At 44.6% G+C, this 72,089-nt stretch overlaps 1 long non-coding RNA gene across 1 annotated transcript; it reads left to right on the top strand.

Moving 5' to 3' along the window:
- The first annotated feature begins 30,944 nt into the window (after nt 1-30,944).
- On the top strand, nt 30,945-67,283 carry LOC121275813. Its single transcript, XR_005942570.1, has 3 exons — nt 30,945-31,075; nt 55,970-56,259; nt 67,158-67,283. It is a non-coding gene; the product is annotated as an uncharacterized LOC121275813 (long non-coding RNA).
- Nucleotides 67,284-72,089: the final 4,806 nt, after the last annotated feature.

The following is a 72,089-nucleotide window of genomic DNA, read 5'->3' as shown; positions in this document are numbered from 1 at the left end:
GGAGTTTCCTCTCAAACTCCACGTAACCAGCCCAGACCCGGGCTACTGCTACTGCCAATCCATGCTACCTTCCCCACATCATACAATTGGACCTACCCTGCCAGCCCCACCCACAATCCTACCATCTGGGCCTCTCTCCTCGCCGTCCATTATTGCTTGGACTTGAATTCGGAAAGCTGATTTATGCAATTTATTGTCTGCTGCCAGCCCATTGGCCAAATGTTAATGAGGCCAGGTGTCCCACTGCAAATATCGGACCACTCACTCGAGCAGTCCAACATTAGCTGTGTAAAATCGTCATGGGGATGGGGCAATGGAGAATTTCCCCCATTACTTTCACATTGAGTTCTGGCAATTATGAACCCAGTATAACATTGTCAAATCCCAAATTAGATCACTTGTCCCACTTTTAGTAACGCCCACCTAAACAGTCTGCTGGAGCAGCTCTATGATGGTACATGGAGCCAGAACAACATCCAGGGTCAATGTGTGGCGTAAATTTGTGACTGTGTGAGCACAGGGACACTACAATTTTTCATGGGACTGGTATATTATTGCTACAAGCAAGCTTCACTCTGTTGGTATAAATAAGATTGCTTGGTTCAATGTGATTATTTAAGTGATGTTTAATAAGGCTGTATGGTTTAAGGTGCCTCCATCACATTGACTCCTACTATATCACGTGCAATGCACTGCTATATTCTAATTGCATGAAAAACAGTGATATCAGACAATACTCAATTCTATTTTAAAACACAGCTTTGAAAAATGCATGTATTGCTTTCCTTTCTTTAAACACTGTCTTTGAAGTGAGTGAGCAACGTTGGTGTTTTACACTGCCTAGCAACAAGACCAAATATAGAATCACAGAAGCACAAACTATCAGTCCTTTCGCTGGCACATTTCAGTTACCTGGCTTATGCTGTGACTGCTGTGATCCTGTAAGGAGCTTGATGCAGAGATACTTAAATAATTCACATCCAGTCTGATATTGACTAGATCATTCCTTCTTTACGGAATAATTGACCTAAAGTTGACCCGCAACTGCACAAATAACTAATAGAAAGAAAAGCAAGTGCTGGGTGCATCAAGATCAGAACTGGCATGTTTTTAGAATGATATAAAGGGTTTAGTTATTTAAATGAGACACATGAGAACAGATGCACATGGACACTAAGCTTGAAGACATCAGCAGCAGAGCTGTGTGTGCTGTGTTCTGCTCACAGCTGCTTAAAGGCATATTACAACAATAGCAATATTGGGGGGTAAATGCAGCCGACTAGCCCCCATTTTTTAGATGCTGCATAACACTTAAGATTCAAAAGTGGGTCCAAGATGCAATGCAATGGGTTAGCTGCATCTCCCTGCCAAAGGTAATCATTTTTCCAATATTCCTGTACGTCATTGGTTAACCATTGCCTGACAAAAGGAGCAATCTTGCTACAGCTATCCTCTAGCTGATGGACTTGTCATTATTTGACTTGAGTGTGGGTTTAGCCTGTAGTGTCAGGCACAATGTGCAGTAAACCAAACTCGGCATGTGTCAAATTTGATGCAAGAAGCTGGAGGGACTTTAATTCTCTTAATTCTATAACCTGCACTGCACAGGGGCATGTTTCATGTTCACACATCTGTAACATTCATTGCCGCACACTGTTCACATTATCACTCTCTAACCCTACAGCTTAAATATAATTAGGAACATAGGACATTGGAGCAGGAGTTGGTCATTTGGCCCTAGAAGCCTGCTCTGCCAATTGATAGGATCATGGCTGATCTGATTATGGTCTCAACTCCATTTTTCCGTTAGCCCCCCACAGTAATCCTTGACTGCCTTGCCAATTAAAAATCTGTCAGCCTTGAATGAAATCAATGACCCAGCCTCCATTGCTTTCTGGGGAGGAGAATTCCACAGACGAACGACCCTCTGAAAGAAAACATTTCTCCTTAACTCCTCTTAAAAGGGAGGCCTATTATTTTTAAGTTATATCCCCTAGTTTTAGTCTCCCCCACAAGAGGAAACATCTTCCGGGTATCTATCCTATCAAGTTCCTTCAGGATCTTATATCTCAAGATCAATATGATCACCTCTCATTCTTCTAAACTCCAATGGGTATAGGCCCGGCTTGTTCAACCTTTCTTCATAAGATAGGCCATCGTCCCTGGAATGAGTTGAGTAAACTTCCTCTGAAGTGCTTATTTTCTACCAAAACTGTACACAGTATTTCAGATGTGGTCTCACCAAGACCCTGTACAGCTGCAGTAAAACTTCCCAACTTTTATATTCCATCCCCCTTGCAACAAACACCAACATTCCATTTGCCTCACTGTCCTTTTTATTGCTGAATTGTGTAGACTGAATACTGGAAATTAACTGACCTTTCTAAACTGTCCAGAAAGAAACCACAGCCAATGAAACCAGAAGCAGACGATGTCCAGGATTTTACTGATGGCGGGCAGGCTGGGTGGGAGTGGTTGCAGGCAGGTTCAGTGTCACGCATGACCGGTAGTGCTCAACGCAACCTGTGCGGGTGGGGGTGGAGGGAGAGTCATGGACTGCGCTCGTTCGCGCGTGCACACAAAAAAAAGCGGTAATCTCCCTGAGGCATCAAGCATCAGAACGTGTCAGTCAATGCACTCCAGGATTTCTAGACATTGCAGAATGAAAATAACTGAAGGGCTTCAAAATCAGGAGTAATCCAGGTTACAGTGGATGGCTGTTTAGAGGAGTTTGACTTGTCCTCTTGAACAATTGAGAATCATTTATGGAGCTACACGTGGTCTCAAATTCTAAACGCTTTTGTCATAGTGAAAATGTTTAATTCTCAAAGCTGATATCCAAAGAGCAGTAATGAAGATTGAACGAATCTTGTTGTATACTGTTCCACTAGTTTGAAATATTAACTGAAACATTTTTTTATCAAATACATAAACCTAGAAATATGTCTATGATTCACTAAACACTCCATTTCCCGCTCGGGAGATGATGGGGTCTTGTACAGGATGTTGATCTTTTCATGTGCGTGTAATATGAATGCATTTTTCAACAATATAAAATGGCAGCAAGGTTAATTCTCTTTCTCCATGTAGTGTCCTCGGTTGTTCAAATGTTGCTAATCACAGCTTTCCATCCATCGCTATCTCTTGCAGTCTTTGCTTGACTTCATGATGGGGCAAGTAGAAGAAACAGTCCCAAAGCACTACCTCATCCAGTAAAGGGGCTGAATCCATGCCATCTGCATTATTAAGCACCACATTCTAGCCAGCTGAGCTAACCAGCCCTATGAAGAATGTTAACAAGGCAGCATTAATGCAAATAGAATAATAACCTCCCTAATTTGATGACATGGAGAGTTTACACAACATTAACTGACACAATGTTAAAGGGTATTAAGCACAATATTTACAATAAGCCTCCTTCATCATTTGTGAAGGAAATGTCTGACACATTTGCAAAGTGATCCAATTTTACATTGATCTGATTAAATTTAACATCAATTCAACTTTTGGTGCCAGTCAATAACTGTGTTTTTGTGCAATCAGCAGCAGCAGAATGGTTTACAACCACAATCTGTAACCCATGGCCCAGCACAGCCCCCACTCTACTATTACCACCAAGCCAGGAGATGAAAAGTACAGGAGAGCATGTCAGGAGCAGCACCAGACATACCTAAAAATGTGTTATCAACCTGGTGAAGCTCTAACACAGGACTACTTGCATGCCAAAAAGCATAAGCAGCAAGTGATAGACAGAGCTATGCGATTCCACAATCAATTGATCAGATCTAAGCTCTGCAGTCCTGCCAAATGCATTCATGAATGGTGGTGGACAGTTAAACAACTCACTGATGGAAGAGGCTCCACAAATATCCCCGTCCTCCATGATGGACGAGCCCAGCACATCAGTGTTAAAAGATAAGGCTGAAGCATTTGCTACAATCTTCAGCCAGAAGTGCCGAGTGGATGATCCATCTCAGCCTCTTCCAGAGGTCCCCAGCATCACAGATCCCAGTCTCCAGCTGATTCAATTCATTCCAGGTGATATCAAGAAATGGCTGAAGGCACTGGATACTGCAAAGGCTATGGGCCCTGACCATATTCCAGCATTGGTACTGAAGACTTATGCTCCAGAACTTGCCACACCCCTAGCCAAGCTGTCCCAGTACAGCTACAACACTGGTATCTACCTGGCTATGTGGAAAATTGCCCAGGTGTGTCTTGTACACAAAAAGCAGGACAAATCCAACCCGGCCAATTACCATCCCATCAGTCTACTCTCCATCATCAGTAAAGTATTGGAAGGGGTCATCAACAGTGCTATCAAGCAACACTTGCTTAGCAATTACCTGCTCACTGATGCCCAGTTTGGGTTCCGCCAGGGCCACTCAGCTCCTAACCTCATTACAGCCTTAGTTCAAACATGGGCAAAAGAGCTGAACTCCCAAGGTGAGGTGATAGTGACTGCCCTTGACATCAAGGCAGCATTTGGCTGAGAGTGGCATCAAGAAGCCCTAGCAAAACTGAAGTCAGTGAGAATCAGGGGGAAATCTCTCCGCTGGTTGGAGCCATAGCAAGCAGAAGGAAGATGGTTGTGATTGTTGGAGGTCAGTCATCTCAGCTTCAGGACAAACTGCAGGAGTTCCTCAGGGTAGTGTCCTCGGCCCAACCACCTTCAGCTGCTTCATCAATGACCGTCCCTCCAACATAAGGTCAGAAGTGGGGATGATTGTGGATGCTTGCACTATGTTCTCATCATTCTCAACTGCAGTGGTTCAAGAAGGCAGCTCACAACCACCTTCTCTAGGGCAATTAGGGATGGGCAATAAGTGCTGGTCTAGCCAGCGTTGCCCGCATCCCAAAGATGAATAAAACATAAACATAAATCTCCTGATTCCCCAAAACCTGTTCACCATCTACAAGGCACAAATCAGGGATGTGATGGAATACTCCCCACTTGCCTGGGTGAGTGCAGCTCCAACAACACTCAAGAAGCTTGTTACCAATACAATGCAGCCGCTTGATTAGCACCACATTCACCACTTCATCACTCACTCCATCAGCCACCGAATTAATTAAACCAAAACACGATTATTGTCTGGCACCAAAACACGGTTATTTTGTTTAAGTTTTATATTAGCTCATGGGATGTGGACTTCGGTGGCTGGTCCAGCATTTATTGCCCATCCCTAAATGCCCTTGAGAAGGTGGTGGTGAGCTGCCTTCTTGAACTGCTGCAGTCCATGTGGTGTAGGTACACCCACAGTGCTGTTAGGAAGGGAGTTCCAGGATTTTAACCCAGCGACAGTGAAGGAACGGCGATATATTTCCAAGTCAGGATGGTGGGTGACTTGGAGGGAACTTCCAGGTGGTGATGTTCCCATCTATCTGCTGCCCCTGTCCTTCTAGGTGGTAGTGGTTGTGGGCTAAGCAACCTTTATGATATGCTGCAATGCATCTTGTAGATGGTACACACTGCTGCTACTGTATGTCAGTGTTGGAGGAAGTTAATGTTTGTGGATGGGGTGCCAATCAAGCCGGCTGCTTTGTCCTGGATGGTGTTGAGCTTCTTGAGTGTTGTTGGAGCTGCACTCACCCAGGCAAGTGGAGAGTATTCCATCACACTCCTGACTTGTGCCTTATAAATGGTGGGCAGGCTTTATGAGTCAGGAGACAGTGGTATTGTCACTGGACTAGCACTACAGATACCCAAGGTATCTGAGATTGTGGGTTTGAGTTCCACCACAGCAGATGGTGAATTTGAATTAAAAAAAAAATCTGGAATTAAAAGACTAATGATAGCCATGAAGCTATTGTCGATTGTCATAAAAAAAACCCATCTGGTTCACTAATGTCCTTTAGGGAAGGAAATCTGCCATCCTTACCTGGTCTGGGCTACGTATGACTTCAGATCCACAGTGATGTGGTTGACCCTTAAACGGCTTCTGTTGCCATTCTGTTCTGCTTTAAGTTCACACATCCCCTTCCCTGACTTTTAATATCCTTGTCCCCTCTCTTTCTAACCACATTCTCCTTTTTTCCCTTTTTCTTTTTTACATGTTTCTCTCTCACCATACTGTAGGTGTAATTACATCATACTGAGGGTGTACCTACATCATACTCTGGGTGTACTTACACCATATTGTGGGTGTACCTATATCACATTATGGGTGCACCTATACCAAACTGTGGGTGTACCTGCATCATACAGTAGGTGTACTTGCACCACACTTTGGGTGTAGCTACACCATACTGTGGGTGTGCCTACACCGTACTGAGGGTGTACCAACACTTGCCATAAAGAGATTAATGCCTGTAATGTTATTGGAAATTATTTTAAAATTGGAATTGTGAAAGGGCCTGCAAAGGGTGTACCAACACTTGCCATAAAGAGATTAATGCCTGTAATGTTATTGGAAATTATTTTAAAATTGGAATTGTGAAAGGGCCTGCAAAGGGACAAAATTGCAAGTGGCCTTATTTTGAATTTGTAAGGTCAAATATGCTTTGCCTGATGTCTGTTTAAAGTCTATGGGTTATTGTTGCTTTGGTGAAGATTTAACTGGGAGTGATTAATTTGGGGATTTGTTTAAAAGTTATTATGGTGGTAACTTGTAGTCATATGTAAGTGCTTAATTTATTGTTAAATTAATAAATGTTTAATTCAGTTTTATGTAAAAAACCTCTTGAGGCTTGATGGTCTTATTCCCGAATTCAGAGCTGAGTCTCAAACATACCAATTCAAAATATAAATTATGACAATTGTTCAAGTTTCCCTCTGGTATTTAAAGAACTCAGCCTTTACCAACTGCTGTATCACAACACACCATATTGAGGGTGTACCCACATCATACTGAGGGTGTACTCATATCATACTGTGGGTATACCTACACCAAGCTGTGGGTGTACTTACAACAATTCTGTGGGTGTACCTACATCATACTGTGGGTGTACCTACATCAAACTGTGGGTGTACTTACGCCATTCTGTGGGTGTACCTACAATGTACTGAGGGTGTACCTACACCGTACTAAGGGTGTACCTACACCGTTCTGTGGGTGTACATATAACAAACTGACTGCAGCGATTCAAGAAGGTGGTTCATCATCACATTCTCAAGAGCTATTAGGAATGAGCAATAAATACTAGCCTTGCAGTGACTCCCACATCTCATGAATGAATAGAAAACATATTAAAACATTATTTTAAGTTTATCTAAATTTATGGATTATTTAAACTTTTCATTACATTTTCCTTTAAGTTAATTTGAATCCTTACTTTCCTCAGGTGTCCTCATGTTATGAGTCTTGGGATTCTGGCCAATTTGTTCCCCTAATTATTTATGATGATTCCATGGATTACTTCTGAATACACTTACATTTTAAAATACATCTCAGGTGTCAAACTCCGGAATTCTATCTGGCTGCTGTGTCTTTAAGATGTGCCAACAATTAAAGGTCAGAGTTGCAATATTTTAAATTTCTGCCAATTCTTCTAAAAGTTTCAGTTGTTTTAGAGATTTGTTTAAACTTGAGCAAAAGCAGTCAAACAAACCGTTGCTGCCTCAGATGTTGTTTATGTCTCACATTGGCAGGAAGTGTTTATTGTATTTCTGCCTGAGGGCAAGGCACTGGGTTGTCAGGATAGCGTCCGAGTCAGCCCTGGCCATTGGCACTAGGGAGGAAGGATTTGGAACAGGAATCTGGGAGGAGCTGGGACAAGGATGCAGGGAGGGGCCAGGAGGGGCAGGAAGAAGTGGGGGCTTGGTGCTGGGAGCAGCCAGGTGCAGCCCAATGGGTCAGGAGGAGCAGGATTATTCCTCGAAGGTTACTGATTAGGCTGCACATCAACCGCATTTTCCTGAATGCAGACAGCCTGACCTAAGCTACATTTGGGGTAGACCAATTTTGAGAAGGGAACCTCAAACAGATGTTCAACTCATTAGGTGCCTATGCAAAAGGACTAATGCCTGTTTGGGGCACCAGAGCACCTAGCTCTCTGCCTTTATAGCAAGCAATGTGTTCACAAAGACCCACCATATTGGACACTCTGGTACCCGTCCTGTTAAATGGATGCAGAGTTTACTGATTTCCAGGTTAACAAGCCTAACAGACCTTCTCAATGGATTTTTTTATTTTGTTCCTTGGAGGGTCATAACCTGGAGGTATCCTGGAAGATGTCCTGGGGAACCCCCGGAGCCTCCCACATAATGGCTACACAGGAATAGCCTGGGAAGTTTCAACTTGTAATAAGCAATGACCTTGCAGTTGGAACCCTCCAAACTTCTGGATTAAAGTCAGAGTCTTTGGATGGTTCCAACTCTCTTAGCAGAATAGTTACCCAAGAAAATTTTGAAGGGTTAAAACCATTTCTAATTCCTTGGTAACTATACTACTAACACCCCCATTCCCTCAAATCCTCACTGAATGCCCATACCACCACCCCCTCCCCACAACTACACCCACACCACCCAACTACACCTCCCAACTCCCAACTAGCCCCTCAGCAACCCCAAGTGCCCCCCAACTAACCTGTCCAACCCCAATTCCTGACATCCAATCCCTTGTTGTGATATGCCTTTAAGAGATAGCAACATACCATCACTGGAAGGGAGGTGTGTCATGTGATCCAGTCTCAGTTTCACTTTGATTTTTGAATAGAACAGAGGACAGGTGTCTTCAAGTTTTGTATCTATCTATATCTGTTCTCTCTGCCTATTTAAAATAAATGATCCCACAACATGTTTACATAATCCCTTCTGAGTGATTGGTGCCTTTACATGAAAACATCACAACATGGTGTTCAGCAGTGATCAAACAGTCTGGCAGCAAGGTTAAGTACAAATACGGCAAGGTGAACAGCCTTAGATTGTGTTACATGGCGTGAGACAACCCTTGATATTCTAGTCAGACTGCTACGCAATCGCAGCATCAGAGTGTGTCAAAATTCAGCATGGTGACTGTACAAAGAAGCTTTGAAGGCACAGTGCTGAGATAGTGCCCAAGTAAAGAGCTGGTAAGCAGATGGATCCCTCATGGTCAGATTGCAGTGCATAGCCTGTCAGTTCAGTGAGTGGGCCAGCGCAACGAGAGGATCAGCACTAGGTTAGCTCAGGTGGGAAGGGTAAGTGTCCCGGGTGTGGGCCAAATCAATAGTGAGCAAGGGGGAGGCAAACTTAAAACAACAAACAAAATGGTCTGCTATCTGAATTCAAACTCTTTAAACAGTGCACAGAGCTATGGTTTCTTGATTCAGGTGTGCCTGAACCAGACAAACAAGCCATAAAAATTTGTCAGCAATTGAGAATGAAGGTCCACACAGGATGAACACATCAGGACTAACAGCAGAAGAGCTAAAGGATGCTCAAAAGGTATCGGCGACATTAGAAGGCCAGTTCAGAATCAGGTTAAACTTCCGTATTCATCAATTGGTGTTCAATTCATTCCAACAACAGCCTACAGGATCCAGATACAGAGCTGTATCTGTCAGCAAATACAGAGAAAAGGGTACGTACTGTGATGTTTCAAATGGAGAACTAGCAGACAGAATGGTTGAGCTGGTGATTGTATCCAGTCCCATGGAAGTATGCCAGAGGATCTGCTAGACAAGCCAAAAACATAAAGCATCGAAGAGCTACTCAAGGTTGTATGTTAGTATGAAACAATCCTCACAGATCAATGAAGCTTATAGGTTCTGTATGTACAACCCCAATTATTGATGCACTCAACAGAACAACCAAACCTAACAAGACATGTGGAGGGTGTGGTCTTCTGCGTGTACCAAGGAAATGCCCAGCAATTCTGCAAGGCATGTGGCAGAAAGGGCCATTGGCAATGGCAGTGCACTAGAGCAAAGGCTGATGCAGCTACAAAGAGCCGGGCAATGATCCAAACAGACATATACAACGGGTACCTTCAAGCATTAACAATGGCCAACTGGTATCCTGTCAGAAACATGTACATGAGATGTCTTACAAATCAGAAAATGAAGAGGATTATCATGACAAGGCGAAGAGAGGTGAACACAGGTTTCACACCATCAGCCTCCCGGAAAACATAGAGACCGTCAGACCATCCAAAGTGTAAGCCATGATTCAAATTATCTGCCCTAAGAAAGTTAGTAACTATTCATTATTGGCCAAGATTGACAGAGGATCAAGTGTCAACAAATTCTAAAAGACATGTATTCACAAACATGGAAGGTCATGGCAAAACCTACTACTGCACATTTTCCGCATACAAGGTTCACTGGTTACATGTGAAGAATCCATCATACTGAAGTACAAGTACAATCAATCCTCCTGGGTGCCATAGATGTTCTACATTGTTGAGACTAAAGCCCTAATGATCACCCATCTACCGGAATGTCATGACCTCACACTAGTAACAAGCCATGGAATCAGTTAGACATCATAAGGCAGATCAACTCCAGAGACTACTCCTATCACATCAGTTCATGATATGACACTGAAGTATGCATAATAATTCAACAAAAATATTTCAAGGGAGCTGCAGTGTTACACTTGCAAGAGAATGCAACTCTGTCATTTGATCCACCACATAATTGCAGCATTCACTTACAAGACAAATTAAAGGTCGAACTGGACAAAACAGAGAAGGAAAGAACCATTAGAAGAATACAAGAGCACACAGACTGGTGAAGCTCAATTACGTGCGTCATAAAGAAGGACAGATCATTGAGAGTTTGCCTCGATCTGTAATGTATAAAGGCAGCTTTGAAATATTATCCTTACAAAATGCCCACATTAGAAGAGTTAAATCCAAGGTTTGTAGGAGCAAAGTTTTTCTCGAAGCTTGTTGCTAACTATAGTTACTGGTCAGTCATCTCAAGGAGACATCCCAAGGGCTTACTTCATTTTGTACCCTGTCCGGACAATACTATTTAAATGACTTCCTTTCAGGCTATATGTTAGCCAGGATCCCTTTCAAGCTCACATAAGCGGCAAGGAAATGAGAAAGTAAAGTGAGTTTTGGTCCTCTAGAGAGACACAGTGGGAAGTTAATAGTAGATAATAAGGAAATGGCGGGAGAAATCAACAAATATTTTGCTTCTGTGTTCACTATAGAGGATACAAAAAACATTCCAATAATAGCTGCAAATCAGGAGGTGAAAGGGAGAAAGGAATTTGGTCAAATTGAAATCACTAGGGAAATGGTACTGAGCAAATTGATGGAGCTGTGGGCTGGCAAGTCTCCAGGTCCCGATGGACTACATCCTAGGGTTTTAAAAGAGGTGGCTAATGAGGTAGTCAATGTACTGGTGTTAATTTTCCAAAAATTGTTGATTCTGGAAAAGTTCCATCAGTTTGGAAAGTAGCAAATATAACTCCTCTATTCAAGAAGAGAGGGAGGAAGAAACAGAAAGCTATAGGCCAGATGGCTTGACGGCTGTCGTGGGGTAGTTATTAGAACTTATCATTAAGGAGGTTATAGCCGGGCACTTAGAAGAGCTCAAGGCAATCGGGAAGAGTCAGCAACATTTTCTGAAAGGAAAATCATGTTTAACCAATTTATTGGAGTTTTTTGAAGGAGTAACATGCCCAGTGGATAAAGGGGAGCCTGTAGATGTACTATACTTGGATTTCCAGAAGGCATTTGATAAGGTGCCACATCAAAGGTTATTACAGAAAATAAAAGCACATGATGTAGTGGGTAACATATTAGCATGGATAGAAGTTTGGCTGGCTGGCAGAAAGCAGAGATTATGTATAAATGGGTCTTTTTCTGATTGGCAGGAAGTGATGAGTGGGGCCTCAACTTTTTACAATTTACACCAATGACTTAGATGAGGGGAGTGAAAACATGGTGGCTAAATTTGCAGATGACACAAAGATAGGTAGGAAAGTATGTTGTGAAGAGGTCATGAGGAGGTTGCAGATGGATATAGATAGGTTGGGTAAGTGAGCAAAGATCTAGCAAATGAAGTTTCTCACTTGTGAAGCTGTTCACTTTGGCAGGAAGAACACAAAAGCAGAGTCTAAGAAATTTAACAGCTTAAATGGAGAATGGCTGCATAATTGTGCAGACGGATCTAGATGTTCTGGTACATGAGTCACAAAAAGTTAATACACAGGTGTGGCAAGTAATTAAGAAGGCTAATGGAATGCTATCCTTTATTACGAGAGGGATTGAACATAAAAGTAAGGATATTATACTTCAGTTGTACAGAGCATTGGTGAGACCACACTTTGAATACTAAGTACAGTTTTAGTCTCCTTATTTAAGGAAGGGTGTAAATGCATTGTAGGCAGCTCAGAGGAGGTTTACTAGGTTGATACCTGGAATGAGTGGGTTTTCGTATGAGGAAAGGTTGGACAGACTGGGCTTGTTTCCACTGGAGTTTAGAAGAGTGAGACATGACTTGATTGAAGTATATAAGATCCCTGAATGGTCTTGACAAGGTGGCACTTGCACTGCAACTATTACAGGAACATCAGGCGTGTTTGACCTGGGCTGAGTATCCTCAGCAGGAAGTGCAGACCCCCCAGCTACGATCACTAGTGGAACTGAATCTTGGTGATTTACCTCTTTCCCCCTTAAATGGTCCACATGTTTCCTGATAATCCAGCCTTCCACCTCCACATGGTAAGATAGAGGTCCAGTCATTACACTTATTTCACCTGGTAACCACTTTGGTCCTTTCCCGAAGTTCTTCACATATACCGGCTCTCCCACGGTAAATTTCCTCTCACGGCTATGCCAGTCATGTCCAGTTTCCTGGCTTGCTGACTCCTCTCCACCTCCTCCTTTAAATTCGGCATTATTAAGCTCAAACGCATCCTGAGACGGTGTTTCAACAATAACTCTGCATGTGTGACACCTGTTGTTGTGTGAGGGGTGCTGCTATAATGAAAAAGAAAGCGTGCTAGCTTGTTTGCGAAGGAACATATTTGTTTGCTGCCAGAATTAAAGTCCTATTAGTGTTTCTGTATCTTCTTTCTATTTGCCTTCTTCCTCTTAGCACAGACTTTAATCTGGGCCTTCTTTTCGACTTCACTATTGGCCAAAATTCTCCCAGTTGCAAACTCAACTTGTCTGAACTCAGTGGTCGAGTCTCCCAAAACTTCATATTCTGTCTGCTTCTTGGAAAATTCTGTGACTTTTGCTTCCAAAGCCTCTTTGGCTTCATTTAGCTGATTCTTCAGCTGTTCCTTCTCTTTTTTGTTTGCTGCCTTCTAGACAATTGAGTACTGCTGTATCTTCTCTGCCGATTCACCCTTCAGTTCGTTCAGAGAGCTGCTAAATTCTTTCTATTTCTTTTCATACTTTTCCAGAGGTAAAAACTCTGACCTGAGGGAATCTTGTCATGTGTGAAGGTCTTTTAACAGGTTTTCTTTTTCCCTGTGAAGGTTGCTCACTTCATCTCAAACTCTGTTATCACACTGGGTCTCTTCAAGTTCTTTCTGCTGTTCTTCCAGATTTTGGCTTCAGACAGCCTGCATTTCTCCAGGTTGTTGAGTCCTTACACACTCCTTTCTTAAAGCAAGAATGCTTCTAGCTTCATTTTGGAGTCTCAGTGGCCAACCAAGCTTGATTTCCCTTAGCCAATGTGGCCCTCGAAGGATGGGTCCTCTGCCTCTCAATACTAACATTGGTGGCTTTATCAATTGGCTTCCATAATGGACAGTTACTCCGCTTATGCCTTTGGCTTGAATATCTTCACCTGTGTATGTTTTTACAATGGCAGCGAGGCTGCCTGAATCTTTCCTTACACTGTCTCATTATATGCCCATTTCTGTGACAATAGTAGAAGTCAATTTTTTTAAACTGCCAATCGTTAAAAATTGTTTCCACCTCTCTTGAAATTATTCTTTGATTTTGCTGCTAAGTTAGTTTTGTTTATTCGTCGACTAGCAGGGACAGTTTCCTGCTTCTCATCAGAGGCTTGCATTTTTGTGCACTTATCGGCTGGGGCTTTACTTATTCATTCACAGGATGTGGGCTTCACTGGCTGGGCCAGCAATTATTGCCCAGCCCTAATTGCCCTTGAGAAGGTGGTGATGAGCTGCCTGCTTGAGTTGCTGCAGTTCATGTGGTGTAGGTACACCCACAGTGCTGTTAGGGAGGGTATTCCAGGATTTTGACACAGCGACAGTGAATGAATGGTAATATATTTCCAAATCAGGATGGTGAGTGACTTGGAGGGGAACTTCCAGGTGGTGATGTTCCCATCTACCTGCTGCCCTTGTCCTTCTAGGTGGGTTTGGAAGATGCTGTCAAAGGAGAATTGGTGAATTCCTGCCTTGAATTTTGTAGATGGTACACACTGCTGCTACTGTGTGTCAGTGTTGGAGGGAGTGAATGTTTGTGAATGTGGTGCCAGTCAAGTGGGCTGCTTTGACCTGTATGGTGTCAAGCTTCTTGAGTGTTGTGAGAGCTGCACTCATCCAGGCAAGTGGGGAGTATTCCATCACACTCCTGACTTTTAGATGGTGGACAGGTTTTGGGGAGTCAGGAGGAGAGTTATTGATCACAGGATTCTTAGCCTTTGACCTGATCTTGTAGCTATAGTATTTATATAGCTAGTCCAGTTCAGTTTCTGATCAATGGTAACCCCCAGGATGTTAATAGTTGGGATTCAGTAATGGTAATGCCATTGATCAAGCGGTGATGGTTAGATTCTCCCTTGTTGGAGATGGTCATTGCCTGGCACTTGTCTAGTGCAAATGTTACTTGCCACCTGTCAGCCCAAGCCTGGATATTGTCCAGCTCTTGCTGCATTGGGACATGGACTGCTTCAGTATCTGAGGAGTCGCAGATGGTGCTGAACATTGTGCAATCATCAGCGAACATCTCCACTTCTGACCTTATGATGGAAAGAAGGTCATTGATGAAGCAGCTGAAGATGGTTGGGCTGAGGATACTACCCTGAGGAACTCCTGCAGTGATGTCCTGGAGCTGAGATGATTGACATCCAACAACCCAACCATCTTCCTTTGCATAGGCATGACTCCAACCAGTGGAGAGTTTTCCCCCTGATTCCCATTGGCTCCAGTTTTGCTAGGGCTCCTTGATGCCACACTCGGTCAAATTCGGTATTAATGTCAAGGACAGTCACTCTCACCTCACCTCGGGAGCTCAGCTCTTTTGTCCATGTTTGAACCAAGGCTGTAATGAGGTCAGGAGCTGAGCAATATGGAGGATGGTGCCATTTTGTGCACACTGTATTGCTCTTGAATCTCTTACTGCGCCTTCCATGGCCAAAGCTATCTCTAGTGCCTTCTTGAAATCCAAATTCACTTCGGACAATAATCTTTTCTGATTAGAGTCCTCATTCACACCTCACACTAAACGATCTCTGAGCATGTTGTTTAGAGATGTACCAAACTCACAATGTTGCATTAGCTGCTTCAAATTTGCCACAGGGCATGCAATTGGCTCACCTGGGGCTCTGTTTCTCGAATTAAATTTGAACCTCTGCATCATTACTGAGGGCTTTGATTGATAATGACCCTTCACGAGGCCTACCAACTCATTGAAACTGTTCGAATCTATGGCACTGGGTGCCATCAAACTTCAAATCAAACCTTAGGTTTTATTCCCACATGTACTTAAGAGGATCACTCAGCTCTTCTCTTCCCCTGTAATCTCGCTCATTTGAAAAAAGAACGTGAGGCATTCTAGGTAATGAGGCCAATCATCCGTGGTTGGATCGAAAGGGTCAATTCTCCCGAATTATGGCATTTTGAGCAGGGATACCTTCTTCAATTCTAATGGAGTTTTCTACTTACAATCACTGGGCAAAGCTACATCACTGCAGGAGTTCCTCAGGGTAGTGTCCTCTTTTCCCCTTGAGTTCTTCTGTGCAGCCCTGTTTTATCCTTATCGCCAGTTTGTCATGAGTAGTGGCCAAGTTGGTATTATTGATAGAGTTAATCAGCTGACACGTCTTAAGTGGAAACATTAAGTTTATTTACAAGGTACTCAGCAACAACTACATTTGTGCTTTAACCTTTAACTCTGTCTCTACATTACAAAACTTCGCTGCTCCCCTATGGTTAGTAAAAATCATGTGATCTTCCTTAACAAGCTTTATTCTTAAAGGCACATTACACACTAAATAAAACCATAATTACTGCATTCCCTCTGTCATATTGTATTCTTATTGAGTATCCACCATGTCAAAAATCACTTTAGAACAACTTCCAGTACCTGCCACAGCCATAATTCACCTCCTTTTACATTGCCTTCCTTGGTGGGTCTGGGGGGAGGAGGTGGGGTGGGGGTAGAGTGCAGTGTAGTGGCACTCAGTAAAGGACAAGTTATGCAAATGGGCAAAAAAAACTTACTTTCATGACATTCATGAATTGGAACTTAATTTCTGGTTTATATTGTTTAATTTCCAAATGATTTGTAGCTTTTTCTTTGAAAAGTAAGAATGACAAATAAACTGCTTTTATTGGCTTGAATTTATTTTTAGCATTTTCTGCACCTCACAGAAGAGTGCTTTAGCTTGTGATCAGATACAAAATAGAAAGCTAATTTCAATAACTGAAGTAAGCAAGTGGATTAAATGCTGTGGATTTTGTGTGTTATGGGTTATTTCTTAATATAAACATTTGCCAAAATCCCGCCATCACTTGAAATATCAACCTTCTCGAACACTAGGGGAAATATTTCAGACAATAAACAAAAAGTATAATAATAATCAGTAATTTGTGTAACTGCATCAGGACAGAAAGTATACACATTCTGTCAAAATCCCATAGGTACAACATTCAGTAAAATAATATCAGGCAGAGGAGATAATGATACTGTCTTGTGTTATGACACAGCAGTTTGTGAAGGCTGAGTTGTTTAAGTCCCAGAGGGAAACTTGAACAATGTCATAACCTATATTTTTCAATTGACACGTTTGAGATACAGCTCTGAATTCAGGAATAAGACCACCAAGCCTCAAAAGATATAAAACTAAATTAAACATTTATTAACTTAACAACAAGTTAAACATATACACATGTCTCCAAATTACAGCATAATAACTTTTAAAGAAATCCTCAAATTAATCATTCAGAGGTAAATCTTCACCAAGGCAACAATAATCCATGACTTTAAACAGACACCAGGCAAAGCACATTTGACTTTACGAATTAAAAAAATGAGGCTCCTTTGCAGGCACAATCCTAGGTTTCCAGGCTGGTTAGATCTTAAATGTGTCTGACTCACAAACACAAATTCCTTTCGGTTTATACCTAGCTTCCCCTTTGAATTTTCTGTTGTATTACTAGATTTTTAATGTTACCTCTCCTAGCAATAATCATTTCATTCCACCAATTTTATCAGTAATATAAACACATTGCTTGGTTTCTCCAAGCTAGGTGCAAGATTCTACCCATTCTTTTGAATGGTTTATTCAATAAATGCAAATTGCACTTCACTTTTTAACTTGTTTATGTTTATCTAATTAACATGTCAACACAACTATACATCAAAGCACCCAGACTAGTTGGCTTTAATCCAGTTAAGGAACACAAAGACACAGACACAGACCCTACTATAATTCCAATTTAAAAATAATTTCCAATAGCATCATAGACGTTAATATCTCTTCATGACAGTTGATTGCACTGTGATGTTTTGTTGTCATCTGTTTAACATCTGAATCAGCTAAGCCTGGATCCTTTTATATCTCTATATAAATATCTATATATCTATCCTTTTAAATATTCATGCAGATATATGTTCATGAATTTTAGCCCAGAGGCATGTTCTGATCGGGGATAGGGTAGTGGGCTGTTTTAAGGTCAGGAAGCCCCAAACTGCTGGTTTTCCAAATGTTCTAACTGCCAGTGCTTCTTTCGATTATTTGGTGTTGTGTTTCCTGGTGACAGGCAATGTGATGGAGGCCTGTCAGGTAGGAAATCTATTTCACAAGGCTGAAAGCTACAAGAGAAGGTAGGTGTAATTGGGGATTGAGAGAAATCGTGGGAAAAGTGTCCACTAACCCTACCTGTAATGAGTGGAGTGCCACTGGGGTCAGTGCTGGGGTCACAATTATTTACAATATATATTAATGATTTGGATGAGAGAAATGAATGTACTATCACCAAGTTTGCAGATGATACAAAAATAGGTGCGAAGGCAAGTGGTGAGGATGACACAAAGAGTCTACAGAGGAATTTAGACAGGTTAAGTGAGTGGGCAAAAACTTGGCAGATGGAAAATAATGTGGGAAAATGTGAGATTATGCACTTTGACAGGAAGAATAGAGGAGCTGAATATTATTTGAATGGAGAAAGACTGCAGAAATGCATGAATCCCAAAAAACTAACATGAAAGTTCAGCAAGTAATAGGGAAGGGGTGTTGGCCCTTATTTCAAACAGAATGGAGTATAAAAATAGGGAAACCTTGCTAAAACTATACAAGGCACCAATTATTTCAACAATCCACCCTGCTCTCATGCCCACATGTCCATCCTTGGCCTGCTGCATTGTTCCAGTGAAGCTCAACGCAAACTGGAGGAACAGCACCTCATCTTCCAACTAGGCACATTACAGCCTTCTGGACTTAACATTGAGTTCAACAACTTCAGATCATGAACTCTCTCCTCCATCCTTATCCCCTTTATTAATAACCTTATTTCTACATTCATTTTTATTTTTATTCATTTATCCATGGTTTTATCCCTTTTTTTATCCCTCTTCAATCCCATTTTCTATCCTTTTCTTGGCTGCAGAGAGCAGTGTCTATCCTCCTGACTATACTAATTCCCACTACACTACATTCCTATTTGCTCCCCCCACAAGAACACTTCCTGTACTATGGTGCCATGCTTGGCCTAAACAGCCAAGTGGTTATGGTACTGGGTTTGTAATCCCAAGATCAAGAGTTCAAATCTCATAATGGCAAACTATGAAACAATATAACTTCATCTGAAACAGATGGAAATGGGTTTGTACTTGAAAGAGTTACTATGGTGCCATGGCCAGCCTGTTCATCCACCTTGTAGGCCTTCCTTTCATCCACACTGGTTGTAAGTACCTCAAACCTGTTTAACAATTGAAAGGGCTGAGGCTCCTCCACTACCGTCTGCTCAGTTCTTTTACCTGCCTCACTCATGGTCACATACTCCTGCCCCTCATCATTGGCTAGAATAGACAATCCTACTCTGAGATACATGTCTGTCTTCTGGTACAAAGTGTCCAGCTTTTTCTCCTCCTCCTTGACATTGCACAGAGTCTGCAGTTCAACTCCCAGATCAATATTTCTGATCCAGAATTCTTCCAGTTGATTTCTGCACCCATGTTTGTCCTTGATTAGGTCGGTGGCCTGATTAACCACATTCCACAGCTGCAACACAACATCTGTCCTGTCCTATCATTATTACTTCTGTTATTCAGTCAATTTAATTTAATTATTTACTTAATGAATTTACAATATTTTCTTTGAATACTGCAATTTACTATTTATTAAATGCTCATAATACCTTCAAATGACGGTTGTACATTTCTTAATTCCAAATTAGCTTACCAGTTACTCACCAACCAACTCCTTCCACTGCACTGAAGTAAGAAATAAATAGAAATAAAAATGTTCAACTCCTCTCCTTCACCAAACACACAACTCACCAAACTTATATCAGCGAACTCTGCTTGCAATCAGCGCTCCGTTTACAAAGATGCACACAGGCCTCGATATTTATAGTCTTTGGAACTGGAAAGTGGGATTAGTTTGGGTTTGATAGAGGGATATGGGAGAGCGCAGGGCAGTGGGATTAGTTTGGGATTGATAGAGGACAATGGGGAGAGTGCAGGGCAGTGGGATTAGTTTGGGTTTGACAGAGGGCTATGGGAGAGTGCAGGGCAGTGGGATTAGTTTGGGTTTGATAGAAGACTATGGGAGAGCGCAGGGCAGCGGGATTAGTTTGGGATTGATAGAGGGCTATGGGAGAGTGCAGGGCAGTGGGATTAGTTTGGGATTGATAGAGGGCTATAGGGAGAGTGCAGGGCAGTGGGATTAGTTTGGGATTGATAGCGGGCTATGGAGAGAGTGCAGGGCAGTGGGATTAGTTTGGGTTTGATAGAGGGCTATGGAAGAGTGCAGGGCAGTGGGATTAGTTTGGGATTGAAAGGGGACTATGGGGAGAGAGCAGGGCAGTGGGATTAGTTTGGGATTGATAGAGGGCTATAGGGAGAATGCAGGGCAGTGGGATTAGTTTGGGGATTGATAGAAGGCTATGGGAGAGCATAGGGCAGTGGGATTAGTTTGGGATTGATAGCGGGCTATGGAGAGAGTGCAGGGCAGTGGGATTAGTTTGGGGATTGATGAAGGGCTAAGGGAAGAACACAAGGCAGTGGGATTAGTTTGGGATTGATAGAGGGCTACGGGGAGAGTGCAGGGCAGTGGGATTAGTTTGGGGATTGATAGAAGGCTATGGGAGAGCATAGGGCAGTGGGATTAGTTTGGCGATTGATAGAGGGCTATGGAGAGAATGCAGGGCAGTGGGATTAGTTTGGGATTGATAGAAGGCTATGGAGAGAGCGCAGGGCAGTGGGATTAGTTTGGGATTGATAGTGGGCTATCGTGGTAGTGTGGAACAGTAAAATTAGTTTAATACTGCTGCCCCACGCTCTCCCCATAGCTCTGTTATAACTCCCAAATGAATCCCACTGCCCCAATCTCTTCACATAACCATTTTTCTTCTTTTGCTTCAAATGTTTGACAAATTGTCCCTTAAAAGATGCAATAATCTTTCCCACTAACACTCCCTGCGGCATTGTATTCCACATTCAACAGCTCTCTGATTATGGAAATTTCTTCTCACTCTGTCAGATACAATTTTAAATTGATGACTCCTTGTCATTGATCAAATGCTGCGTTATTTTAAAAGCCTTCACTATATCTCACTCACGGTCATTGCTAATCTGTCTCACTATTTTCCCCTGATTGATACAGGGCTATGGGGAGAGCATTGGGCAGAAAGATTCATTTGGGATTGATACAGAACTATGGAGAGAGAGTGGGACAGTGGGATTAGTTCAGTATTGATATTGGGCTATGGGGAGAGAGTGGAGCAATGGGAATAGCTTACAATTGGTACAGCACAAGGGCAGTAGGATTATTTTGGGATTGATACTGGGCCATTGAGACATTGCGGGACAGTGAAAATAGTTTTGGATTGATACTGGACTATGGGGAGAGAGCGTGTAATGGGATTAATTTGGAATTGATACTGGGCTATAGAGGCAGAGTGGGACAATTTTGAAGCTGGATAATTTTGAAGTTGTTCTAGCAATTAGCACAGGCACATTGATCCTGTCTGTGCTTCTGTTCGCTGCAATATGTAGCTTGTGAAGATGGATGTTACCACGCTAATATTTTTGTGAGTACGGTGGTATTCTGTAAAGAAGGATGAGTCCGCGTATGTGCGTGTGTGTGTGTGTGTGTGTGTTCATGACTAATTAAACTGGGGGAGGTCCATAGAGACAGCTTGTCTATGGGGACTAAGAGATGAAAGACAAAGATGCATGCATTTTCAATGAGGTGCTATGGTGAAGTTGAATGTATGAGTAAATAAGTTGGGTTTGTTATGACATAACAGATGATGTGTGCCAGGTGGACCAAACCATCAAAGGAAACTTGCTTGCGCTATTGTAATTTGTATTTATTACAAGAAGATATGTGCATTGACATCAATAGTAATGGGTCCACCAAGACCTTTAGAGTTTTTAAAAAATTAAATTAAAATATTTAACAAAATATAAAAGATTTCAAGCACATACATAAGACTACAATTACTTATTACTATAATAACTCCTAAAATTTCTAATTAATCTGACCCCAAGTTACACCCCCTTTAGGGCAAAAGTCCAAAATAGGTTATAGATTTAAAACAGAACCAGCAAGTTAACACAATACCAACTTGACAGTAAATGGCTTCCCCAACTTCAGTTTTGCTATATAGCAAACTTATGCACAAAATGGCTGGAGGCTTCATTAAGGTTATTTCACACACACCTGTTAGATCTTACATGGCCTTTTTTCCACGTAGCCTTTCATCCTCCTTTATATGTGTTTCTCTCCTTTTAATATGTAAATTCTATTGTCCCATATGTGTTTGAAACTGTATCTTCCTCGTAATATAAAAACTTTCATATTGCCAATATTGTCAGTGACCTTTGGGAAAAAATAAACACATTCCTTAGCCTTGCTTATCTGACTAGTTGTAAACAGACTAAGATCCGTTTGAAATCCAACAACTCCTTCATGCCTTACATGCTGAGCCAGTATCCATGTTTCCTCACTAGCATGTCAAACACCTAGCTTCTTTTGATGATTTATAGTCTACCTGACTCCAAATGTAATTAAATCACCCAGGCAGACCTAACTATACCTACACCTATAAACCTAATTCACAATAAACCAGAAAAATATTATGAACATTATTATACTTTCATCATAGGTTTTAAACATTTGCATTAGATGATAGGTAAGGGCTTGATTTTTCAGCTGTTACATTTCAAAGCGGAGTTTAAGGGGCTTTTACAACTTAAAAAGGTTTCATAAGTAAACAAAGGAAGGTTATTAAATTTTATTTGACCTGAAAAATTGGGCAATAGGAAGACATGAAAGATTTTTATATTTTGGAAAAGTTGAGTTCAAAGAGGTGCTGAGGGCAATGGAGCCTAGAATGACAGGGAAAAAAATATTTAGGGAAAGATGTTTAGTTGAGTTGAGGTGGCCGTGTGAGGGAGATGTCCTGGGACAAGCCCTGTGCTGAGGAAAGTTGTGAATTTGAAGTGGCCACCCAGTTTCATGTCAAAAAGTCTTTGTTTTCAGGAAGTCGTCTGTTCCTAAACATCCTTCGGATTCCACAGCAGAGCGGAAGAGAGTAAGAAATCGTGTGGTATAATTTACTAAAGCAGCAGCAGCTTTTGCTTTGTGTAATATTACTGGATTTTTTATGGTTAAAAATCTATAAAGGAGCCGGTGCCAAGTAGTTTACTTGTGTGTTCCAGCTAAACGGATTTTTTTTGGAGGAATGTTTTATAAGACTGTTTCAACTGTATCATTTTAATCCTGCATGTTTAAGGGTTTTTTTTGTTAATAAATCTATTAATTTTAAAATCCGAAAATTGTTACTGGGATTCTATGTTTCTGGGATCAGTAGCTTTCCTCTCATTTTCAAAACACAAGAAAACGGTTTTGATCAGTAAGACACATTTCCCTGCAGGAGTTGGCTTGCTCAGTGAATAACATCAGCTGTGGCTGTAACAGGTTTCACAGAGGCCAACAGAAATTCAGGTCCCAGCTCCAGTTGTTCAGAACAAGACTGATGTTAGGTTGTGGTGGGAAAGGACATGGTGCTCAGGAAATCATAGAGCACACAATTCATTTTCCATAAATTTAGAGCTTACTTAAGTGAGGCCATGAGATGAACATCAAATCTAAGAGAATCACGGAAATTACGAAGCTGTCACTTTCTTTTATTTGTTCATTTGATGTGGGCATCACTGGCTAGGCCAGCATTTGTTGCCCATCCCTAATTGCTCTTGTTCAGGGGGCATCTAAGAGCCAACCCACATTGCTGTGGGTCTGGAGTCGCATGTAGGCCAAACCAGGTGAGGACAGCAGATTTCCTTCCCTATAGGACATTAGTGAATCAGATGGGTTTTTGTGACAATCAGCAATGGTTTTGAGGTCATCATCAGAGTTTTAATTCCACATTTTTATTGGACTCATATTTCACCATCAGCCATGGTGAACTTGGGTCCCCAAAGTATTACTCTAGATCTCTGGAACATTAGCCCAGTGATAATTCCATTACACCACGACCTCCCCCTTTGGCCACTGCACCCCCTTGCAGATGCAGAGAAGAGTTTCATTGTAATAGAACATAGGTGGAGAAACCCAACAATCAAACCTCTCACTGCCTGATGTTGTTACAGAGTTTACCAACCAGAATGACATCCCAGGATTGAGTGACATACAAACTGGAAGACTGGAATAAACTCCAGGTTGGTTTGATTCTAATCCCATACAGAGTTATGTGTGAAAGAGTTTCAGGAGATGTAAAGTGTAACTAGGTTATAGAATAAAATGTGCCATAATTTATCTATCTGAAAATGAAAGATGTCAGAATCCTGCAGTGGTTTATCATCTGGACGTTTCATCTTGCTGTGGATGTGTCAGAATGCCAGGGGCAGCTAGCTGAGGCTGTTAGTAATGAGCCTCATCACAGCAGGCAGCTGGAAAACTCACTTAAATCATGCAACCAGCCAAAGGACATACTCGAGATAATTTTGGTGATTTATAAGAGAGAACAGATTAAACATTTCTCATGGTGTTTAAGTGGTGCTGATAATGGCCAAATTTAAGTTGGTAGTGGACAAATGAATCATTTTTATTATTCATTTACAGAATGTGGACATCACTGGCTCGGCCAGCATTTATTACCCATCCCTAGTTACCCTTGAGAAGGTGGCGGTGAGCTGCCTTCTTGAATGACTGCAGTCCATATGGTGTAGGTGCACCCACAGTGCTGTTAGGAAGGGAGTTCCAGGATTTTGACCCAGTGACAGTGAAGGAACAATGATATATTTCCAAGTCAGGATGGTGAGTGACTTGGAGGGGAACTTCCAGTTGTGGAGTTCCAATCTATCTGCTGCCCTTGTCCTTCTAGATGGTAGAGGCATATGTTTGAAAGGTGTGGTTGAAGGAGGCTTGGTGAGTTCCTGCAAGGCATCTTGTAGATGGTACACACTGCTGCTACTGTGCATCAGTGGTGGAGAGAGTGAATGTTTGTGGAGGTGGTGCCAGTCAAGTGGGCTGCTTTGTCCTGGATGGTGTCAAGTTTCTTGAGTGTTGTAGGAGCTGCACTCATCCAGGCAAGTGGAGAATATTCCATCATACTCCTGACTTGTGCCTTGTAGATGGTGCACAGACTTTGAGGAGTCAGGAGGTGAGTTACTCATTGCACAATTCCTAGCCTCTGACCTGCTTTTATAGCCACAGTATTTATATGGCTTGTCCAGTTCCGTTTCTGGTCAATGGTAACCCTCAGGACTTCTTCCCTTTGCTCTTTCTTACCTTGACCCAAATTATTTCTACATTTTGATCCACCAAACCAAGATTATTTCTCACTGCTTTACTGATCTCATCTTTTAGAAACAGAGCTACCCCACCTCCTTCCCCTTGCTTCCTGTACTTTTGAAATGTAATATATCTTTGAATATTTAGATCCCAGCTGTGTTACTTTACAACCATTGGCTGGATTTTGTGTGACCCTGCCATGCATGATTTGGGGGCGGGGGGGTGGGGGACATATAAAATAGAAGCAAAATACTGCGGATGCTGGAAATCTGAAACAAAAACTGAAAATGCTGGAAAAATTCCCCAACCACCACCCCCTCCCCCCACCCCATCTCCAAAAGGGCCGACTGTTGCTTGTTCCATGTTGTTCTTTCACACAACACTACCCTTGTTCTGTTATTATCACATTCTGCTTTCTTACCTTAATGCCACTATCAGCACCTTTTTATTAGCACTAACCACCACCATTAACATCCGTTTGTCCTTTTGTTTATGACATCTTTTGCAATCTCTCCTTAGTCCCCACCTATCGTTGGCCTTCTATCCAGCTCCACCTGCCCCGCCCCCTTAAACAGTATAAATTTCATCGCATTTCCACTGCTCTTTAGCTCTGAAGAAGAGTCATATGGACTCGAAACATTAACTCTGTTTTTCTCTCTCCACAGATGCTGTCAGACCTGCTGAGTTTTTCTAGCATTTTCTGTTTTTGTGGCAGATAAAATAAGGATGGGTACCACCCCCACCATCTTCATGCCCACCCCAAGCTCAAGTAGGTGGGTGGGTGGGTGCTGAAATCAACTTCCAGCCCACCATGTTTAAATAAATAATCAAGGGTCAACTGAGCTTGTTACCAAGCATATTGACCCTGATAATATGCTGCCCTTGGCCTGAGCAGGCAGGCAGGAGTGGGCAGGCCATTTAAAAAAAAATGTTTTCAAAAGGGCGGGAAGGAAGGAGGGGGGTGCAGATGCAGCACCCCTAAGATAGTATCCTCCCTTTCTTCCTGGCTGCCTGTTTGCCAAAGTCCACCAGCCCACACCCTGCCCTCCTCCCTGAACTGCCATGCTTCTGTGGTCAGTTTACTCATCCTCCCTGCGCAAGCTGCAAGAGCCTCAAGCCTGCTGGACATTTGCAGGGACTGAGGCTCCTCCACGTCCGTCTACAGGATCCCGATACCTGCCTCTCTCACAGTCACACTCCCCTGTCCCTGACCACAGACCAACTCTGTGGTGTCTAGCCTATGGGGTATTATAAATGTTTGCTGTAGGTGATGGAAGTGTTTAATCCTCCTTTGCTTGTTGTTAAGTGTGAGCATTACATTTTATGTGTTGTGTTTGTGGAGAGTTATTAGAACAATCCATGCTTAATAAACTACTTGATCAAAATGATTGATTAGAACTATCAGTAAAGCATGCACAGCCTACACCATGCCAGACACCTGCCCTTCACCACCCCCCCCATCCCAGCTACTTGCGCCTTGTAGATGGTGGACGGGCTTTGGGGAGTCAGGAGGTGAGTTACTCACCGCAGGATTCCTAGCCTCTGACCTGCTCTTGTAGCCACAGTATTTATATGGCTAGTCCAGCTCAGTTTCGGATCAATATTAACCCTCAGGTTGTTGATAGGTCCTCCAGCCTGCCCCAATCCCAATCCCAATCCAATCCCTACCCCACGCACGACTCCAGATGCAACCCCAACCCCAACCCCCATGACCATGTAGTTCCTTATCAGTAAAGCCCTGTGTGAACCCTCTCTGCAGTTAGCCACACAGGGCTTCACTGGGACACATCAGAACATACAATCCTCCAAAATCTGAGGCTTCAAATACATGAATCTATGGAAAGATCAAAAAGATGGAATTATTCAAATAGTGTAGTTAGTGCTGGTGATATTGGGGAGGTGTAGGTTCACCTCTCTTGTTTGGAACGCAGCCACACTGAAAACCCCGGGGAGATGGTGGCATAGTGGTGATGTCACTGCACTGGTACCCCAGAGGTCAGGATAATACTCTGGGGACATGGGTTTAATCCCCTCATGGCAGCTGGTGGAATTTAATTTCAATAAATAAATCTAGTCTCAATAATTGTAATTCCATGGGGGTAGGTGATGGTATTGTCACTGGACTAGTATTCCAGAGATCCAGCAAATGGTTTGGGGATACAGGTTCAAATCCCACTACAGCAGATAGTATAATTTGAATTCAATACAAATCTAGAATTAAGACTGATGATGACCATAAAACCATTGCCAATTGTCACAAAAGCCCTTTAGGGAAGGAAATCTACTGGTCTGGACTACATGTGACTCCACATAACATTGTGGTTGACTTTTAGATACTCTCTGAACAAGGGCAATTAGGGATGAACAACAAATACACATAACCCATGAAAGAATATAAGAATCAGCATGTTTATGATGTAAGTGTTGTCTGGAGTGGGATGGGAGACATTTTGTGAAAAAAGGTTAAGTGCTACTTACTTTTAATAATTTTATTACCAACACCTGTGTTTGTAGTTAAAAAATACTTGTCAACTATTTGTCATGTGTAATTTTAATGGTGCAACCCTTAATTTCAGAGGGTATTTGTTTAGTGTTGTGTTGGTGCACCTTTAATTTGTGATAAGTAGTTGAGTGAGCAAGCACAATAGTTACTATGGTGACATGTAGACTGCTTAGTGATGCTGACAGAATTTCATTCTCATTCTGTGTCGAGGCTCTGCTTGTGGTACTGATGTTGCAGAAGATTCAGCTGCAGTTATTGGATGGTAGTTGCCATGGTTATGGATGACAGTCTCTAGAACGAAAATAGGATACAAAACGGACAACCTTTTCTGCAGCTGCTGAATAAGAATTAACTTCTGGTTTTCTTGTTCTGTCATGTAAATAGAAGCAATTCCATCTTTGCATTTGTGAAGTAACAAATACATATTCTATCACATTGTTCAACACACATAAGGTATAAAATAATTACCCATAATATTCTCATTGCCTCTGTTCCAATGCTGTGACATTTAAAGAGATACTAACGAGGATGGGTTTATTTATTCAGGCAATGTGGAGCACTAAAGATTATTGACAAAAATCGCCCTTTGACAGGTCCCTTTCCTGTTCTAGTTGCTACAATGAGATTGTTACTTGTTGCAGCAGGCTGAATCAGCTTGGAGAGAGGTTAGGGTGCTAAATATTAAATATTTAATCACATTTTATTGTATCATTGTGATAATGGAAATCATTCCAATCCATTGTTGTGTTTATAGAACTATTAAGGTCATCATTCACATGGAGAATTGATTAAATATGCAGAATTGCATTCTGTTTCTACCCTTTTTACAAATCAGAAGATATAACATCAGAAGTTTGGTGCAGTTTGGCATGTAGTTAAGTCAGCAGCAAGACTTATCTGGTGTACAAATTTCATTGAGCAATGTGCCATTGAAGTTATTGGGTAACAATTCAGGTAAGAACTCCTTATTCCTACAAATTAAAGATACATCAACACAACCCTAAACAAATGCCTCCTAAAATTAAAGATTACACCCCTGCACACAACTGTATCATCTCTCACACATATTGTCACATCTGGAGGTACTGACGGTTAAAGCTAGAAAGAAAGAATTCAGAATCAGGTGGGAATTATAAAAAATGCAGCGAGCTCTAAGTAACATTTGAAGAGATCTTGTAATTGTCCAAGGTGTGGTTCATTAAGAGCTGGTGAGCGGCAGGAGCCAATAGTCATATGGGGATGTGACGTTGTGCCAATAATAGAAATCTGGCACAGAAAAAGGCAAAGACTGTGGATGCTTCACACTCCCAGATTCAAGATATTCAGGGAAGATAGGGAATGAAAAAATGGACGTGGGATTGTAGTTTTGGTTAAGGAAAATATGATAATGCTAGAAAGAGAGAATGTTCTTGAGGATCAAAGACAGAAACTAAATGGTTGGAGTTAAGAAACAATAAAAGAGCTATTTCACTACTGGGGGTCATAAAATGCTGTGAACGGGATAGAGGAGCAGCTTTGCCAAGAAATTATTGAGAGTGCAAGAACAATAGAGCAGTGACAATGAGGAACTTAAAGTACCTCAACATTGAATGGGGCAGTGATGTGTTAAGGGAAGAGAAGGGGAGGAAGTTAACTTGTTCAGGAGAATTTTCTTGATCAGTGTCATTTCTGTCCAACAAGGAGGTCAATGATGAGTCTACCATTGGGATTGAATTGGATGAAGTAGAGAAAGTTAAAGGAGGAGAATCTCAGGAATAGTGATCATTATATTGTAAGGTTGAGATTAGGTATGGAGAATAATAAGGAGCAATCTAGGATAAAAAATGTTTAACTGGAGGAGGACTAATTTTAGTGAATTAAGGAGGAATCTGGCCCAGGTAAATTGGAGTCAAAGACTGGTAGGTAGAAATGTTATGGAGTAAGATGGCCTTTAAAGAGCAGATGGTTAGGGTAGAGTGTAGGTATATTCCCACAAGGGGGGGAAGATGAAGGGGCAAAGATGGCATAGTGGTAATATCACTAGACTAGTAATCCAGAAGCCCAGATGAATTCTCTAGGAACAGGGGCTCAAATCTCATCATGGCAGCTGGTGAAATTTCAATTCAATAAATAAATCTGGAATATTTTTTAAAAAGCTAGTCTCCATAATGGTGATTATGAGGCCATCATCAATTATCATAAAAATCCATCTGGTTCACTAATGTCTCTTTAGGGCAGGAAACCTGCCATCCTCACTTGGTTTGGCCTACACGTGATGCCAGACCCACAGCAATATGGGTGACTCTTAACTGCCCTCTGAAATGGCCCAACAAGCCACTCAGTTAAAGTATAATTAGGGATGGGCAACAAATGCTGGCCTTGCCAGTGACACCCACGTTCCATATAAAGAAAAAAAACAAAAGCAGAGTTCCCTGGATGATGAAGAAGCTGGAAGGGTAGAGATAAAGCAGAAAAAGAGGGCATTTGACATATGTCCGTTTGATAAAGGGAGAATCAGGCTGAACATGCTAGAACCTATCTTTACTCAGCCTTATATTTATTTGCAGAGTGAAATATTACAAGTATGTACCTCCTAATAATGCCACACAGTTTCACTCAGTGTCTCTTTAAAGTACAAACCCATTTCCATCTGTTTCAGATAAAGTTACATTGTTTTGCTATTGTGAGATTTGAACTCTTGATACTCTTTTGAGTAAACCTGTTTCCATCTGTTTCAGATGAAGTTACGTTGTTTCATAGTTTACCATTGTGAGATTTGAACTCTTGATCTTGGGGTTCCAAACCCAGTACCATAACCACTTGGCTGTTTAGGCCAAGCCTCAGTGTCTCTTTATGTATGCCTAAGTGAAACTCCAATTAATGCCCTCCTTCTGCAAATAATTAAACACAATAGATATCATGAACAACAGGTGCTCACTACAGGATTATATCCCTCCATCAGGGGCTTCAGTAGGTTTTGTAACACTGCCCCAGGCTCCGTTGCCTTCCCACTCCGAAGAGCAGCAGGAGGTTGGGAAATTGGAACCAGCTGCTGCCATCATTTACTTGTGGCTCGCTGCTGAAAGGGCAGATCAGCTGCCTTCCCTCCTGGGGCTGGAGAGGGAAATTTACCATTGACCCTCTCACACAATTTGCCCTGAACTTTTGTCACTATGCCACTTGATTTTGAGAGGGAGCACACTCTCCAGCTATGTCTGAAAATGTCATTTGGATAATGCTCCTTATCTTTTAGAAATCGCAGCTACTGCAAACACAGCTACTCCTAAGCCCCAGGTAATTAACATGTTGGTACTACTGATACTGCACAGAACACAAACTAAACCAGCTAACCTGCCCACAATGCCTTTGAACATCCTGGGTTTTGGTTTGCTGAAATTCCTGTCTCTCCTGCAAACATTCAACAAACAGAAGCAGGACAATTCACCCGTGTTACGGAGTTAATGGTATTGATGGTGTCACCTATCTATTCCAACTCTATCCATGTTTTAACACTGTCCTGGGGAAAATATGACAGGAGAAGGAGTGAGTTTTTGCATTTTTGCCAAGTGTTGTTTCAAAAGTAAAGAAAAAATGAACAGCCAACTCAGTCAGCTTGCATGTCTGTAAATACGTCTTTACTCTCTTAGGAATTTCATGTATGTGGCTGCATTAAGCATAGCCTCAGTAATGCTTGTGTGAAAAATGACTACTTCTTGAGAAATACTTAATGCATGTGTCAACTCCAACATACAAAGTACATTAGCACTTGAATATGTAATTATCAGGGTTATAATCCTAACTGCAAATCATGAGCTTCACAGTGTGTACTGTATGGACAGAATCTTGTGCCCTCCCTCATGGTGAGTTTGGAGGTGGAGGGGCAGTTAATCAGGCAGGAGGCTGGGACTGTGCCACCTTGCTGCCTCCACCCTGATTGATCCTGTGGAGGGAGGCTCATGGACTGCCTTCCCACCCCACTGCCAAGTGAGGCCCATAAGTGGGCAATTAATGTATTGTTAAGGGTCACATGCTGCTGCTGCTGGTATAAACCCAGCAGTGGGCAGGAGCTCGCCATGGAGAGAGCACGACAGGCAAACCCTGTCAGAGTTGCTTGCAGGGTTCCAGGATGTGGGTGGGGGGTTGGGGGGTGGTGGTCCCTTATTCAAAGATCAGTGCCTGCTGTAGAGATCCAGCATCAGGAAGGTGGGAGGGGGGGCACTGAAATCCACCACCTGCCCTTGTGGCTAACTCCTCGCCCCTCCTCGTGATCCCTGTAGTTTAAGGGTATGGCATGTAAAGTTTTGAGTATAGTACTGCTTATACAGTGATGGGAGAGAACACATGACCCGCACTGAAGGATCAGTGTAGTGTTGGACAGAGCCGTGTGTAGAAGCAAGCATGGAGACAGCTCCTAGCTTTGGCTTTTGCTGTACCTATGTTAATAGTTTCTAGTAGTTAATAAATACTTATTGTTGACTATGAAAGACTACAAATACTTTAATAAGGCCTACCAAACTGCACCCAACAGCCCTCACCCCATGAACCTGTTACCACCATCACTCCCCTGTACCTAGGTCCCTCTTCGATCCAAGGTCTCAGGTGGTTGTAGTACCGGCAGCAGCCACCATCTCCCAGATGGTGCTGCTGAGTACAGAAGAGCAGCCTGTCTCTGACTGGCCAACAGCTCTCTGTGGGTGGGAATTTCACCCCCCACCAGGATCCTTGATCTTGAGGGAAGGCCTGAGACCTGAGGCTGTTAAATTCCTGAGTGGCCAAGGGTTTTTTTTTTATTCTTTCACAGGATGTGGGCATCACTGGCTGGGCCAGCATTTCTGGTGCCCATCCCTAATTGCCCCTTGAGAAGGTGGTGCTGAGACACCTTCAAGGTGTGGCAGACCTTGCCTAAACAGGACTCGATCTCACCGACTCTGCAGCTGGTGGTCGAGATCCCTGTCACCTCCACAAAATCCCACCCTGTGAGCTGGGTTGAAATTGTTCAGATGCCATTTTATACTGAATTCTTACAGCTGCCAGAATAAGATAATGATCTTAGCAGCTTGAGCTGGATTTAATCCAAGGATAGTGAGTGTTCGAACCTAATCCAATCTCATGATTCATATCATCTTATAATCAGTTACTCGGTCGCTTTTGGATTAGAGTTCAGTCAGCTCCAAAAAGCTTGACTTGTATAGAAAACAACAACTGGATTATGATGTGAAATTCAAATGTTTTAGAACACTGGCTTCTAGTTCTGGCACTCAGCCAGTAGGACGGGTGGAGAATAAATCATCAGCCGTTCAATCCTCACTGACACTTCGGGTGGAATCGACCCAGATTTGCACTAAGTGCAGTCATGGGTGGGTAAAATGTCATTTACCTGCTGGCTGCGATGGTGGGTTTTCACTCCGTATCACCCCAAACCTGCTACATTATTTATGCATTCCTGGGAAACACACCATTTCCATGGTGGGCCGGCTCTCATTCGCCCGCCACATCATCACCTTGCTGCTTCATCACACCCGGCGCCAGATTTAAAGTCCAGATGTGCATACACACATCTCAGTGCTTCCAGCCAATGACTACTGCGGGGAAGATGTCTACGAAAGACAAAAGTCTGCAGACCCCAGGTTTAATGAAGGGTCACTGGAATGTCGCTTGGATACCATGGAGGCCCACCGTGATGTCCTCTACCCCCACTCTGCTGGCAGGAGGGGCAGTGGCATCACCAATCCAGTATGGCAGGTGGTGGCAGTGGTGTTCAGTGCCAATGCTGCACAGAACAGGTTGGCCATCCAGTGCAGATGGAGGATGAATGATCTCATCCATGCAGCCAGGGTAAGACAACCATTTCATCGCTCTAAACTCACACACTCACAAGCCCATCACACATTCACTGGCATCTCACTCACTGACAGCTCAAGGGACATCACCACTTACTCTCCCATAAACACCCTCACATTTCCATCTGACCTCATCTCCTCTGGAGACTGCCTCCTCAGCCCTCACTATCTTGAGAGGCCACTTGCACAGAACAACTTGTGCCCCCACCACACACACCCTGGGATACCCTCCTTCCCCAGTACAGCCCTCGCCCTGCAGCCTCTTTCCTTGCCTGAGGCCACTTCTCCCCCTTCCCCAAGCAAGAATTTTCCCTGCAGCCATTGAAAAGCCACCTACATATGGCTAATCTGTAGGTAGAGACCGTGAGCTCCGCTAAAAGGGATGTGGTGCTGTCAGTGAGGCCTGGTGCTGATGACTGCGAGTGCTGTCTGAAACAAGGTAGGCAAACAAACCTTGAAGTCCTGGGCAACGTGTAGCTCGCAAGGTGCACATCGCTTATGTGCCATTGTGGAACATGTCAGCATGTCTTTCTGCCGATGTGGGCAGATGATCCAGCTGGCGGGGGAGGAGGATGAGTCCGGCAGCCTGGTCTTATAATGATATGCTGATGTATTACGGTGAGATTCTCGATGTCCAATGGTGGGAAATGCGACCTGCCATCAGCAGGCTGAGTGGATTATTGCAAACTGCTTTTGGACCATCGTGAAACCGATCATGCCATGTTGCCCGCTCACGTCACCGAACACGCCAGCGGGCATGGAAAATTCCAGCCTTCATGTCATCACTTTAGTGTGTGAGCTCCTGGGGCTTGTACAGTTGGCTGGGACCTTGTGTCTTGATGTTATGCAGCCATTTGATGTGTGAGGAGGGCATATTATGCAGGACATCAGTGAAATACAGGATGAAGACATTTTTGACTCAGAATATCTCCGTATGGCACATCATCAGTGCCACCACTGGGCTGAAGGTTCAGCCAGAGTGCCTAATACTCTTGTGCTGGCTCTGCATATTATTTTGGTTGACGAAATAGACACAGGAAAATAAGGAGTCATCTGTCAGGTGGAATCACTTGGCCATTTGCTGAATGAATTAACATTCTGGCTGGTGTGTGCATTGAGGATTACCCTGTTGGCATTCCGGAGCATTCTCCAGGGAGGAGGAACAGTACGTCAGGTCTGCAACCTACAACCTAGGAACAAATGCAGGAAAAATTGCATTCGTAGAGAAAGCTGCCAAAAGTGCAGTCACTCACTTGATGACAACCAAAGCATAAGTGCTGCAAAATATTGCCTATCAATGTGTAACCCTTGTACTGCTGGCTCATGCAAACAATATTGCAGCACTTTCATTATGACTACTTGTTCCTGTAGGGTACACATGCAAGCTGTACGCTCCAACTGACACTCTTGTCATATTGGCAAATTAAACAAGATTCACACAAGTCAAACTTAGTTGCATGTTGCATGGTCAGTTCATAATACAGAAAATAGGATGCCTGTGGAGCACTGCTTGGGCTGAATTTTGCCGTCGGCGAGCAGGGAGCGGGACCTGCCTGTCCAACCTGAAGGTTGGCAGGTCGGCCAGGAGCTCCAGCGGCAAATAGAAAAAAACATGAAACCTCATCCACCGGCAGGATGAGCTTTCATGTAGGGTTTAAAACTTTAAGAAAGTTTTAGTGAAATTTATTAACATGTCCCATCTCATGTGACATTGTCACATGAGGAGGACATGTTAAGGATTTTTTTATTTTTCTATTTTTAATCTATGTACAAGTTTCAGCGATCTCCCTGAGGCTGCACTTAGTCTCAGTGAGATGTGCGTTCTATCATGCGCAGGCATGAAAGAGCGCACTCTCACATTTGGGGAATCCCCCCCGCCCGCACAGGGAGCACACAGCGCTGCCCGTCAGATGTCACGCTGGGTGGGCCTTAATTGGCCCGCCCACTTAAAATGGCGGCAGGGCCCCCTTCTCCGGTGGGGATTGGCTCCCCACCCGCCAGAGATTGGGTCGGGCCCACCCACCCAACAGGCAGAAAATTCTGCCCCTTAAAAATGCTTCTCGAAGTGATCTCTCTGTTTATAAGACAAGGTGACATATATAAAGGTCTTAGTGAAAGTCCCTTTTCTATCTCATGGGCCTGCAAAAGAGAGGGCTTTAAACTAAATAGTAGGTGGAAGGGATCAGATGAAGGAAAATGTGATGAATTAGAGGGACACAACAGGATAATAAAGCAGGATAGTGATTTAGGTAATGAAAACCAGAGTGGCAGGAAGGGACAGAGGGTACAAATTTAAGGCCAGAGATTGCAAACATGGTAAGAAGACAAAGTTAAAGACTCTGTATCTGAATGCACACCACATTCATAATAAAGTGAATGAATTGTTAGCACAAATAGAAATAAATATGTTTGACGTGATAGCCATTACAGAGACATGGTTGCAAGGTGACCAGGCTAAGACTTGACTATTGAAGATTATTTGACAGGAAAGACAGGAAGCTAGGAAAAGATGGTGCGGTAGCTCTGTTAATTAAGGGAGACATTAGTACAGCAGTGAGAGATGACCTTAGCTCGAAAGAGCAAAATGTAAAATCAGTTTGGGTAGAGATAAGTTAAGAGGCATATCAGGATGCATCATGGGATTACCCAGGCTTGGCCATGTTGTAGATGTAGGTTTTAAAAGTGACTGCAGTTAAAAAAACTAGAATGATATCACCCTTTGGTCAGGCCCAGCAGTTAATGACTAGCCTATGGGTCAGTCCATATGAAACTAATGAATGTGACCCTTGTGTCAGGATAAAATAATTTGATGGATGTTCTTTAAGTTACACTGTAATAAACTGAAAGCCTGAACTCAGGGTCTAGATGTGCAGATGACTAGGAGCTGCAGCAAACTATCAGGATGGGTAAGTAAAGTTTATGTTTTGGAATAAATTATGAACATTGTTTGTGCCAAAGATCAGGTCATCCTGTGATTGTTTTAAAATTGTTCTGGTAGCGCAGAGTTGGTGAACAGGTCGTTCCATGTTTATGTTGTAAAATCATTTATAATTAAAGATGTAACAAATTAGACGTATCAGGATAAGAAAATTGTGAGTTAATGAGTTACCCAAAGATGGTATCTATAACCAACAGAGACTGTGTAACTGCGAATTGCCTCTAAGAGCAGCTGAGAGAGCATTTTCCTGTATGCATACGTGTATTGATTAAACTGCTAAATTGCTGCTTGATTCGCTTGCAGCTGACTCTGTGGCAAGTGTCTTTAGATACTCCTTAACATAAGGAATTAGAAAGCTAAGTGGTTACTTGTGGGAGTAAGTTATAGGCCCCCTGACGGTAGTTATACTGAAGGACAGAGTATGCAGGAAAAAATAAATTGGGCATGTAAGAAAGGTCCTGAAATAATCATGGGTGATTTTAGATTTCAACTTAGTTTTATAAATTGGGTGAATCAGGTTGGCAAAGGTAGCCTGAAAAATGAGTTCATAGAGTGTATTCTGGACAATTTCTTAGAGATACCTACATTAGCACCAACCAGGGAGTGGGCTATTCTGGTACTCTGGACCTGGTATTGTGCTATAACACAGGACTGACTAATCAATAATTTGGGAACAAAGGAGCCTCTGAGCAAATGATAGAATTTTGTGTTTATCTGAAGGTGAAAAGTGTGGATCTAAGACTATTGTTTTAAACCTAAATAATAAGGCACGAGAGATGGAGTGGCAGACTTTTAAGGAGATATTTCATAATGTTCAACTAAGATTTAACTTTGGGGGAAAATATATTTAAATAAGAATGCATCATCCGTGGCTGAATAAGGGAGTTAAGGATAGTATCAAATAGAAAGAAACACTGAAACATTCTGTGAAGATTAGTAGCTGGTCAGGAAATTAGACGGATTTTAAGACTCAACAAAAAATGATTAAAGATAAAAAAAGGGAGAAAGTAGAGCATGAGAGAAAGTTAATTAGAAATGTAAAAACAGATAGTAAGAGTTCCTTTCTGTATTTAAAAAGGAAGAGAGTAACTAAAACAAGTGGTGGTTCTCTCGAGAGTGAGTCTGGGTAATTAATAAGGGAAAACAAGGAAATGGCAGAAACATTGAACAGGTATGTTGTATCTGTCTTCACTGTAGAAGACTTTAAACACTTCCCAAGCGTGCTTGAAAATCAAGAGGCAAAATGAAGGGAGAAATTAAAACAATCACCATCACTGGGGAAAAGGTGCTGGGAAAACTATTAGACCTAAAGGCTGACAAATCCCCCAAACCAGATGGCCTGCATCCAAGAGTCTTTAAAGAAGTGGCTGCAGGGATAGTGGTTGCATTGGTTACAATTTTCCAAAATTCCTTAGATTCCAGAATATTCCCAGTAAATTGGAAAATAGCTAACGTAACACCTTTATTCGAGAAAGAAGTAAGGAGTGAGACAGAAAGCAGGAAACAACAGGCCAATCAGCCCAGCATCTGTCATAGGGAAATTGCTAGAATCCATTATCAAGGAGATTATGGCAGGATACTTAGAAAATTATACTTTGATCAGGCAGTGATAACATGAGTTTATGAAAGGGAAATCATGTTTAACTAATTTATTAGAGTTCTTTGAGGAAGTAACAAGCAACGTGGATAAAGGGGAGCCTTTATGTGGTGCCCTTGGATTTCCAAAAGGCATTTGATAAGGTGCCACATCAAAAGTTATTACACAAGATGGTGTACCTGGTGTAGCGAATAACATGTTAGTATGAATAAAGGGTTGGTTAGCTAACAGAGAGCAGAGAGAGGGGGAAAATATGTCTTTTTCAAGTTAGTAAGCTGTAACTAGTGGAGTGCCGCAGGAATCAGTGCTGGGGCATCAATTATTTACAATACACATCAATGATTTGGATGAAGGGACCGAATATATGGTAACCACATTTGCTGATGACACCAAGATAGGCAGAAAATTAAGTTATCAAGAGGAGGTAGAGTGTCTGCAAAGGGATATAGACAGGTTAAGTGAGTGGGCAAAAACTTTTGCAGATGGAGTATAATGTGGGAAAATGTGAACTTGTTCAGTTTGACAGGAAAAATAGAAAAGCAGAACATTATTTAAATGGAGAGAGATTGTAGAACTCAGTGGTGCAGAGGGGCCTGGGTGTCCTGGTACATGAATCACAAAAAATTAGTATGCAGGTACAGCAAGTGATTAGGAAGGCAAATGGAATGTTGGTGTTTATTGCAAAGGGAATGGAATATAAAAGCTGGGAAGTTTTACTGCAGCTGTACAGGGCCTTGGTGAGACCACATAGAAACATAAAATCATTACAGCATCCAGGAAGCCATCCGGCTCATCGTATCATCTGGAATGTTGTGTACAGTTTCAGTTTCTTTATATAAAAGGGATATAATTGCGTTAGAAGTATGTTCAGAGCAGGTTCACTCGACTCATTCATGGGATGAAGGGTCGATCTTATGAAGGAAGATTGAATAGGTTGGGCCTATACCATTGGAGTTTAGAAAAATGAGAGGTGATCTTATTGAACATAGAAGACCCTGAGGGGATTTGATAGTGGGTACCGGGAGGACATTTCCACTTGTGGGAGAGACTAGAACCAGGGGATACAGTTTAAGAATAAAAGATCTCCCTTTGAAGATGGAGATGAGGAGAAATGTTTTCTCTTAGAGGGTCGTTAGTCTGTCAAATTATTTTCCCCAGACAACAGTGGAGGTTGGGTCAGTGAGTTTATTCAAGGCTGAGTTAGACAGAATTTTGAAAGACAAGGGGGTCAAGGGTTAAGGGGGACAAACAGAAAAATGGAGTTGAGACCATAATCAGATCAGCCGTGATCCTATCAACTGACGGAGTAGGCTTGAAAGGCCAAAATGCCTACTCATGTTCCTATGTTCCTCTTTTTCTAAGCTTACTATTCCTGATGAGGTCCCAGAATAAGATATCAAGTGGAATTTTACATCCCACCAGCGGGATTTTCCGGTTCCAGAAAGGTCAATAGAGTTTTCAATGGCTCGCCATGTTTTACGGCCCCACCCACCTCTGCAACATGGCCAAAAGATTCCACCCAATGCTAAATGCTAAAATTAACAGATGGAATACCATGTTTAAAGTGATGGAAGGGGTCATCAACAGTAATATCAAGTGGCATTTGCTTAGCAATAACATGTTTACTGATGCTCAGATAAGCCGAAGAACTACTGAGGGTCATTCAGTTCCTGACCTCATTACAGCCTTGGACAAAAAAGCTGAACTCCAGAGGTGAGGTGAGAGTGACCGCCCTTGACATCAAGGCAGCATTTGACCATGTGGCATCAAGGAACCCGAGCAAAAGTGGAGCCAATGGGAGTCGGGGGGAAAATTCTCCACTGGTTAGAGCCATACCTAACACAAAGGAAGTGGTTGTGGTCATTGGAGCTCAATCATCTCAGCTCCCGGACATCACTGCAGGAGTTCCTCAGGATAGTGTCTTTGGCCTAACCGTCTTCAGCTGCTTCATCAATGACCTTCCTCCCATCATAAGGTCAGAAGTGGGGATGTTTGCTGATGATTACACAATGTTCAGCACCATTCGCGACTTCTCAGGTACTGAAGCAGTCCATGTCCAAATGCAGCAAGACCTGGACAACATCCAGGCTTGAGTTGACAAGTACTGAGGAACACTCACGCCACACAAGTGCCAGGCACTGATCATATCCAACAAGAGAGAATCTAACCATCGCCCCTTGACATTCAATGGCATTACCATTGCTAAATCCCCAACTATCAATGTCCTAGGGGTCACCATTGGCCAGACACTGAACTGGGCTAGCCATATAAATACTGTGGCTACAAGAGCAGGTCAGAGGCTGGGGATCGTGCAGCGAGTAACTCACCCCCTGACTGCCCAAAGCCTGTCCACCACCTATGAGGCACAAGTCAGGAGTGTGATGGAATACTCCCCACTTGCCTGGATGAGTGCAGCTCCCACAACACCCAAGAAGCTGGATACCATCCAGGATAAAGCAGCCTGATTGATTGGCACCACATCCACAAACATTCACTCCCACCTCCACCGATGCACAGTAGCAGCAGTGTATACCGTCTACAAGATGCACTGCTGGAACTCACCAAGCCTCCTTAGACAGTACCTATCAAACCCACAACCACTACCATCTAGAAGGACAAGGGCAGCAGATAGATGGGAACACCACCACCTGGAAGTTCCCCTCCAAGTCACTGACCATCTTGACTTGGAAATATATCACTGTTCCTTCACTGTTGCTGTGTCAAAATCCTGGAGCTCCCTCCCTAACAGCACAGTGGATGTACCTACACCACATGGATTGCAGCAGTTCAAGGAGGCAGCTCACCACCACCTTCTCAAGGGCAATTAGGGATGGGCAATAAATGCTGGCCCAGCCAGTGACGCCCACATCCCATAAATGACTAAAAAATAATTGCAAACATGGTCTGAATACCTGATTTATGTTCTATTTTGAGAATATAATTTTGGAAAATCACTCCCTGTATGTATAAAATTTCTTACATTACCAATAACATTCTCAGTGATAGGATGTATTGCTTCAATATGTTCATAAAATCATAGGATGGTTGGATTACAGCAATGGGGGAACAGGCTCTGAATCCATCAGACCCGTGGGCAAAGACAAAGGGGTTCTATAAAATATATTCAAAAAAACCTCAGAACTTTCACTTTATGAAGAAATTGGAACTCAGTAACACATTCATTATAGCAAATTTTCATATAGATTAAGCCCTGGAATACATCACACCATTCCACTGATAACAAAACTTATTTTACTATTTTTACAGAACTTGAAAATGACTTTAGAGAACATACCTGATATTTCCTGACCCATTTTAATTTATTTTTATTTCACTCCTACACTTTCGATCCATGGATAAAATCTTGGTGAAATTCCTGGGTCACCCCATTTTAAATATAACGTTCCTTAAGCATTTCTTCCCTAATACAGATCAAGGCCAATGAGCATATAACAGGTGATGCTCTGACTATTTGTGGACAGGAAATGATTCATTGGAGATAAAAGTGTTTCTGAAAATGCTCCTGGTGGGTAGGACTCTGTGCTAGAAATAAATATTCCAAAATCATCCTTTGTGGAAAGGACATTTCCCAACACTTGATTTGTGTCCCAGGCTGCTGAGGGAGGCAAAGGAGGAGATCACAGGGGCTCTGACCCAAATTTTTAATTCCTCTCTGGCCACGGGGGAGGTGCCAGAGGACTTGAGAACAGTTAATGTGGTTCCGCTATTTAATAAGGGCTGTAGAGATAAGCCAGGGAATGACAGACCAGTGAGTCTCACGTCAGTGGTAGGGAAACTATTGGAGAAAGTTCTGAAGGAGAGTATCTATCTCCACTTGGAGAGGCAAGGTTTGATCAGGGATAGTCAGCATGGCTTTGTCAGAGGGAGGTCATGCCTAACAAATTTGATTGAATTTTTTGAGGAGGTGACCAGGTGTGTAGATGAGGGTAGTGCAGTTGATGTAGTTTATATAGATTTCAGCAAAGCCTTTGACAAGGTCCCACATGGGAGACTTATAAAGAAGGCAAAGGCACAGTGGGATACAGGGTAATTTGATAAGGTGGGATTCAAAATTGGCTTAGTTGTAGGAGGCAGAGGGTGATGACAGAAGGATGCTTTAGTGACTGGAAGCCAGTGTCCAGTGGCGTACCACAGGGATCTGTGCTCTGTCCCCTATTATTCGTCACTTATATAAACGACATAGATGACTTTGTGGGGTTAGGATTAGTAAGTTTGCGGATGACACAAAGATTAGCCGGGTGGTTAACAGTGAGGTTGAGTGTCTTGGGCTACAGGAAGATATAGATGGGATGGTCAAATGGAGAGATAAGTGGCAGATGGAATTTAACCCTGAAAAGTGTGAGGTGATACACTTTGGAAGGAATAATTTGACAAGGAAGTTTTCAATGAATGGCATGGCACTAGGAAGTTCTGAGGAACAAAGGGATCTTGGTGTGTGTGCATAGATCTCTGAAGGCAGAGGGGCTTGTTAGTGAGGTGGTGAAAAAGGCATATGGGACCCTTGCCTTTATGAATTGAGGCATAGATTACAAAAGTAGGGAGGTCATGTTGGAGTTGTTTAGAACCTTGGTGAGGCCACAGCTGGAGTGCTGTGTGCAGCTCTGGTCACCACATTATAGGAAGGATGTGATTGCATTGGAGGGGGTGCAGAGGAGATTCACCAGGATGTTGCCTGGGATGAAACATTTAAGTTATGAAGAGAGGTTGGATAGACTTGGGTTGTTTTCATTGGAGCAGAGAAGACTGAGGGGCGACCTGATCGAGGTGTACAAGATTATGAGGGGCATGGACAGGATGGATAGGGAGCAGCTGTTCCCCTTAGTTGAAGGGTCAGTCACAAGGGGGCATAAGTTCAAGGTGAGGGGCAGGATGTTTAGGGGGGATGTGAGGAAAAACTTTTTTACCCAGAGGGTGGTGACGGTCTGGAATGCGCTGCCTGGGAGGGTGGTGGAGGCGGGTTGCCTCACATCCTTTAAAAAGTACCTGGATGAGCACTTGGCATGTCGTAACATTCAAGGCTATGAGCAAGTGCTGATAAATGGGGTTAGGTAGGTAGGTCAGGTGCTTCTCACGTGTCAGTGCAGACTCGATGGGCCAAAGGGCCTCTTCTGCACTGTGATTCTGTGAACATGATTTTCTCTGAGCTACTTCTTTCAGTAAGCACTGGTAAAAATATTCTTGCTTTGTACAAAATGATCCTTTAGAAAATATTGTAAAACTCTTTCCTTATAATGTTGATCTCCCAGTGCTTTAGAAAAGGGAGACTTCCATAGGTCAAAAATTTACTTGTAAACATAATGGGATGTAAATACTCTAAACATTCTTGACTTGACAAATGCCGAATATTTTATGGGAAATACTTTCAGAGGAGCATGAGATCTTTCATTTATGAATAGAAAGCATAGTGAGTCTGCATATGTTGCTATTTTTAATTACACTAGATATTCCCTTCGGTTCAGTGTCACAGGCCCTGAAAGCCAGGACCTCACTCTTTGGTGCCCAACATCTAATCATGACCCAAATATTCACAACAAAACATCCTTGTCTTGTGAACTTGTGGCTATAACATCGCATGTTCTCCTACTCGTGCCTCTGCTATCTTGAAGAAAGTGGAATGATGAATTGACTAAAAAGATGACAGCAATTGTAAATCAAGACGCTTGTTTATTTTACAACACAGAATTAAGCAGCCAGTGAGGTACTTTTGAAGTACTATTATAATATAGAGAAACCCGACAGCCAAATTGCATAAGGCAAGATGGACAAAATGAAAATGGGTAAATGACCAGGTAATCTGTCCTTAGTGATGGTAGTTAAAGGATAAGTGCTGGGTAGCATAACTCCTCTTTCTCAAATAGTGTCACAGAATCTTTTACATCCACCTCAGACAGGGCCTGAGTTTTGGAATGGGCACCACGCAGATGGATATGTCAAGCGATCGATGGCCTGACTATGGGGCAGGGCAGTTGAAAACAGGAAATCATTGTGATGAAACCTCCTGGAATATGTCCAACCAGAGCCAGCAATCCTACTCCCCAGCCAATCACTGAAGTGTGAAAATTGAACTTGGATTTGAGCATCAAACACCACATTCCATCAAACACTGAGATCAGCAAACTGCCAGCCTTTGTTCCTGCCCCAGAACCACCACTGCCGAAATCCTTCTCTATGCTTCGAGATGGATTTCCCAATGTCCCTCTTTTTGGTTTCAGATGCCCCAGCTGCCTTCACCTCACCACAACTAACCCACAGCTGCAGGGTTCCTGTTCTGCTCTGTGTCCACTCAGCCATCAACTCAAGGGAAAAAACAGTTCAGACCAATATTCTTATCTCCCAGTTTGTACTGTTTTTTTCACCCTGGAGTTGAAATGGAGCACATTGACTCTCTCCGTGTTTGAACTTTCTGGGAACTTAGGGGATTGTGTAACTTCCCCAGTTGCTAAAGTTTAGAGTGAGAAGCTGAGCCATAACAACAAAAGATAGAAGAGGTTCACGAGAATGATCCCAGGACTGAAAGGCTTAACATATGAGGAACGTTTGAGGACTCTGGGTCTATACTGGATGGAGTTTAGAAGGATGAGGTGGGGGGGGAGATCTGATTGAAACTTACAGAATACTGGAAGGCCTGGATAGAGTGGACATGGGGAAGATGTTTCCATTAGTAGGAGAGACTAGGACCCGAGGGCACAGCCTCAGAGTAAAGGGAAGACCTTTTAGAACAGAGATGAGGAGAAACTTCTTTAGCCAGAGAGTGGTGAATCTATGGAATTCATTGCCACAGAAGGCTGTGGATGCCAGGTCATTGAGTGTATTTAAGACTGAGATAGTTTCTTGATTGGTAAGGGGATCAAAGGTTATGGGGAGAAGGCGGGAGAATGGGGTTGAGAAATTTATCAGCCATGATTGAATGGCGGAGCAGACTCGATGAGCAGAATGGCCTAATTTCTGCTCCTATGTCTTATGGTCTTATGGTCTTATAGGTTGTCACAGAATGTATTTAGTTAGCTGACCTTAGTAATATAGATGGTAAATTTTTTCAATGAATTGTTAAAAAGTCATGGGAAGTATGTGTCTGTATTTTCTTAGTATGTGTTCCCAGTGGCTGCATCTCATGCTGAGAATGTGTAAACATGTCCTTGTACCTTTGAGAATTGAAGGAAGTAAGATTTATTATCCCCTTAAATTGGAAAATTAAGATTCTGAGAGAAAATAATGTCCAATGAGATGATGCAATATGAACATACAAATTAAGAGCAGGAGGAGGCCTTTCAGCTCCTCGAGCCTGCTCTGCCATTCAATAAGATCATGGCTGATCTGATTGTGGTCTCATTGTCACTTTCCTGGCTACCCTGCTATTGTTTCATTGTGTAGTCAAGGTCTAGATGGGGGTTTTGGGATTGTCAATTCTACTAAAGTAAGCTGCTCAAGTCTGTTGTTTCTTAAAACAGTGGGATGAATTTTCCAGGAATTGCACTAATGCGGTAGCGGGTGGGTAAAATGGAGTCCTACCCACCAATGAAAATGGAGGGTTCTCATGCCATATCTTCCCAAGCCTGCCTCATTATATATTCACTCCCGTGAAACACGCCTTTTCCATAGCAAGCGGGCTCCTATTCGTCCGCTGGCCATCTCCCCGCTGTTGCATCATGTCGGCCGCCATCTTTAAAAAGCAGCCGCCAGCAAAGCGCACATCACCGCCAGCTCACTACCGCCACCTGGGAGACACGGCCAGCAAAGGCAAAAAGACTTCAGCCCCCTGCTTCACCGACGGGTCCCTCGAATGACTGCTGGATGGCGTGGCAGCCGCCGGGATGTCCTTTACCCCCACTCTGGCCGCAGGATAGGAAGCAACCTCACCAGGCCAGCTTGGGAGGCAGTTACAGCGGTGGTCAATGCCAACCCCTTCAGGAGGGGACAGCCAACCAGTTCCGTCAGGGTGAGTCACTCTTTTCATCACTCCCAACTCACACACTCATAAACCCATCGCACATCCACAGGGCCCTCACTCACTGCCAGTGCAAGTGACATCACCGTTCACTCTCTCACACACACACCATCATTGTCCACATCCCGTCTATGGGACCAATCACCACCCACACAGGCCAGGCATACTTATCATCTGGCCCGGCAGGCGTCCTGATACACTCTCCCCATCTCTATCCATGCAGGACAAACTGGCTCACAACAGGAGGGAGAGGTCGCAGACAGGTGGAGGGATGCCGGAGATCAAAGTTCTGACAGATTTTGAAAATAGAGTCATCCAGCTGGCCGACGATGACCATGACCGGTCCTGTGCTGACGGTGAGGTCAGCGCTGCTCTACCAAGTGAGGATCCAGCAGTGCAACACCCATCAATTAACCATGCAGTGATTGATGTGTCCTCTTTCACAGACCACTGCCATGCACTAATTATCTCCCCTTGTTTTCACAGGCACATCAGGCAAACAGCAGACGGAGTCCATGACCCAGGGCCTCCAATCAAGCCCCAAAGAAACCTCTGAAGAGGAATCTGGAGACACCCTCCCTGAAGACCTGGCACAGCGCTCACTCACACCCTCCACCAGCGCAGAGACACACACCTCGGTGGGACCTAGCTTTAGAGTAACCTTGGGATCACAATCTGTTGAGCATATCGCAATGTCTGATCCACAGCAGGCAGAGGTAGGGACTTCCCATCTTCCCAGCACTCGGAGGACTGCTGGAGGCCAAAACGTTGCTAGGTCTGAGTCACATGATGAGCTTCCGAACTTGGTCATGTCACAGTTGCTAGAGCTGCAAAGGCAAACTCAGGAACATATTTTAAAATTAATTCACGGGATGTGGGCTTCGCTGGCTGGGCCAGCATTTACTGCCCATCCCTAATTGCCCTTGAGAAGGTGGTGGTGAGCTACCTAATTGAACTGCTGCAGTCCATGTGGTGTAGGTACACACACAGTGCTGTTAGGGAGGGGGTTCCAGCATTTTGACCCAGCGACAGTGAAGGAATGGCGATATATTTCCAAGTCAGGATGGTGAGTGACTTGGAGGGGAAATTCCAGATGGTGGTGTTCCCATGTTTCTGCTGCTCTTGTCCTTCTAGATGGTGTGGTCATGGGTTTGGAAGGTGCTGTCTAAGGAGCCTTGGTTAATTCCTGAAACATCAGGAAGGGATGTCCGCTGCACCCCTCAGATCACAAGGCAGGATGGAGGAGTCCGTCTGCCTTCAGGCTGAGGTGATAGCGCCGGCATTGCAACGCACCGAGGTCAACATTGGCAGGATAGCGGCCGCCATGGAGACTTGGTCCAGGACATCACTCCTGCACTGCTGCATGGGCTCAACGACATCACTGATGCCATAGTTGGCCTCCAACAGTGTGTATGTGAGAGGGGTGCTGGACAGCTCGATCCCACTCCATCTAACCCTTCCGCTCACGGACCAGAGGCCCTCGGGCACCCATAAGCAGGAGGATCAGCAGGTGCACACTCCGGGGCCATCCATCCAGGTGAACCTGGGAGTGTCTGGCCTACCCAAATCCCCACTTCCTGTGAGCTCCGCAGTTCCAGCTTCACAGGCTGAGGAGGGTGCTGCTACCACACAGCAGGACTGGGGAGCACTAAGATGCAGTGGCAGGGTTAGGAAAGTTCAGGAGCCTTAGTTGCACAGCCTGGGCACGGGTGTTAATCACTTGCACATAATGTTCACTATTGTCAATAAACTCTCAAGAACATCTCCCTGCCTATGACTCCTTGTGCTGATGAGCAGTGTTCATGTCACTCAGATGCGAAATCTTTCTGCACAAGATAAAAGGCAGGTGTCTCAGTCTAGGGCCTCTTTCCTGTGCTCTATGCAGCCTTCAGACCACAGTGATGGTCCAGCCTCACACTCCCTGGACACATTACTGATGCCTGCACCTCGGCGATGCTAGCCATTGCTGCCAGAAAGTAGTGGGCAGGCACCACAGAGTTCCCTTATTCCCTTATTCGCTCTCAGCACCTTTAATGTGGGCCTCTGGCCCCATCACACTAGCATCTGCGACCAGTGATGCTGCGCACCAGCTCCTGAAGGGCTGAGGTGCTGAAGGCGGACACAGCATCAGATGTATCTAAAGTTCCATGGCTGTGTCTCTGAGATGGCCCTGATCATGGAGCGTAAGCGAGCTGCCCTCAGACAGACAGGAGTCAGACATTCTCAGAGGCCATGTGAAGATCTATGGAGTGTCCTCACTGCATGTTGTCATCATCCTTCTGTAATCGAGTGACTATTAGGGCCTCCACTGCATCTCCATGACAGGAGCATTCTCACAGAGGGTACTCACGCTGCCATAAGCCAGACTGGAGTCAAAGTTCACAACTGCGATGTGAGGATCTATGGGAACACCTCACTACATGTCATCATCACCCTTCACAAATTTGGCAGTTATGAGGGCCTCCAGAGTGTTCCTGCCTTGTCTAACCAGTGCAAGAGCCTCATCCCCGTCATTGTCATCATTGAAGACCCCCTCATCCTCATCCCCATCAGCATCCTCCTCATTGGAGGAGACCTCCAGCTCCTCCATCTCCTCCTCAGCCAGCTCCTCTTCCTGTTGCAGTGCCAGGTTGTAAAGAGTGCAGCAGACGATGATGATGTGTGACACCCTCTGTGGACTGTATTGCAGGGCTCCACCAGACCAGTCCAGGCACCAGAACCTCATCTTCAGCATCTCGATGGTCTGCTCCACCAAGTTGTGAGATGCTGCATGAGTCTCATTATAGCGTTGCTCTGCTGCAGTCTGAGGCTGCTGCACGGGTGCATCAGCCAAAGCCTCTGTGGGCAGCCCTTGTCCCTGAGGAGCCAACCCTGCAGCCTCTGTGGACCCTGGAAGACTGCAGGGACTTGCGAGTGACTCAGGATGTAGGCATCGTGCACACTCCCTGGAAACTGTGCGCACACCTGCAGGATGTGTTTCTGGTGGTCACACACCAGCTGCACGTTCAGTGAGTGGAAGCCCTTGCGGTTGATGAAATCCACTGAGTGTAGCGATGGAGACCTGAGCACCACATGGGTGCAGTCGATCGCACCCTGTACCTGTGGGAATCCCGAGATCAGGGTGACTCCAATGGCTCTTGTATCCTGGCTGTCCCGGTCCCGGGTGAAATGCACAAAGTTGTTGCCATGGAGAAGATGTATCCGTGACTTCATGGATACATTTGTGGGTGGTGGATTGTGAAATCCCACAGAGGTCGCCTGTGGAGACCTGAAAGGAGCCGCCAGCGTAGCAATTGAGTGCAGAGGTCACTTTCACAGCCACTGGCAGTGGATGCCTCTCCATGTCCCCTTGGCACCAAGTCCTGCAGTAAGTGGCAGATTTGAGCCACCAGATCCCTAGACATGTGCAGTCATCAGCCACACTGGTTCTCAGTCATCTGCAGGAATGACAGGCAGTGTCTATAGACCCTGGGTGTCGCTAGGCACCGACCAGCCACAGCTCACTGTCACTCCTGGGCAGTGTGTGTGGGACCCCCTGCTGCCCCTTCTTCATGAAGTTGCTGCTCCTGCCTTTGTGCAGCCAGGAGCCTCAGTCACTCTCTCCTCCATCTTCTATGGTCTCTGTCGGCCATCAGGCACAGCTAGGTCACCAGGGTCCATGATCCTGACGTGGTCCTCCTGCAGTATGAAGGAGAGAGAGACGTGGTTATCATGGCTGTACGTAGCACCTTTCCTGTCCCTGTGTGACCCCCGCTTATTGCTTCTCGGAGAGTGCTGGTCACCCCTCAGATGGCCAGAGTTAAGTGCGCTGCATGGCTGCCCTGTCAGCCTGTGACATGAGGAACACTGGTCCAAACCAGGATGCTGAGATTGCAGGCGGCTGTGAGCACCTCCAGCAGTGACTGCTCCATGGCCAGTGTTGGTGAGGAGATTGTACAACGTGTGCAGTCCAACTGCTCTGTGGTCCAGTACAGTGGTGGTGGTCTCGAGGTCTATGCCAGGGGGTGGGGGGAGGCTGAAGAGAGGCGAGTGGCAGGGGGAGGTGGGTGGGAGATAAGGTATGGGGCTCTTGGTTGCACTTTGCTTCCTTGTTGTTTACATGGGTGGACAGGCTAGGAGCCCGACCCCAATCACATCCCTGTGGCTGCGCCTGACCTGTCTCAGTTGCAGAGAGATGGTCAGTTTATACAGGGGGTGTCCCTAACGTGTGGTCACTTCCCTCATTTATCCTGATACCCACCTCGATTGCCTGTGTGCAAGATGCAGCATTTTACCCCCACCCCCACCCCCCCACCCACCTCCAATGACAATGATCACCTCCGAGACTGGCCAGCACTTGCCCCTGGACACCCCCCTCATCAGTTGCCTCCGGGTCCAGGCATCCGTTGCCCCCCCCACACCCCCCGCCCCTGGGAGAGGCCATCAGCAGTGCTACTAAGCGTCACTTGCTTAGCAATAACCTGCTCACTGATGCCCAGTTTGGGTTCCACCAGGGCCACTCAGCCCCTGACCTCATTACAGCCTTGGTTCAAAAATGGACAAAAGAGCTAAACTCCAGAGGTGAGGTGAGAGTGACTGCCCTTGACATCAAGGCAGCATTTAACCGAGTATGGCATCAAGGAGCCCTAGTAAAACTGGAGTCGATGGGAATCAGGGGGAAAACTCCCCGCTGGTTGGAGTCATACCTAGCACAAAGGAAGATGATTGTGGTTGTTGGGGGTTAGTCATCTCAGCTCCAGGACATCACTGCAGGAGTTCCTCAGGGTAGTGTCCTCGGCCCAACCATCTTCAGCTGCTTCATCAATGACCTTCCTTCTATCATAAGGTCAGACGTGGGGATGTTCGCTGATGATTGCACAATGTTCAGCACCATTTGTGACTCCTCAGATACTGAAGCAGCCCATGTCCAAATGCAGCAAGACCTGGGCAATGTCCAGGCTTGGGCTGACAAGTGGCAAGGAACGTTTGCACCTCACAAGTGCCAGGGAATGAACATCTCCAACAAGCGAGAATCCAACCATCACCCCTTGGCATTCAATGGCATTACCATTGCTGAATCACCCTCTATCAACATCCTGGAGATTACCATTGACCAGAAACTGAACTGAAACCAGAAACCATATAAATACTGTGGCTACAAGAGCAGGTCAGAGGCTGGGAATCCTGCGACGATTAACTCACCTCCTGACTCGCCAAAGCATGTCCACCATCTACAAGGCACAAGTCAGGAGTGTCATGGAATACTCCCCACTTGCCTGAATGAGTGCAGCTCCTACTACACTCAAGAAACTCAACACCAACCAGGACAAAGCATCCAGCTTGATTGGCACCACATCCAGAAACATTCACTCCCTCTGCCACCGATGCACAGTGGCAGCAGTGTGTACTGTCTACAAGCAGGAATTAACCAAGGCTCCTTAGACAGCACCTTCCAAAGCCACGGCCACTACCATCTAGAAGGACAAGGGCAGCAGATAGATGGGAACCCCACCACCTGGAAGTTATCTCCAAGTCACTCACCATCCTGACTTGGAAATATATCACCATTCCTTCACTGTCGTTGGGTCAATATCCTGGAGCTCCCTCCCTAACAGCACTGTGGGTGTACCTACACCACATGGACTGCAGCGGTTCAAGAATGCAGCTCACCACCACCTTCTCAAGGGCAATTAGGGATGGGCAATAAATGCTGGTCCACATCCCATGAATGAATTTAAAAAAATAACTCTTATTTTTCCCTATTTTTGAGTCTAATAATGTTCATTGTATTTGTTAGCACATGCCTGGTCAAAGCGCAATTTATTTTCTTTCATTGCATAGCCGCTGCAAAACTACTGTTTCAGTCTAATATAAAAGCAAAATACTGCAGATGCTGGAAGTCTGAAATAAAAACAGAAAATGCTGGAAAAACTCAGCAGGTCTGACAGCATCAATGGAGAGAGAAACAGAGTTAACGTTTTGTGTCTTCTTCAACTCTGGACTCGAATAGTTAACTCTGTTTCTTCCTCCATAGAGGCTGCCAGACCTGCTGAATTTCTTTTCACCATTTTCAGTTTTTATTACTGTTTCAGTCTCTTTAGCAACAGGTAGGTCACAACCTGTCAACAATCTCTTCATTTCTTGAAAGTTCAAGACAGTGTCTTCTCCTGTTGGCTACTCTGTGACTCAGCATTTGATTGGTCCTTGGCGCAGTTCACTCAAGAGCAACTACCTCTTTGATTGGCATGCAGACCAGTGTTTATCTGGATTAATGGCTTTTTCCTACACCCAGCTCTCTCACAATCCCTGTAACCCAGGGTTTGAGTGAGTAAGGGAAGGAAAGGGAACTGACTCTTTTTGCCATGTTGTTTATTTTAGTTTTTAGGCTTCAAAGTGACCAATCAGGTGTTCAGTGCAGGAAGTTTCTATCCATGTTTCCAGGTAAACTGGATTTTAACTTGGGGAAAATAGTTGGAGCAATGATCGAGCAAAGGTTGCATCCAACAAATACAAGGGCAGAAACCTCCAGATAACAAGGACATCTGGCAAATTTCCAAAGGAAGAATGAGGAATAATGAGCATTGCTGGGTTAACTGCTATAATATTTTGCAATAATTATTCAGAGGACTGGTAATTTGGCAATGCTGTAAGGATGGATTCTGTGTTCCACCCCCATGTAGCCCAGAACTCCTAAAGGCTTCAAGCCATGCTGAATCTAAGAACAACAGATGTGTTTTCTGCTGAGATTATTGGGTGAGACTTCAATGAACCACTTAGTGTAAAACTGGTATGTGAAACCTGAAGTTGTTAAACATGAAAGCATGAACAAATGTTTATTGCAGATTCTTACCCTTTTACCTGCGTTTCCAGACACATTTGTAATCTATTTGGCCCCAGATATTTCAGCCACTCTGTGGACATTATAAGAATGTTTCATGCTGATTGATAGTGAGCACAATGAAAAGTTCCATCTCTCCTCCATAACTACAAAATTATTCAAATATTTCTCAAATCACAGAAGAAAGATCAAGATGGGTTGAATTTTGAATTTTTTGATGAGTGCAAGCCATTTCTGGAATGCATTTTTGTTCAGGGAATAGTAGATAACCGCATTCTTGACATATTTCTCAGTTTGTATTAATGAGCTTTAACATATAATTTTGGACAGGGAGCCATCTGGTATTTGGAGACATACAAATGGTTCTCAGTTTCTTCAACATCAGTTCATTAAAACAGCAATTGTACACGTTTGCATCAATTTAGCATAAAAATCACTAAAAATAGCAAAGTTTCACAAGGGTATAAATGCAGTTCCAATTTGTGCTAGTTTAGCTGGTTTGAAAATCAAAGGCTGACCTTTTTCAATTGAAGAGCTTATCTGTCTGCACTCATTAACATACATTGAGGTGAAATTACCACAATAAAAGCAAAGGATAGAACCACTGACTGTCAGTAAATGTAAAATTACATTTTTACCAGTTACTTTGCATACTAAGTACGTTATATTCTATTATGAAAATAATTTAACTTGGATCATTGTGACCATTAACTCAAGTTTTTGAGATGGTAATTTTCACATATTGCTCATGAACTGATCAAAAATCTGCTAAATACAAATCAAACTGCTTGCCTTAAATTTTCACTTGGCACCCCATCAAACTTCACGCAACATCATGACACAAATCTTGGGAGAATTGTAAACTGTGAGGAGGACAGTGTAGAACTTCTAAAGGACATTGACACATTGGTGAAGTGGGCAGATAGATGGCAGATGAAGTTCAATGTGGAGGAGTGTGAGGTGATACACTTTGGTATAAAGAACATGGAGAGAGACAATATAAAATAAAGAAAACTATTTTAAAGGGCGTACAGGAGCAGAGAGACCTGGGTGTATATGCACATAAGTCATTAACAGGTAGGGAGAGCTGTTTCTAAAGCATACAGTATTCTAAGCATCATTAATAGGGACATAGAATACAAGACAAGGGAGGTTATGATGAACTTATATAAAACACTGGTTAGACCTCAGCTAGAGTATTGTGTACAATTCTGGGTGCCACACCATAGGAAGGATGTGAACGCACTGGAGAGAGTGCAGAAGAGGGTTATGAGGATGGTTCCAGGGATGAGACACTTCAGTTATGAGGAAAAATTGGAGAAGTTGGGACTGTTTCACTTGGAGAGGAGAAGGCTGAGAGGAGACTTGATAGAAATTTTCAAAATCATGAGGGGTCTGGACAGAGTAGATGGGGAGAAACTGTTCCCGCTCGTAAACAGATTGAGAACCAGAGGGCACAGTTTTGAAGTGTTTTGCAAAAGCAGCAAATGTGTGGTGAGAAAAAACCTTTTCACACAGCGAGTGGCTCGGGTCTGGAATGCACTGCCTGGAATTGTGGTGGAGGCAGGTTCAACTGAGGAATTCAAGATGGTATTAGATGATTATTTACATAGAAACAATGTGCAAGGTTATAGGGAAAAGGCAGGAGAATGGCACTGAGTTAAAAGCTCAGAGAGCCAGTGCAGACATGATGGGCCAAATGGCCTCCTTCTGCACCGTAACAATTCTGTAATTCTGATTCATGCTGTAGAGTAAGCAGGTATGATTTCCCACTAATGTGAGTCAAATGCAGTTGGAGATATTTGAAGGGAAACCTGTTAACAAATCACTGGCAACAAGCAGAGACAAATCATCATGTCAATCAGTGGGCAATGCTGGCTTTGCTGCTACTGCTGTCAATTCAACTTTGGCCACAACCTCAGCAATTGCTCTGCTGCCTCTTCTTGTGCACCACATTCTCTTGCAAGACAGAAGGAGGTGTCTCAGTGAGTCTGATGCAATCTATTTGGCTGATGTAGCTATCATGGTTGAATATCTGTGCATGTTGTGAGATGTGGGAGTGAGGCCCTGCAGCAATGCTGAATGTACAAGGGCGAGGTAAAGCTCTGAATGCTAATATGTGATGTGATTGATGGAGATTGTTGCTAGCTGAATTATACATTGAGCAGTGTATCTGGCTGCGGATTGGATGTGTCATTTGAAGATGGATTTTTGACCTTGACCATGCATGTGAGAGCATTAAACTCCTCTTTGCATTGCATGAATGTTCTTAGAGCTACATTCCTCGTATTGATCTACTGCCATTATTTCTTGCCACTGTCTCCTGAGCATTTATCTGGAGAACTTCCTCTCCCCTTCACCAAGGTTATAGGACATTTGTCCCCTGTTCCACCTCTACCAGCAGACCTTCAGCACCACATCCAGAAACCTCTTTTCAGCCTATTCTATGCCACTGTCAGCCATTGCTGGTTGTTGCCCAATATTGCCAGTGATTCCAGTACCTCCAGCAGCCACCACGTGCCTTCTCTTTAATAGTAGCAGGCTAGCAATAAGTGGCTGGCATTAAGCAGTTAGCATTAAGTGGTGCTAGGAAATGACCATATTGGACCCCTTGCTGATGTGAGTGGTGGGGTTAGGGGTGGTGGTGGGTGTGGGGGCCATTGACTGTGCACAGAAATCATTATAATGAGCAAGCAGCATGAAGCTGCGATACTGCCTGTAATCCACTGAACAGACCCGCGATAATCATGCATCATGATTTCGGTGCCTGTTAACAGAGATAACCAATTTAACCACCGTCATGTTTATTTTGATTTAGCATTCCTGATAGCAATGAATGTTCTAATAGTTTTGCTGAATGCTGCAAATAGAAATGTCTCATGGGTCTCTAAGAAATCAGAAACATCAGCTGTTTTTCCTTTTAAGGCTGATATACCCATTATTATCATTAACTCTCACTCTGAAAGGATTATTGGGTTTGTTGATCCATTCCTAACAAGAGTGAGAGAGGATATGAATCGAACGTCCAAAGGGGTGAGATTGTATAGGTAGCTGAGAATCAATAGGAAATGCACACACCCACACAACACCATTAGAGAGGTGAGTGTTCACACTGTGACCATATCATAGGTCAATATCAGTTCATTGAGAGGTATGTTTCTTTTAATTGGTTGGATCTTAATCCTTCTACTTTGCATGTTAGATTTTGATGTCACCACAAATTTCCTCTCTCAAGCCTCAGAGTTGACAATGCCTCACTCCAGTAATTGTCTCATTCAGGCAGGTTCGAGAAGCGCTGAAGAACAGGGTTGATCTCACCTTCGGGAGAGCTGTCAGAGAGGTGGACCTGCAGGAGATACACAGAGTGGGAAGAGAATAAATACAGCCCGGGGAGTGTGGCCTACGTCACTCACCTTCAGGAGGAGCAGTAGGAGAGCCGGGCCTGTCAGCAGCTCAGAACCGGCTGCGCTGAGTTCAAAAGAAGAGTGAAAAAAAAACACATTGTAACATCACAGGAAATAAGCAATTTGATTGGTTAGAGAAGAAGCTTCCTGTTTGTTGAGTATCTGGTGAGTATCTAGTAAGCGTTTAATGTTTATTCTATTCATAAGGTTTAGAATAAAGTGGGAACTGTACTTTTTGGTAAGGTTTATTAAGTAGGATTTAAAAGGTTAAGTGGTTTAAAAGTTTTTGGCTAAGGCATGGCAGGACAGCTCATCCAAGCGGAATGCCCATCCTGTGACACGTGGGAGATGTGGACACTTCTCGTGACCCAGACAAGCCCATGTGCAGGAACTGTCACCGGCTGCACAAGCTTGAGCTCCATGTTTCAGAGCTTGAGCAGCGTCTGGAATCACTGAGGTACATCCATGAGGCAGAGAACTACGTGGGTAGCACGTTCAGAGAGGTGGTCACACTGCACATTAGGGGCAAGCAGGCAGATAGGGACTGGGTGACCACCAGGCAGTCCAACAGAAACAGGCAGGTGGTGATGGTGTTCCCAGAGATCCTGCTCACTAACTGGTTTTCTATTCTGGATATCGATGAGGGAAATGGATCCTTGGAGGAGGGCAGCTGAGGCAAGCCCCTGGCACAACGGCTAGCCCAGCTGTTCATGAGGGGAGGATGAAGAGCAGAAGGGCAGTACTGATAGCGAATTCTTTAATTAGGGGAACAGGCAGGCATTTCTGTGGCCATCAACGTGACTCCAGGATGGTTTGTTACCTCCCTGGTGCCAGGGTCAAGAATGTCACAGGGCGGCTGCAGGACATTCTTCTGGAGGAGGGCAAACAGCCAGAGGTCATGGTCCACATTGGTACTAACAACATAGTTAGGAAAGTGGATGTGGTCCTGCAAGTGGAATTTAGGAAGCTATTTAGAAAATTAACAAGCAGGACCTCAAAAGTAGTAATCTCTGGATTACTCCTTGTGCCACATTCTAGTGAATGCAGAAATAAGAGGACAAAGCAGATGAATGCGTGGCTGGAAAGATGGGACAACAGGGAGGGCTTTGGATTCATGGGACACTGGGACTGGCTCTGGGGGAGATGACACCTGTACGAGCCAGATGGTTTGCACCTGAACAGAGCTGGGACTGAGTTCCTTGTGGGTCGTTTCGCAAGTTTATTTTTTATCCATTCACGGGATGTGGGCTTCACGGGCTGGGTCAGCATTTATTGCCCATCCAGAATTACCCTTGAGAAGGTGGTGGTGAACTGCCTCCTTGAACCGCTGCAGTCCTGGTGGTGTAGGTACACCCACAGTGCTGTTAGTGGGGGAGTTCCAGGATTTTGACCCAGCGGCAGTGAATGAAAGGCGATATCTTTCCAAGTCAGAATGGTGGGTGACTTAGAGGGAAACTTCCAGGTGGTGGTGTTCCCATCTATCTGCTGCCCTTGTCCTTCTAGATGATAGTGCTCATGGGTTTGGAAGATGCTGTCGAAGGAACCATGGTGAATTCCTGCAGTGCATCTTGTAGATGGTACACACAACTGGTACTGTTCATTGGTGGTGGAGGGAGTGAATGTTTATGGATGTGGTGCCAATCAAGCAGGCTGCTTTGTCCTGGATGGTGTCAAGCTTCTGACTCCTGACTTGTGCCTTGTAGATGGTGGACAGGCTTTGCGAACTCAGGAGGTGAGTTACTTGTCACAGGATTCCTAGCATCTGACTTGCTCCTGTAGCCACAGTATTTATATGGCTAGTCCAGTTCAGTTTCTGGTCAATGGTAATGCCCAGGATGTTGATAGTGGGGGATTCAGTGATGGTAATGCTATTGAACATCAAGGGGCAATGGTTAGATTCTCTCTTGTTGGAAATGGTCATTGCCTGACACTTGTGTGGTGTGAATGTTACTTGCCACTTGTCAACCCAAGCCTGGATATTGTCCAGGTCTTGCTGCATTTGGACGTGAACTGCTTCAGTATCTGAGGAGTCATGAATGGTGCTGAACATTGTGCAATCATCAGCGAACATCCCCACTTCTGACCTTATGATGGAAGGAAGGTCATTGATGAAGCAGCTGAAGATGGTTGGGCCGAGGACACTACCCTGAGGTACTCCTGCAGTGATGTCCTGGAGCTGAGATGACTGACCTCCAACAACCACAGCCTTCTTCCTTTGTGCTAGGTATGACTCCAACCAGTAGAGAGCTTTCCCCCTGACTCCCATTGACTCCAGTTTTGCTAGGACTCCCTGATGCCACACTCTGATTAGTGCTGCCTTGATTTCAAGGGCAGTCCCTCTCACCTCACCTTGGGAGTTCAGCTCTTTTGTCCATGTTTGAACCAAGGCTGTAATAAGGTGAGGAGCTGAGTGGCCCTGTTGGAAACCAAACTAGGCATCAGTGAGCAGGTTATTGCTAAGCAAGTGCTACTTAATAGCACTGTTGATGACCCCTTCCATTACTTTACTGATGATGGAGAGTAGACTGATGGGGCGGTAATTGGCCAGGTTGGATTTGTCCTGCTTTTTGTGTACAGGACAGTTTACCACATAGCCAGGTAGATGCCAGTGCACTAGCTATGCTAGAACAGCTTGGCTAGAGGTGTGGCAAGTTCGGGAACACAAGTCTTCAGTACCATTGCCAGGAATATTGTCAGGGCCCAAACCCTTTGCAGTATCCAGTGCCTTCAGCCATTTATTGATATCACATGGAGTGAATCGAATTGGCTGAAGACTGGCATTTATGATGCTGGGGACATCCAGAGGAGGTCAAGATGTATCATCCACTCAGCACTTCTGCTGAAAATTGTTGCAAATGCTTCAGCCTTATCTTTTGCACTGATGTGCTGGGCACCTCTGTCAGGCTGTTGGGGAGGGGTTTAAACTAACTCAGCAGGGGTGTGGGAACAGGAGAGAATATTAGAAAGTTATACCAGGGTGCATGGAATGCTGGAAGAGGCAGGTAGCACTAAAATAGAGAATAGTAAATTGATAGATGGAATCTGAGTGAGGAAGCAAGTAATGAAGTCTAAATCTGGGTTACACTGCATGTATGCGGATAAGTGGAGTATGGTTAATAAAATTGGGGAGTTACAGGCACAGATTGCCTTGTGGGATTATGATGCTGTGGTGATAACTGAGACCTGGCTCAAGGAAGGGCAGATCTGAGTGTTAAAGATTCCTGATTACAAAGTGTTCAGAAAGGATAGAAAAAAGGAGGAGGGGTGGGGTGGTGTTTTTTGGTTAAAGAAAATATTGCAGTACTGGAGAAAGAGGATGTGTCAGAGGATTCAAAGACAGAATTGATTTGGCTAAAGCTAAGGAATAAGAAGGGTGCAATTACATTGCTTGGTGTAGTCTATAGATCGCCAAAGATTGGGAAGGATATAGAGGAACAAATCTGCAAGGAAATTACAGAGAGGTGTAAACATCATAGAGTAGTTATAATGGGGGACTTTAATTACCCGTATATAGACTGGGATAGCGGTAGTGTGAGCGATAATGAGAGACAAGCATTCCTAGATTGTGTTCAGGACAATTTCCTACAGCAGTATGTGTCCAATCCCACAAGAAAGGAGGATCTGCTAGACCTGGTTCTTGGGAACGAGGTGGGCCAAGTAGATCAAGTAACAGTGGGGGGACATTTAGGGGACAGTGATCATTGTATCATAAGGTTTAGGATGACAGTGGAAAAGGACATTCATCAATCCAGAGTAAGAATAATCAATTGGCACAGAGCGGACTTCAATGGGGCAAGAATGGAGCTGGGCCAGATAGACTGGAACCAAAGGTTGGCAGGAGAAACAATAGCTGAACAATGGGCTTCCTTCAAAGAGGAGATGGTTTGGGCACAGTCAAGGTATGGTCCCTCAAAAGGGAAAGACAAACAAATCCAGAGTTCCCTGGATGACAAAGGAGATAGAAATTAAGTTAAAGAAGAAACAGGTGTCAGGTAGCAAACACGATTGAGAACCAAGCTGAATAAAGAAGGTTCAGAAGGAATGTGAAAAAGCAAATACGAGAAGCAAAGAGGGATTATGAAAAAAGACTGGCAGCTAACAGAAAGGAAATCCCAAAGTATTCTATAAGCACGTCAATAGTGAAAGGGTGGTAAAAGGAGGAGTCGGGCTGATTAGGAACCAAAAAGGGAATTTACACATAGAGGCAAGAGGCATGGCTGGGGTGTAAAATTAATACTTTGCATCTGTCTTTACCTATGAAGCAGATACTGCACAGACCATGGTGACAGAGCAGGAAACTCAGTCACTAGAAGGGTTTAAAATTGATTAGGAGAAGCTATTGGATAAGCTGTCGGTACTTAAAGTTGATAAGGCACCGGGACCTGATGAGATGCATCCAAGAATATTGAAGGAAGTGAGAGTGGAAATTGCAGAGGCGCTGGCAATAATCTTTCAATGTTCCCTGGATTCGGGGGAGATGCTGGGGGACCAGAGAATTACAAACAGACCTCAGCTGGAGAATTGTGTACAGTTCTGGGGGATACACTATAGGAGGGATGTGAACACATTGGAGAAAGTGCAGAAGAAGTTTACGGGAATGGTTCCAGGGATGAGAAATTTCAGTTATGAGAAAGATTGGAGAAGTTGGGACTGTTTTCTTAGGAGAGGAGAAGGCTAAGAGGAGACTTGTTCAAAGTTTTCAAAATCATGGGGAGTCTGGACAGAGTTGATGGGGAGAAACTGTTCCTTCTTGCAAAAGGATTGAGAACCAGAGGGCACAGATTTAAAATGTTTTGCAAAAGAAGCAAATGTGAGGTGAAAAAAAACTTTTTCACACAGCGAGTGGTTTGGGTCTGGAATGCACTGCCTGGAAGTGTGATGGAGGCAGGTTCAATTGAGGCACTCAAGAGGACATTAGATGATTATTTAAATAGAAACAATGTGCAGAGTTATGGGGAAAAGGCAGGAGAATGGCATTGAGTCATAATGCTCAGAGAGCCAGTGCAGATACGATGGGCTGAATGGCCTCCTTCTGCACCATAACAATTTTATGATTCTGTGACGTTCTATTTTGCTGATTTGTTGACATCCTTCCGTCAGCAAGAGATGATGGGAATGCAGCCTCAGAAATTTGGTGCGGTCAGTTGAGGTCATCTATTGCCCTTCCTTCGATGGCTGAACAGGCCAATTCTGGAAAAGTAAAGTCCGCCACACATGAAGTTGTCCCTTGCCAGTGGCACGGGACGATCTCTGCTGATGCCGTGTTTGCAGGGCTGGCATCTGCATTGGAGCTTCTGAAACCACATGTCGCCATGGTGGCAAACGCCTGCCCACAGCTGGAGTCGCCATTTGCATCAATCGTCAGCTAGAATTTCCCACATGTCATGATTGACGTTGAGTGCTTTCATGTCTCTTTTCACAGCATCCTTGGATCAGAGCTTTGGACTGGTCTCTTGGCACAGGCTGCCTCCCCGTGTCACATATCCTTGGGGATGTGGCCATCTTCTCTCCTGTACACATGCTCGAGCCAGCAAACATAGTAACAAAGGAGCAGGACTAGGCCATTCAGCCCATCGAGCCTGCTCTGCCATCCAATACGATCACGGCTGATAATCCACTTCAATGTATTTTCCCCTCTATATTCCCATATCCCTTTATATCACTGGTATTTAGAAATCTGTCAATCTCTGCTTTAAACACATTCAATGACTTGAGCTTGCACGGCCTTCTTGGGTAGAGGATTCTAAAGATTCACAACCCTCTGAGAAAAGAAATTTCTCTTCGTCTCGGTCCCAAGTGGCTTCCCCCTTATTTTGAAATTGTGTCCCCTGGTTCTAGACTCCCCAGCCAGCGTTACCTGCACCTACCCTGTCTATACCTTTAAGTATTTTGTAGGTTTTAAAGAGATCATCTCTCATTCTTCGAAACTCTACAGAATATAGGCCCAGTTTCCCCAATCTCTCTTCATAGGATAGTCCCTCCATCCCCGGAACAAATCTGGTGAACTTTCATTTACAATTCAATGTGCATAGTACATTAAGGAAATACTATAAATAAATATTTGGGCCAGAGTGACAATATGTTTCAGGAATTGTATTTCCAGGGGACAGTTTGATACATTCATTGGGTGTACAGGTCCACAGGTCACTGAAAGTGGCAACGCAGTTGGTTAAGGTAGTCAGGAAGGCATATGGCATGCTTGCCTTCATTGGCATGGGTAATGAGTATAAAAGCTGGGAAGTCATGCTGCAGCTGTATAGAGCCTTGGTTAGGCCACACTTGGAATATTGTGTGCAATTCTGGTCGCCACATTACCAGAAGAATATGGAGGCATTGGAGAGGGTGCAGAGGAGGTTTACCAGGATGCTGCCTGGTCTGGAGGTTATTAGCTATGAGGAGAGGTTGGAGAAACTCGGATTGTTCTCACTAGAGCAACGGAGATTGAGGGGCGAGTTGATAGAAGTTTACAAAATTATGAGTGGCATGGACAGAGTGGATAGTCAGAAGCTTTTTCCCAGGGTAGAAGAGTCAATTACTAGGGGGCATAGCTTTAAGGTGAGAGGAGAAAACTATAGAGGAGATGTGTGGGGCAAGTTTTTTACACAGAGGGTAGTGCGTGTCTGGAATCCTCGGCCAGAGGAGGTGGTGGAAGCAGGTACGATAGCGGTGTTTAAGAGGCAGCTTGACAAATACATGAATAGGATGGGAATAGAGGGATACGGACCCCGGAAGTGCAAAATGTTTTAGTTGACGGGCAGTATGATCGGCGCAGGCTTGGAGGGCCGATGGGCCTGTTCCTGTGCTGTACTTTTCTTTGTTCTTTGAAATAAGGTTTCCATTTCCCAGTGTAACAATCCTCATCTTGATGAGCCAAAACTCCATTCAATTCTTGAAAGTGCATTATGTTTATTTCCGAAGTTTGAAGTATTACTTTTATCTCATCATTTACCATTTCACTTTTTCCCTTTCATCCTTTTTTTATGATCATAGATTTACCATGAACACAATATGTGCCTATTTACATCTAGGTTCAAATAAAGATAAACATTAGGTTAACAAACCCATTCTTTGTAACTGACGTTAAATCTTTTCTCCTTTCTTGTCTTGTTTTTATACTAAATATTTATGTAAAACAAGGCACTGAAACTGGCACAGATCTGTGTCAGAGCTGATCTCACTCAGTATGGATAAGGTTTGTGAGTCTGTGTTTCGAGACTCTCTCAGTCCAATAACTCAGCGTGTCAACACCAGACAATAGAGTTTCTTGTAGACCCGAGAGCAGGCACACCCTGTGCAAATGTTCACCTTTGACTACTTGTCCACTCCATTATGTTCCTAGTGAGAGCATGGCCGGAATTTTCCCTCCCACCGGCGGCAGGAGTGGAGAATATAAGAGGAGGAAAACATTAGTTTCCTGACTGCAAGAAATGACGATGCCAACTTGCGCTGCCAACTATCATAGTGAGATAATGGTGGGTCATCGGGAAGGCAAGGGAGGGTGGTCAGAAGACAAAAGGGGAGGGGAAGAAACCAGGGATGGGAATGTTCAGAGCGAGGGGTCTGTGCTGTCAATGCTGGAATCTTTGGGTCAAACTGAGGGTGCCAGTGGTGGGAGGGCACTGTAACTATGAGTGGGGGCATTGGGATGAGGTAGGGTGGGAAGGTAAGGGTCTGGGTGTGGTGGGTGTAGGTCTCCTCTGGGTTATTGGAGGGGACAGGAAGTTTAGCATGGATCTTGGGAGTGGGCAGGATCAGGGTGGGCACGGGGACATCGGTGGTGGGGGGGGGTGGTGAAGGCATTTGAAAGGGTGATGGTGATGGGCTCTCGGTTTATGGGTGACCGATGGGCGGGTGAAAGTAATACTGGGGGGCGGGGATGTCGATGCTCTTGGTCGGGAGGAGGGGGGTGGGTTACAGGAGGAGGGTAGAAGGTTTTGGAGACGCTTTGGAATATGACACGGCCCGACCTCATGCTAAGGAAGATCAGGGAATCGACGCCCTCCGTGTTTAACAGGAAGAATGCCAGTTGGGAGGAGAGTAATTGGGTGGGCGGAGCTGAAAGTCAGTTCAACTGGACAATTGAAGGAGAGCCCTGATATTCTATCCTGAAAAGACAAAGGTCTCTCTATGGAGTCCACAGGGAAGGGGAGTAGTATGACCGGGAGGCTTCTCACACACAGCTCATGAGAGCCTTGGTAAAGAGCGATACCTCGACGCACAGGCATGATTCAGGGGGTCATGGTCCCAGCCATGATCCGCTCTGGAAGTGGTGGAGGGGGTGAGTGGGGAGTGTGTACAGGCAGTGACATAAGCAGCAGCAGTAAAAAAACCCAGGAGATCCGTGAAGTGAAATTAAATGATTAATGTAGTTACAACGGTGCTAAAGCTATATACAATGATTGTACACCCAAGCCACCAGTGTGAACTTAATGCTTCTCAATTTTTCTTACCCTATCACTGTGCCCAGGTGCTTCCTGAACAGCTGCAGCAGGGATGGAGACAGCCCGCTGACTACTATGCCCTCTTGTCTCTGATAACTTTGGTCGGTGTCCTCTGGAGGCCTGAGCCTGGGGAGGCCCTGGCTTTCTTCGGGTCCCTTGCTCTGGGGCAGGGGCATCCTCAGCATCTCAGAGGCTGGAGCTGAAGGGGTCACAGGCAGAGGGAACTTGGAAGGCATGGGACACCCTTGGAGAGCCCTGGGTGGAAGCCCTAAGGGTGTCGGCCTGATGCTCCTCCTCCCTTTGCTTGCCTGAGGGCCCCTCCCTGACTACTTGAGAGGAAGGGGCACCTGGACAGAGGTTGAGGTGCCCTGTCCCCCTCTCGCACGGTCACTGCAAAATCTTGCCCATGGCCACAGCGATGGAGTGCAGGTCTGAGCACACCTCTGGCAGAAACTGGGCATTCTGCTGGACTAGGTTCTTCATGGCATCTGCCGCCCGCCCCATGGTGACCTCGATGTGCTCACACGTCAGAACCATTACATCAGAAAGCATGCGGATGCACTCCTCTGTCTCGCATGCCGCTCTGTTGAGGACCTCTGATATCTGCTCCTGAAGTTCCCCTGCATTGTGCAGACACTCCAGCATCTTCTCCCTGTTCACTCCCAGAGGCTCATCACATGACTCTGACTTAGCAGGGGCCTCTTCGTCAGCAATCCTCTCATTGCCTCCCCTTGCTGTGGACACATGTCTGTGTGGTGACCACCAGAGTGTGAGCCTGAGCCTAACCTAGATATATCACCCACCGAGGTGTGTGTCTCTGGGCTGGTGGAGGGTGTAGGTGAATGCTGAGATGGCTCTACAGGTGAAAAGTCATCCTCATCCTCTTCTGAATGCAGGGGCTGGATTCCCCCTCTTCCTATTGGCACCTGGAATGGAGAGAGGAGATGATGAGTGACTGCCTAGGCCTGTTGCAGCAAGCCTGGTCCTTAGATCCCGATTGGCAGACATTAAGCTTCCTCATTAAGCTTCCGAGTACATTGTCAGTACAGGCACAGTCCCAGACCTCAACCTGCCAGCTCGCCAGGCCACTGCCCATATTGTGTGAGGAGCCGCATGTCAGATATGCCCCCTTCTGTCTTCTCACTCTCACACCTCTCTATGCTGTCTTCTCCTGCATAATGATTGGTAGATGGATTGTGAGCACTACAAATGCAGGAGCAGATCACATACTGCTATCTCAATGGCTGAGAAGTGACTTTGTGACTCCCCAAAACCAGTCCACCATCTGCAAGGTACAAGTGAGGTGTTTGAGAGAATACTTGCCTGGACAGGTGTAGCTCCAACAGCACCCAGGAAGCTGGGAACCCAGGATTATGCTGACTGCTTGACTGACACCTCATCCAGCACTGTCAACATTCAGTCTCCCTGCCACCGGCCACCTGGCAGCTGTATGTGCCATGTGAAAGATGCACTGCTGTTAGTCCCCAAGGCTACTTTGGCAGCCCCCCTCCAGAGCTCTAGCAGCTACAAGGACAAAGGGTGACAGAGCCATGTCATCAACAGTATCTGAAGGTTGTCCTTTACACCAAATCCCCCTCACCCCCACCACTCAAATGGTTGGGCCTTGAGTGTGACTGGGTCAGTAACCTGCAGTTGCAAACCACATGGGCTACAGTGGGGCAATGAAGCAGCAGCTTCTCAAGGGCTTTTAGGAATGGGCAGTACAGATGCTGGCCTTGCCACTGACGCTCATGTCCCATGACAGATTCAGAAAATGGTGAGGTGAGTAGAGGGTTCACTTGTCCTGGCAGCACGGATTAAATCCTTCATGTGTGTCCTGTAATGCCGGGCACTCCTCCTCTGCACCCCATGGCACTGACCACCCTGATGGTCTCCTCCCATGCCGATGTGATGAGTCAGGTGGGCCTCCTGCTCCCCTCTCTGGGAAAGAGAACATCTCTCCTGTCCTCCACAGCATGGGCAGACATCTCCAGGGTGGCATCGCTGAGCCATGGGGCTGGTGGTTCCTGTTTCCTGGAAGTCCCCTCATTGCCCTGGGCTCCTGGTGTGATCCATTACTTGCTGTCCTGCCACCTTTTTAATATGGCACCGAGACGTTATGGTGGAGAATGTGCAGCTTCCTGCCGCCCCACCACGTGATACAATGTAATCTTCCTGGCTGCATAATTAATGAGGTGAGCAGCGCACAATTCGACCCCCTCCCCCACCCCTCTCCCCAGTGGGAGTCCCTTCGACTTCTCGCTCCCACCACTGGACTTAGGCACGGAGTGGGAAATCCCGGCTCCCACAGACAATCCGACTCGGAAAGCTTTTTCCCTTTTAATTACCAACCTCTGTGGGATCAGGGTAACCTGAACCCCAAACTGACCTGCTCTGCTCCTCAACTATAATCAGTGCACCACCCCGTACTGGAGCTCACTTCCTGAAACTAACTTGCTAATTCTGGGATGTGTGTATAATTGGATTTGGGGCTTAACAATGATGAGAATGACACAGATTACAGAATGTTGGCAGTTTATAAACTTATAATCTTGGTGTGATATCATTGCATAATACGTAAAGAGCTAGGGACTAATTGTGATGTGAACATTTACCCCGCAGCACCACATTCACTGTCACACTGCAGTCACATGCCAAGCCAGCCGACCAGTCGTCAAGGAGAGATGAAAGGAACACCTGAAGTGCCAGCACTCGGAGTCAAAAATGCAATTATTTCTAATGAATGGGAATCATGGATATAACACATGGAGAGAGAGGCTGCTACCGCACAGATAGTCGTTGTACCCGATACACCAGTGCAAGCTGCTGAAGAAAACAATCCACCTGGCCACATCCGCTAGCTTTCTGTGTACTCCTTAATTTTTTTTAGGCCACTTCCCTTTTAAAAGCTAGTATGGATTCCCTTCCAACATTATTTCTGATCAGGAACTCTGCTCTAACAAGCTTCAGCATAATAACTAAAACCTGTGTAACCTCCTCCAGCCTTACAACCCTGCAGGCTCAGAGTATTCCTGCAATTCTGGGCTCTTGCGCACCCCTGACTTTAATCTCTCCACCACTGGTGGCCGTGCCTTCAGCCCAGGCCCTGCGATTCCCTCCTTAAACCTCTTCATCTATTTACCACCCTGCCCTCCATTGAAATGCTCCTTAAAACCTACCTTTTTGACCAAGCTCTCAAAGAGCGGAGGCCTTGAGGGCCCTGGTTCCCTTTAGCTGTCCCCCTGTGGGCCAGCTGCTCCCTCTGTGGTGACAGAGGACGAGGTTAAGGGGCTCAAAGGCAAAGGGGACCCAGAGGGAGCAGACAGCCTCTGGAGGGAAAACCATGTGTGTGGCAGGGCCTTTCAGAACCTCATGCAAGCCTCTCCCTCGCACGTGGAACCTCCATCCATCACACTCATCTCACTGTCCTGAGTATTTTCAGTGCTGCCTGCTGGGGGTCTCTTTCAATTGTCCATCTGAGCTGACCTGCATCTCCATCCACCCACTGACCACACTCCCATGCAGCTCTTGTGCCCGTCCATCCTATCAGCCTGAGCCCTTGCCTTTGCAGGATGTCTAGGTGAATGTCCATGTTCCCTATCTTCCTGAGAATCCCACTTCCTTCCCCATTGACCTCCCCAACTTCCTCCTCCCAACCTCAGAGTCTGTGTCTGCCTCTGAGAACCCACCAAAGCATCCTCACCCTCCCACCCTTCTGGCTCACTCTGCCCCCTCTCATGCTCACCATTCCCTCTTACCATGCCACCCTCAGTTTGGTACTGAGAATGCAGTCATGACTTGACAGACCCCTCCCTTGTACATTCACTAAGACATCAACCACCCTTACTCCCTCCTCCACCCAGACACCTTCCTCCCCCCCCCAGACACCTTCCTCCCCCACCCCAGACACCTTCCTCCCCCACCCCAGACACCTTCCTCCCCCCCAGACACATTCCTCCCCTCCCAGACATCTTCCTCCCCCCACCCAGACACCTTCCTCCCCCACCCCAGACACCTTCCTCCCTCCCAGACACTTTCCTCCCCCACCCCAGACACCTTCCTCCCCGCCAGACACCTTCCTCCCCCCCAGACACCTTCCTCCACCCCCCAGACACCTTCCTCCCCCACCCCAGACACCTTCCTCCCCCCCAGACACCTTCCTCCCTCCCCAGACACCTTCTTCAACTGGTCTCCTTCCCCCCCGAACTCCTTCCCCACTGATGGATCCTATAGATCCTCGTAGCACGATTGTTATGAGCGGTGGCTGAGTTGGTGCTATTGATTGAGTTGATCAGCAGAGACTTCATAGGTGGAAACTCTTGGTTTATTTACAAAGGTACTCAGCAGCAACTAAACATGTGCTTACACTTCAAATTCTCTCTACATAGTTAACTAATGAGGTCACCCACACTACTCTACTATTGGATACTAAAATAATGTGATCTTCCTTTATAACACTCTTCTTAAAGGTATATGACACATCAGATAAATCCATAATTACCACACACCCCTGAACTCCTTCCCACCCTCTGAACTTCCCCCCTTACACTTAGCTCTCTACTTGCCACATTCTTCCTGTAACACCCTCCTCCCCTGTACTCCCCCCTCCCAACCCCACGCCCATGACACTTTTGGTGCCCACCCCGCACCTTCCTCTCCTAGTCATACCTAGACCTTACTCTCCCCCCTCAATTATGATCCATAGCAGCTCCAAGATAAGACCATGATATCTCGAAGCAAACCAGAGACCTGCCACCCTCCAAGAGCTGCTTCACATGGAGCCGTGTGTATGTGGATCCACCCAGCATGTGGTGCATGTGTTCCTCCAGGGTCCGGTAGCTCTGGGGATCCAGCATCTTCTGCTCCTCGGATGTCCGCGATCTGAGCAAGGCCCGGACAGTGAGTCCCAACTTCCGCAGGTCACACTTGTCTAGGCGTGTTCTGGGCCAGCATGTTTTCCCGCCCGTCTAACGGTGTATCCAGCGTGCGGGGATGATTCCGGTCAGGCCTTACTTTGCATCTCATTAGCGGGATGCAAATCAGGTTCACGCCGACCTCCAGTGGGATTGGAGTTCTGCCATTGCTGACATTATCAGATGATCCCGTTACGCTTTGATGCCAGTGAGTTTTGGCCTTCTCACCATATCCTGCCCCCACCCCTTCCGCCATGAAGCCCAATGCCAGTGGGGCCAAAAAATTCCAGCTCAAATGGCTTCCAGGAGAAAGCTGCCTGGCATCCCCACTCCACATGGCATTGCAACTCCATTAATCACATGTTACAACTTTGTGGCATTACTGGACTACTCGGGCCATAGTCATTTCTACTGAATATGAATTAATTAATAAAGCACAGGTAGAAACTGGGGTAGGAATTGCTGTGCAATTAGCTTATTTTTTGGACATAAAATGAGCGCAAAGGCCATCAATTTAACAGTGGGGCGGTCTGCACCCTATCTGAAAATTGTTTCAATAATGTAGTCCATACAATTATTAATAGTTGTAGTTTTTATTTGGCACATGCAGAAACAAAGCATCAATCTCCTCACAGCAGTGCTCTTTGGAAGCAGGTGAGAGTGGTGCCAAATCTCGTTTGCTCTCTAGTTGACCATGGTTTAATGACACCCCAGACCTGGTCTGATTCAGCCACTGGCTCTACAACATAGAACCAGAGATTGATCATTTACTGAGAAACACACAAATGAAGATTATAATGGGACATTTCTGATGAGCTGATGAGCAGTGTACCAATCAGGACAGAGATAGCATCTCGGTGTCAGCATCAATCTCAGTCAATTGCTGGAAATGCCTCAGGACATTTTACTGTGTTAAATAACTGCAAGTACGGGGACTAACAGCTGTGATTAAATGCCAAGGGTAGAATCTGTTGGATCCTCCTGATTGAACACTAAGTTCAGTAGAAAATTGGGCCATTTCATCGTTTTCAGGATTTCACCACTAAAGTTGTGGCAGACGAGTAAGAGAACCTGATGGAAATGCTAGACATAAATCTTGCGAAAGAAATTAAATCTCTCTCAAAATGTTTATCATAGTCAGCCTTAAGAACTTATAAATTGTTAGAAATACACAGAGTTGGCATGATTTTTTTTCCCAATGCTAGCTGCAAGGATGCTATCAATAATACAAACTGTACCCTGTAGGATCTGTTGCAATAGTTAAAATGTTTCCTTCCTAATTTAACATGGCATGGTCTTAATTAATGATTAAACTGTTTCCAGAGTGGAAACGATTTAAGTGCTTCAGGATTAATTAACTTAGATCCCAATTTAAACTCAGAACATACCTCCCCAGGTTTTACATGGTAGTCCCAGTGGGGATCAATGAGAGTACATTTCCTGCAGCTGGCGGGTTCCAAACCCCTACTAATTTGAAGCTTCTAGTTGTGGAAGTGATAAAGCAGCCGATCTTCCAAATCTTTAGGAAAAGGTAATGATACCTAGGAGAGGATGTTCAATCTCAACATGAGTGTAAAACTGTTGGACACCCTACCTGATGGAGTCAATGGAAGTGAAATTCGAGCAGTTTGTGCAAACATTTGGCCCAATATCACTGAAGAGGCTCTGAGCCTTGTATGGTTGAACATTAAGTGTTTATTGATAACACATAAATATGTACATATAAACAGGGTGTAGCCAAGCTATGAGCTAACTCCATGCTTGCTTCTACACAGGTCTCTGTCCAGTCCACAACTCTCTCTAGCCTTCGGTCATGTGCCTGTTTACATCACACTGTGGATGGTGCTGTTTCCCAATCCCACATTAACCCTTGCTATGCCAGATACTCTTAAACTATAATCACTTGCTGCCAGCCCCTGCAAAAGTTGAATTCGAGAGCAGGGATTTGCAACATAGTGAAAAATAAGGTTTGTGGGCCTTTCTATACATCAATAAAACCACATGCCATTTGTAATTGGTGGAATTAAACCTGGAAGGCAATCCACTCCAGCAGATTCCTGCCCAGGCAGTGATGATCAACATTGTCTCTTTGTTAGAATAACATTCACTCCAGGTCAAACATTCCTGCAGGCGGTAAATTTAGCACCTACTAAACACCATGTAAGCAATGCTGAGCCAGGTGACAAAGGGACCAGTTTGCGTATCCTGATGTTGGTTTAACATCGCAGTAAATGGTTTGACAGTACAGAACTTGAGTATTGCTGAAAACAGAGACGTTATTTATCAGAACGTTTTGTCTTGCATTCATTAGGACAATTTGCAAGAAAGTACCAATGGCCGGGGAAAACAACAATTTATACTGTATGAGAAGAGTGCTGATTGATTGGCAAGTGAATGCACCAGTGGATGGTGACTAACAGTTAACTGTCAAACATTGTTTGAAATTTAAACCAGGCAGCTTGACTCTGATTGGTCAAGACATTGCCCTGGGGAATGGACCAATGAATGGCTGTCAGTTATTTTGTTCACTTGAAACCGGTGCCATGAGTGCACATGTTCTTTCCGTCTGCAAAGAACAGGGCCCCGTGCATTAATATATGGAGTTTCCAGTACATGCAAATGTGCCACTCTGCAAATTCAA

Source organism: Carcharodon carcharias, chromosome 3, assembly GCF_017639515.1.
Source record: "Carcharodon carcharias isolate sCarCar2 chromosome 3, sCarCar2.pri, whole genome shotgun sequence".
Taxonomy (NCBI): Eukaryota; Metazoa; Chordata; class Chondrichthyes; order Lamniformes; family Lamnidae; genus Carcharodon; species Carcharodon carcharias.
The sequence above is the reverse complement of the archived record's forward strand: the minus strand, read 5'-3'. Positions and strand labels throughout refer to the sequence as shown.